General features: G+C 41.3%; 1 protein-coding gene and 1 long non-coding RNA gene across 3 annotated transcripts; one reads left to right on the top strand and one right to left on the bottom strand.

Moving 5' to 3' along the window:
* Nucleotides 1-43,400: 43,400 nt before the first annotated feature.
* LOC122751195 lies at nucleotides 43,401-52,908 on the bottom strand. Its single transcript, XR_006355777.1, has 2 exons — nucleotides 52,837-52,908; nucleotides 43,401-44,422 (listed from the first exon to the last, which is right to left on the bottom strand). It is a non-coding gene; the product is annotated as an uncharacterized LOC122751195 (long non-coding RNA).
* Nucleotides 52,909-53,083: 175 nt separating this feature from the next.
* DNAJC19 (DnaJ heat shock protein family (Hsp40) member C19) lies at nucleotides 53,084-64,930 on the top strand. Of its 2 annotated transcripts, none has more exons than XM_043990977.1 (6): nucleotides 53,084-53,262; nucleotides 55,216-55,267; nucleotides 55,357-55,430; nucleotides 60,165-60,244; nucleotides 62,117-62,187; nucleotides 64,756-64,930. In XM_043990977.1, exons 1-6 carry the CDS (start codon nucleotides 53,260-53,262, stop codon nucleotides 64,824-64,826), a joined length of 351 nt encoding a protein of 116 aa, XP_043846912.1. In that variant the 5' UTR covers nucleotides 53,084-53,259; the 3' UTR covers nucleotides 64,827-64,930. The 2 variants fall into 2 exon arrangements, with proteins under 2 accessions (XP_043846912.1, XP_043846913.1); XM_043990978.1 differs by having other exon boundaries at nucleotides 53,084-53,392.
* Nucleotides 64,931-72,089: the final 7,159 nt, after the last annotated feature.

Here is a 72,089-nt window from a genome sequence, read left to right as displayed (position 1 = left end):
ATTGTCTTCACAATTTATTCTCCACAGGGGGTTTACAGTAATATTAATTTTTTTAATTCAATTTTTATTTTTATTATAGCTCTAAAAGATTCTGAATTTCCTTAGACATATGCTTTTGAGAACCCTCATTGTTTGATTTGGTTATTGGCAAAGCTATTTAAAGTTGTGTTAAGATCAGTTTTGTAGGAAACTTTCCAGCTGATTATCAGTATCTGAAATACCTGAAAGACTTTACAATCAGACTCAAAACTCTCCAGCTGAGATTTGCTAGCTGATCATCAGCATCCACACTTGAAAGACTTTAGCTCTACAACTACACTCAGATGGCATCCTAAGAATCATCTGAGAAAAAACTTCCAAAGATTTAAATGGACATTTTCCTCTTTTCCTTTTCCCACTGCATACACTATTTATAATATTTACCTCCTACAGGGGACTGCCCCCTTTAGTTTTTCTTTGTTTGTAATGCCCACCTACTAAAGGGAACTGCTCCCTTTAGTTTGTCAATGCATCAATCAATTTCTTTTCTCTCTTTTCATTCCCTTTACATTGTTAGTCATAAGTATCTGTAATGTTATTGCTTCATTTAAGGAAACTATGTTTCTAAATGAAGCACAGGGGGTGATGTGAGGAAAATTATTACCAGGGCCCCCCTACTGAAAGAGCATGGCTGAAAGTCAACCTGGCATCAGGAAGTTCCTTGTTCCCCGTCAGAGGATCTGAACTCTGACCTCAGCATATTCTATTCATGGACTACCTTCAAGTCATGCCAATCAATGGATTTGAATGCTACCAGCCAATTAGCTTGAAGCAGTGTGTAAGGACTGCCTCTTCTGGGGGACACAGGAAGTGCTATGGTCTCTCTCTTTCTCTCTCAGTATGTTGCTGGACCCTTGTGGTGATGGGAGAAGACTTGGAAGTAGAACCAGGCCATGCTGAACTCTTATCTCTCCTCTAAGGTAGATAGACTTTCCTATCTTTCTGAACTCCACGTGTTCTCTCTTTACTCTTTAATAAATGCTTAATGCCCAAAGACTGGTGCTAAAGCTTCTAATTTAAAAGTAAACCCTAGCTAGCTTTCCCTACACTTGGGACAGAAATAGGCTTCCACACATTTAGTTTTATTCATCACACATGAGGTCATCTAGCCTTTGCTTGGATAGCTCCAGTGATAGGAAACTCACTACTTTATTAGGCAACATATTCCATTTTGGGACAGCTCTAATTTCTAAGGAGTTTCTCCTCAAGTCAAAAAGAAATCTGCCCCAGGGCAGCTAGGTGGCGCAGTGGATAAAGCAGAGGCCCTGGATTCAGGAGGACCTGAGTTCAAATCCGGCCTCAGACACTTGACACTTACTAGCTGTGTGACCCTGGGCAAGTCATTTATCCCTCATTGCCCCACAAAAAAAAAGAAAGAAAGAAAAAGAAAAAGAAATCTGCCCCTCTTGAATTTCCGTCCATTACTCCTTGTTCTAGTCACCTGGGGCCAAGTGTAACATGATCCATTCAAAAGAGTGCCACATTTGGAGTCAGAGGAACAGGGTTCAAAAACCATTTCTGCCACTTCCTACCTACATAACCTTGGGAAATTTACTTGGCACCTCTGGGCCTTGTTCTTCTCCCTTCCACAGCCCAGCTGGATGTCCCAAAACTGTCAACTCCCCAGCCCTGGAGAAACTGCTCCTGTCCTGTACCTCAAAACCACTGAGTTTATCTTCCTTAGTCTACATAGCATGTTAAGTTCCCAGCTACACTGCCTTAGCACAAGCCCTCCTGAATAGTAGGCTCCTCAGAGGAGAAGAGGAAAGAAGGGCAATACAGACAGCATTTAGGGTTAGAGGATCTAGGGCTAAAAGGAACCTCAGAGTCCATCAAGTCACAAACTGAGACCTAGAGCTGGAAAAGAACCCATAGGTCATCAAGTCCAACCTCATCATCTTACAGATGAGGAAACTGAGGCCCAAGACAAGAAAGTTGCTCAAGATCATAGAGGTGATAAGAGGTAGATCCAGAAGTCAATCCCAAGTCCTTTCATTCCGCGTCCTGGGCTCTTTCCATGCCCCGATTGCTGCATTCTCCAAATAAGGATCTTCTTTGGTTTTTGTTGAGGAGTCTTCAAAACTTGGATTGATCAGGGATCTTGTTGATCTGAGCATTCCACCCAGCTATGAAGACTGATGTCCATTCACACTTTCTCATCCTAGACTACTTCTCAGAGTTCTGAGGATCAAACAAGATAATGTATATAAAGTTGTTTGCAAATCTTAAAGCACCGTATAAATGCCAGCTAGTATCATTATTATCTTAAGATGAAAGCATGGTTCAGCTTCCCAAAAACAATCTAGGTCAGCCTTTTCCTCCTATCCAATCCTGGGTCCAGCTCACTGTCCATGCATAGTCTATGCAAGATAGCGACATCAATAGGTCAACTCAACGTGCTGTCTATCCAACTGCAAATCTCAGCCTGGAAGTGTATTAAGGATATAAGTAGCATTGAGAAGCAGCATATTCTAGAATATGCTATGCTACACTTGGGAGTCAAAGAGCACTGGCTGGGGTCAGAGAATCCAAATTCTCATCCTGCCTCTGTCACCTGTGTGACTGGGGAGGTCATTTCACTTCTCTTGGCCTCAATTTCCTCATCTGTAAAATGAAAGTGTTAGACCAAAAGACCTGCAGGGTCCATCCCATCTCTGAATCTATAGTGCTATGATACTATCACCAGATGGCCCCCAAGGTCCCTTCTCATGCTGGATCTTTTATCCTTCATCTATGTGTGGAAACCTATCTCACCTCATCTCTCCTTCTTATAACCCAGAGCCTTTTCAAGGCTCAACTCAAGCACCACATCATTAAGGAGATCTGTCCTGATCTTCAAATTTCTAGTACCAAAGGGTTATCATTTCCATTATCATTTCTGATTATTTATGTTGTATTTCCTTATATGTATGAATATTACTTCCTTCTAATAAAATGTAAGCTCTTTAAGGGCAGAACCTGTTTTTGCTTCTTCTTTATTTCCCAAGCACAGAGCTCATTTCCTAGCACATGGTAAGAGTTTGAGAAATGCTTGTTGAACTGAACCATGAGTTTTTCATTTAAAGGGATTTGACTTTCAGTAGACTCTTTCAGATTCTGCTGAGATAACAGCTAAATGTTGTCATGTATAAGGTCCAGAAGGGCAGCTAGGTGGCACAGAAAATAGAGTCCCAGACCTAAGATCAAGAATACTCATCCTTCTGAGTTCAAATCTGGCCTCAGATACTTACTAGCTATGTGACCCTGAACAAGTCATTTAATCCTCTTTGCCTCAGTTTTCTCATCTGTGAAATGAATTGGAGAAGGAAATGGCAAAAACCACTCCAGCATCTTTGCCAAAGAAACTCCAAATGGGTCACCAAGAGTTGGACATGACAGAATTGACTGAACAACAATAATTTTTTAAAAGTCTAGCTGAAAATAAGTAGTAAAAGAAAATACACAGAAGGCTAAGGAGGACCATACAGTGAGACCAAGGATTGTGACAGGGATGGCAGAACCCCATCCATTTGGGAATACAAATATTAAATGCTGAAGGACTCAAGGAGTGAATGTTTAGAAGCATTTTATTTGGATCCATACTCTTTGCTTCTGTGCTCGTGGGAAAAGCCTACATATGAACATGTAATCAGAATCAATCTAAATTATGAAGTGGTAGGAAATGAGAAATATTGTTGCTGGAACACAAAAGGGATTTGAGAGGAAACGAAATGGTCTCAATTTTCCTTGTTGGGGTGTTTATAAACCAAGAATCATTAATTGAAAAATTATCCTCCTGGGCAGACTGACTCTGTCTCCCCTTGGAATTTGGCCTTTTGTATTCCAGAAGCTTTCATGCCTCTGAAAGGAGGCTCAGGTAAATAATAAAAGTAACACAGACGAGAGGGTGGGAAGATGTCATTCCTGGAGCCGGGAAAGCAAATGCAGGAGTCAAAAGAAGCAAGCATTCTTTCAAGTGAGCCATTACCCAAGCAGTAGGATTGCAATAATGAAACTGAACAGAATAATTGCTTTAAATATCTGTTTAAAGGTCTGGTGCAAAGGGGATGGGGGTGGGGAGAAGCAAAAAAAAAACTCTGCAAAGATGAGAAACGCTAGAAAAGCAATAGAGAAAGAGATCCTGGGGAAGTCTGCCCAATAAGAGGAGGGGGAGGGGAAATCTGAACAAGAAAGCTAGGGAACAGAGAAAAATGAATCCTGAAAATGGGAAAGAAAGCCCTTGATTGCGGTGGCTGGCATTCCAAAAATAATCCAAATGTTGCAATTAAGGGCACTGTATGAGCAGCAACAATACGGACTGTTTCCAGCAAGAGATGAATTCACTTTGTGGTAACAAAGTACCCCTCCCCCAGAAAAGGAAGTATAAAAGCAATGTCTGTGTTTTCCCATGTACCATGTCCTTCTGAGGAGAGGGCCATCCAGAGCTTAGTGTGGTATTTAAGGCCCTCCATAATCTGGCTCCAATCTATCTCTCTAACCTTATCTAAGGCAGTGTGATGTTGTGAATAGAATTGGGAAGGTCCTGGGTTCAAATCTCATCTCAGACCCTTACTAGCTATGTGACCCTGAACAAGTCACTTAATGTCTCTTCCAGCTCTAGATGTACGGCCCTGCAATCTCACACTGACACCCTTCACTTGTTCTATGTTCCAGTAAAAAGCAACCACTTTCCATTCTCCATTCTTGACCTGTCCTTTGTTTCTTTGACAATTTGATTCACTTCAGCCTCGATTCCTTTTTTCTTTTTTTTTCTTTTTTGCAGGGCAATGAGTGTTAAGTAAGTGTCAAGTGTCTGAGGCCGGATTTGAACTCACGTCCTCCTGAATCCAGGGCTGGTGCTTTACCCTCTGTGCCCCCCTAGCTGCCCCCCCCAACCCTCAATTCCTAGGATGGATTCCAGTCACTGTTTACTTTTGTCCCTTGGAAGCTCTTCCTTTAATCACCAAGTCAAGTGCCTCAGGAAGGCTTCTCTGACTCTAATAGGGGGGAATTCTTCACCAAACTTCTCATTGCACATTGCTGTCTAGAACTTTCATTCACACTCACCACATTCTGCCTGGACTCATAGGCTCATAGGCTCATAGGCTCATAGGCTCATAGGCTCATAGGCTCATAGTATAAGGAATTAGAAGTCCCCTACCCCAAGTAATAGGGCAGGTAGGCAGTGCAATGGATAGAACACTGGGATCGAAATCATCTTCCTTAATTCAAATGTGGCCTCAATACACTCACTAGCTGTGTGATCCTGGAAAGTCACTTAACCCTATTTGCCTCAATTTCCTCATCTGTCAAATGAGCTCAAGAGGGAAATGGCAAACCATTCCAGTATCTCTGCCAACAAAACCCCAAATGGGGTCATGAAGAGTCAGACACAATTGAAATGACTGAGCAACAACAAAACCCCCAAGTAATGTGGATGAGAGGGCTCAGACTTTTTGATTGAATCAATCAAATTAGGAGTGAACAAGAGCTTTATAAATTTGGGAAGAGTGAATGGACTTAGGTCATTGAATGAAATCTGATGACTTCACAGAGAAAATGTCCTGGGATTGGTTGCAAAAAGTCAAGTACTCCTCTGGGCCTGTTTACATTTCAGAAAGAGGCACCTGGGAATAAAGAATTCTAGCAGGAACGTTTATGTTGGTTGAGGGAATCACTGTTTGAGGATAAGGGGAGAGGACTGAGTCTTTTTTTGTTTTGGTTTGGTTTTTTGGGTTTTTTTTTAATTAATAAAGTATTTTATTTTTTTCCGTTACATGTAAAGATAGTTCTCAACCTTTGTTTATACAAGCTTTACAATTTCAGATTTTTCTCCCTCCCCCCTCCCCTAGACAGCAGGTAATCTGATATAGGTTATATATATATATATATATTTATATATATATGTGTGTGTGTGTGTGTGTGTGTATATATATATATGTATATATATATATATACATAATAACATTAATCCTATTTCTGCATTAGTCATGTTATAAGAGAAAAAAATCAGAGCAATGATGGAAAACCTCAAAATAGAAAAAAAAAACAACAGCATCAAAAACAAAAGAAATAGTATGGTTCATTTAGCATCTATACTCCGCAGTTCTTTTTTTTTTTTCCTGGATTTGGAGATCCTCTTCCATCACGAGTTCCCTGGAACTCTTCTGTGCCATTGCATTGGTAAGAAGAATATAGTCCATCACAGTAGATCAACACTCAATGTTGATGTTACTGTGTACAATGTTCTTCTAGTTCTGCTCATCTCACTCATCATCAGCCCATGCAAGACCCTCCAGGTTTCTCTGAACTCCTCCTGCTCATCGTTTCTTATAGCACAATAGTATTCCATTGTATTCATATACCACAACTTGTCCAGCCATTCCCCAATTGATGGGCACCCCATCAACTTCCAATTCTTTGCCACCACGTAAAGAGCAGCTATAAATATTTTTGTACATGTGGGTCCCTTTCCCCCTTCCATGATCTCTTTGGGAAAAAGACCCAAAAGTGGTGTTGCTGGGTCAAAGGGTATGCATAGCTTTATCACCCTTTGGGCATAATTCCAAATTGCTCTCCAGAATGGTTGGATCAGTTCACAGCTCCACCAACAATGCATTAGTGTTCCAATTTTCCCACAGCTTCTCCAACATTTATTATTTTCCTTTTTTGGAGAGAACTGAGTCTTAATAATTTGCTCAAGGTCCCACAAGCAATATATAAAAGAGACAAAATTTGAACGCATATCCTATATTTCTACATTATTCCCCTCATTTTACAGACAGTGGGGCCATTCATAGTGTCACAAAGCTAACAAGTATCTGAGGCTGGATTTGAAAATCTAGATGACTTTCCTGTCCTACAGTCCTTCCAGTACTTTGTGCTGCCTGTTTTCTCCTCTGGCCCCCATTTTACATTCTGTATAATGGCTGCTAAAGCTTCTATGATGCAACAGTCTGAAGGAGACTGAAGGAGAAGACCTGAAAACTCCTCAGTTTAACCCAGCCAAAGCAGAGAGCCAGAGGCCAGTGATTCTTTTTCCAAAAGCATTCCCTCCAATTCCCATGATCATTGTTGGTTCTTTCCCACCTAGCAAATCCTCAGGAACTCATGGTACACTTTTCAAAAGGACTTGATTCAACAAGAATGGATGAACTGTCTTGTGTAGAACATTGTTTGGTGATGGAGACAGAAATTGAAAAGAACTTCAAAGTTCTTATGCTTTAATAAAGAGAAAAGAAATATATACAGATAACACCATCAGAACGTGGTTAAGTGCATAGGATGGGTCAAAAAGAAGGGTATGAGAGGGCCAAAGGTAGGGCTGGGTGATATACCAATTAAGGGATCTTTCCTGAAAGCAGTGGCTCCTATTGTGGCCCTTGGAAAAGCAGAAGAATTTCAACAGTAGGGAATATAAAGAAGATCTGCTGGAGTCACAAGGAATGGCATGTACAAATGTATGGAGGTAGAACAAGGTAGAACAAGATCAGGAAAGAGATGGCAGCCCATTTGGGGGATGAAATATAAAGGAAGAGAAAGGGAGTCACGCAAAACACCACAGGGAAGGTAGACTATAGACAGACCAAGGGTATGGCAGATTTGAGCATAAGCTACCTCTTTCTCTAAGTTGGGTCAAAAAGAGGAGCAGAAGGATAGAAGCCCAGCTTAAGGGGCAGCTGTGCAGTCATTGGAAGGTTAGGCTTTTGGTTTTGTATTTAAAAGACATGGTGAATGATATGAGATATGGAGATGGTTTAGCCTGAGAGGAGGGAGTCAGTAAAGGAGCAAAGATTGAAAAAGGGAAGGGTCATCAGTGAGGGAGCCAGGTACTGGGAGAGGGGAGGGAAGCAAAGACACAGATGGAAAGGTGAGTATTGATAAGGAGGAATGCCACCTTATCCTCTGAGAATTAAAGGGAGGACAAGAAGGTGAGAGAAGACAGAGGTCTGAACATGGAGAAGAAGGAATGTGAGAGTTCTTGTGCTGCATCAGATATTGGCTTCACAGCTCTTCCCTATAAATGACATGACATCTCCTACCTCCTACCTTTGTACATGTGGTCCTGCACCAGAATCATGGGATCATAGACACAGAGTTAGGTCCTATCTCCTCATTTTAAAAATGAAGCCCAAAGAGGTCAAAGGACTTGAATACGATCACACGGGTAAGAAGGGGTAGAGCCATATTCTCCGATTCCAGAGTCAGTGTTCTTTCCATTGCATCATTCCATCTCCATCATAGCATGCCTTAAATAGAGAGGGCCACCTTAAACATTAAGAGCAGCCTAGTACAAGAGAAGGCAGCCTGGATTTGGAGTCAGAAAAGATGGATTCAAATCCTGTCTCAGACACCTGCTAGCCTTGTGATGCTATGAAAGGGAAAAGTCATTTTACCTAAGCCCCAGTTTCTTCATCTGTAAAATGGGAATAATAGTAGCTAAACCTCAAAATTATTGCAAGCATTAAATGAGTGAATGCATATAAAGTTCTCCGCAAACCTTAAAATGCTATGTAAATGTCAACTCTTATACTAGAAATAGGGACTGAACCTATAATGTCATTAGTATAAGGAACTACTGAATATATCAATGCAAGTCAACACTTTTTTGTAATTTTTAGTCTTAGAGAGTTGGCCTAAAGCACTGAGAAATTCTATAACTTGCCTGAGGTCACATAACCAGCATGCAACAGAGAGAGACCTTGAACTCAGGTCTTCCTGGTTTCAAGGTCAGCTCTAGCCACTAAGCCATCCTACCTCTCAGTCATTATTACTGAGTCAAACATGAGCTGATTCACACATGTGCAATTAACCCTATTCTGTAACACTTAGTACCAGTGTACCCATTCACACTAAGATCTGCCCAAAGCCAGTCTAGCAGGAACAGGGCCAATTTTGGACAAAACTGGGAAAGAGGTGATTTGCCCTCCCATTTTTTCCTACCTACCACATCATGATCAGTCACCAAGTCCTAGTGATTCCAGGGCCAGATGATTCAATGGGAATGCAAATTGGGTGCTAAAGAAGAGGAGTGGGGTGGGTCAGGGATGGTCTCTCAACAAGATGCTACAACCCCATGGGTAACTTTTGGAAGAGCCCTCGTTTCCATGAGAAATATTCAACCAGGACACTGAACAAAGATTCAAGAATCAGGACTTCAGATACAGAAACAATTGATCTCCTTGATTTGGGGCCAATCACTTAGTATCTGTATACCTCAATTTCTCTACTCTCAAGAAAGAAGTCATGGGATTCCTCCAAGAGAGAAGAGGCTAGGGTTCACATCTTGCTACTGGCTCACATGGGTGCTGTGATAGGTGATTTCTCCCTGGAGAAATGAACTGAATCTCTTAGTGCCTGAGAAATTCACTGAGACTCTAAGTGGCATTTGAGTTGATGATCTGCATTGGAAGAAGGTGTATCTCCTTTGATATAGAGGGTTTCCTCTGTGGGAGCTCCCTACATACAAAAAAAGTGAATTCAGTGGGAATTTTGGACATATAAAAGAGAGATCACAATACTCTTGTTCACTACTTCATCTTACCTGCCTCCCAAAAATGTTTTAGAGATACATGAGTGAAATGCATGGAGTTATGCAGAATAAATGTGCTAAAGAGCTGCAAGATGATGGGAATATTTTAGGATCTGTTTTAAAGAAGTCAAAGCACATCTAAATTTGGAATGTGAAATAATGAAATATCAGCTATGGGAAGAATTCTTATTCTAGGTCTGTACTATTCAAATTCTCAAGGCAACAGTGTATAGAAAACTGGATTTGGAGTCAGAGTTCAAATCCTGTTCACTTAGCACTTGTGTGGTCATGGATCAGTCATGGCACCTCTCTGGAGTTCAGTTTCCTCACCTGTAAAGTTAAGGAGCTGGAATAGATGACTGAGAGTTCTATTTCCTCTTTGATCTCAAAAAGGATAAATTATAATGGCATGATTATTAATTTTTAAAATTTATTTCAGGTTTCCTCTAAATAGTAGATTCCTTGGATTATTAAATCTTTGTCTATGCATTATTAATTCCCTTCCAGAGAATCTAGAAAGCAAAAACAAATAAAGGGAATCTATGGTATTAGAAGTAACTGTTGATCAAAGATCCATCAGAAATGAAAATGAAGTGAAAATATAAGTTAACAGGAAAAGATTATTCATCAAGATTAATATTTTTCAGAAACAATCATTATACAGGGTAAAGTGCAATGACATTATTTACCCCCTAATACTACCAAAATGGGATTATTCTCAATGAAGGTAAGAATTGTATGGTATGATCACATTGTTGAAGATGGCAAGGACCCAGTAAAAAGGATACTCAAGGGGCAGGTAGGTGGTGCAGTAGATAGAGCACTGGCCCTGGATTCAGGAGAACCTGAGTTCACATCCAGCCTCAGACACTTGACATTTATTAACTGTATATCCCTGGGTAAGTTACTTAACCCTCATTGCCCCAACCAAAAAAAAAAAAAAAAAAACCTATAAGGGTCAGGCTCATTAAAACTACATCCATGGGGCGGCTAGGTGGCGCAGTGGATAGAGCACTGGCCCTGGAGTCAGGAGTACCTGAGTTCAAATCCAGCCTCAGACACTTAACACTTACTAGCTCTGTGACCCTGGGCAAGTCACTTAACCCCAATTGCCTCAATTAAAAAAAATTTTTTTTAATTTAAAAACTACATCCATTTCCGTATTTATGCAAAATTTTAAATAAGGTCAATCTCAGTCTCAAGAAACACCAGAAAAAAATCAAAATTTAAAAAAATAAACACCTATTGGGTCCAAGAGAAAAACTTAGAATAAAGAGACTGGATAAATCAAGAAGGAATACATACATGCAAATGCACATACGAATGGATGTGTTTGTAGTGGGTTTAAAAATCATATCCATTTAATACTGCTGCCCAAAGGTTCACAGAATCATAGTTCTAGGATGGGCCTTGAAGGTCATCTAAAATCGATGAAGTGGGAAGTGTGGTGGATTTAGAGTCAGAGGAACAGGGCTCAGAACCCGGATCTGCTTCTCCGCTCATCTCCTTGAGCAAGTTGAGGGAACTGGATTACCCTTATGGGTAGCCAGGTGGCACAGTGGATAGAGCACCTGCCCTGGAGTCAGGAAGACCTAAATTCAACGCCTGTCTCAGATACTCACTAGCTACATGACCCTGAGTAAGTCCCTTAATGCTGTTCACCTCAGTTTCTTCATCTGCCAGCACTCAAGTATCTTTGCCAAGAAAAGCACAAATAGGGTCATGAAGAGTGGGACATGAATGGAAATGAATAAACAACAGCAAAAATCTCTAAGCTCTTGCAGCTGTCATTTTAGGATGTGATGGAGTTGGTCCAGTGCTCTCAGTTTACAAATGAGGAAACTCGGGCACAGGTTACGTGGCACAGCCATGCAAGAACAGAAGGGGAGAGCCAGTATTCCAAACCAAGCCATCTGAGCTCAATATATTTCTCTGCTAAGCCATTTGCTTCCTCCCGGAAGCAATCTGGACCCTGCTGGTGTCATCAGAAGGGCACATTCGAGAATTAAAGAAGGGAAGCTCAGAAAGAAACTTAGACACATGTGTCCCAGGCTGACTGAAGCAGAGAAACCACAGGATCATAGATTTAGAGCTAGAAAAGACCTCAGGTGCCATATATCCAACCTCTTTATCTTACAAATAAGGGCACTGCAGCACCAAATAGTTAAGTGACTTGCCTAGGGTCACACAGCTAGTAAATATTTGAGACAGGATTTTAACTCAGGTCTTCCTGACTGAGCCCAGAGCTCTATCCACTATGACCCCAAGGGGACCATGCTCATGCCAACTGACAAGGGGCCGTACCAGATAGGTACCCTACGGGTACCTTCCTTGTTCTGGTTCCTTCCAATAATGATAGCTGACATTTATAGAGCACTTTACATGCATTATATACATTCACAATAACACAATGAAGTAAGTACAAGAGGTATTATTCCCATTTTACACAAGAGGAAAGTTAGTGTCCAACTCTCCCACCTGTCAAGCCCAACACCCCCTCCTTTACTCCATGTTGCCTCTCATCACCACCAGTCTTAATTTGGTTTTCAAAGTAGCCTTCCCTGCTGGGAAGAGATGCTCTGATCAGACTATAGGAAAGCCAGCTTCCTTGGTTGACATTTCCAGTTTTTAATTATTAAATTGACTGGCTGGCACCCATCAGCCAGAGCTCCAGGAGCCCAGTTTCCTAGGGCCTGAATAAGCAGATCATTGAAATTCCAAATCTGCAGGAGTGGGAAACTGAATCGAAGCCCCCAGAAGAGTGGCAATCCAGCAGCCTCCTATGAACCCGTGCCCACTACTACATGTCAGAACATCACTTCCCCTTCAGAAAGTCCCTTACCCTTAAATAATTGCTGCATCAGAACCAGAAGATTTGTCCTGCATTCAAAAACATGTCTCTGGCACTAAGGAAAGAAACAAACCAGATGCCCTCTGTTTGATCAACAATGAGATGCTGCAAAACAACCCAAGCTGCTCCTAGGAAATATTTTTGCTATATTAACATATTGCAGAAATCATTATTCTAAAAATTTGCTTCTTTTACCCATAGATCTCAAAAAAATTTAATCATCATCAAACAAGGATGAATTCAATACTTACTGTGTGACAGGTACTGGAAGTCGCAAGATTACTATCTTTTATACCAACATAGGTACCAAAATAATAGCTGGCATTTATGTAGCACTTGAAGGCATGCAAGAAACTTTACAGGTGCTGTCTCATTTGAGCTTCACATCAACCCTGTGAAATAAGTACTCTCATTACCCTCCTTTTATACATAAGGAAGCTGAGGCTTAGAAAGATTGTGACCTCCCAGGGTCACACAACCAGTAAGGGTCAGAAATGGGACTGGAGAAAGGCCTTGTGCATGTGAAAACAGAGCTGAATCTTGAAAAAAATCCAAGTGAGGAGGAAGGAATAGGACGGACATATGGACGGACGGATGGACAGACAGACAGACAGACGGATGGATAGAGAGATAGATGGAAGGATGGATAGATAGATAGATAGAAACATATTAGATACATATGTGTGTATATGTGTGTTTCCTGTTAAAAGTAGACAAGTATTTTTTAACTCCATAGTCAAAAAACACAAAACAATTACCCAAATTTCATACAGGTACTAATATGAACAATGTGCCAATCATAGCCATTTTTTCTTCTACTGTGTCAGGAAGTAAGATAGTTATTGGGTAGAGAAAGACGAGATAAGGCCAAAGAAAAGCCATTGGATCTTGGGCCTCTCTAAAGGCTATTGATATTTCCCTCTTTATATCTTTAAATTTGGGAATTAAGGAATACCACAGTTTCCAAAGAACCAAAATTGTGGGTGACCTATTGGGCAATGGAGAAACACTTGGAGGAAGGGAGATGTGTGGAACAAACTGCTTCATTTTACCAACAGCGATTTGCACAAAAGACAGAGAATGAAAGATATCCAAAGAATGTAGCCACAGAGACAGAGGAAGGCTGGTTAAGGAGAGAGTGAGAGCCAAGGACAATGGACATGGTACCCACAGAAGGGTTAAAAGGTCTAGAGTGGGGCAGCTAAGTGGTGCAGTGTTTACTGCATATAAATAGCTTGGCAGTGTTTACTGCAGTGGATAAAGCACAGGCCCTGGAGTCAGGAGGACCTGAGTTCAAATCCAGACTCGGACACTTGACACTTACTAGCTGTGTGACCCTGGGCAAGTCACTTCACCCCAATTGCCTCACCAAAAAACAAAGTCTAGAGGAAGGGTTCAAACTCACTGGATAGATCCTCCATGGGAAATTCATGGCAGAGGAGAAGGCGTGGAGGGGCACCCTATGGGTGAATCACAGATCTAAGGGGCAGCTAGGTGGTGCCGTGGATAAAGCACCAGCCCTGGATTCAGGAGTACTTGAGTTCAAATCCGGCCTCAGACACTTGACACTTACTAGCTATGTGATCCTGGGCAAGTCACTTAACCCCCATTGCCCTGCCAAAAAAAAAAATCACAGATCTACTGAACTATTAAATTATTACTGTGTCTATAGAGTCCAAAATACTATAGCATGGTGTCTCATGCATAGTAGTTGCTTAATAAGTGTTTACTGAATTAGTGTTTGAACTATATTAGTACAAGTGAATTTGGGCAATTTATTGATTCAATAGCCATTAGACCCAAATCAACAGAATGTGACCTAACCTAAGGCCTTCTTGCAGAGTCAAGAGAACTGCATGTTATGTCATGGAAGCTCTTCTTGATTTTGGGACTCTGCATCCAACTGGCCACTGGGGGTCCTACCTAGTAGACAGTATGAGTGAACCCCATGACCCTCATTACACCAGCCCAGGCAGCTGCCCATAGGCTCCTACATATGGTACATTAAATGGAAGGCATGAGCCGCTGCATTGGAGCTGCCCCACTAAAAGAGCCCCCGTGTCTGTAGACATCCCCAGAGCTGAAGGCACTGACCTTTACCATCACACAATGCAGACAGACTCAAAATGTTCATCATGCAAGACTATGGGCAGAACAACAAGCAAACACCCGCCGGACTACAGCTGGTGCTCTCTAACATGAGAGATGGTGGTAGCCTGAGCATATGGAGGGATTGGTCCCAATGCCCTGAAATTTTAAAAACCTTGTTCAAGTAGAAGGGATTTTTTTTTCAAATTTGGAAACAGGGACAAGTATTGAAGGGACCGTTGGAGCATGTTGGCATTTGTGTCAGCCTCTTAGTATCTAGAGGCAGCTAGGTGTTGCAGTGGATAGAGTAAGACCTGGAGTCAAGAAGGAAGACTTGAGTTCAAATCCAGTCTTAGACACTTGTTACTTGTGAGACTCTGAGCAAGTCATCTGACCTCTCTGCCTCAGTTTACTCAACTGTGAAAGGGGAAGAATAATAGCACCTACCTGCCAGGGTTGTTATCGGGATCAAATGAGATAATAATTGTAAAACACTTTGCACACAGTAAGCACTTAATAAATGCTTGGGTTTTTTCTTTTCTCTACCTTCCATCAAAGCTATTTATATGCTACCTCCCACATGAAGCATTTTCTGAGACCCTGGATTACCAAAGGCTCCCCTCCAATTATCTTATATTTTGTGGTGTGGTCAAGTGGTTCAAGAGCTGGTCACACATCCAGAAAGACCTGGGTTCTAGTCTTGCCTTGGCCACATACTGGCTTTGTAAAATAGAGACATTGGGTGAAACCAGCTTTAAGGATTCTTCTGGGTCTAAAACCCAAGGACGATGCCCTTCCAGAGCTCACAAACGTCCGGGGAGGGATAGGGGTAAGGACTATTGTCCCCATTTTACACATGAGGAAATGGAGGCCCAGAGAGGTCTCTCTGCGGTCACATGTTACAAGTGCCTTTCTACAGGAGGTTATCTTGTATGTGATTTTTTTTAGGTATTTTGTATGTGTTTCTATATGTGCATGTCCTCTCCCCTATAGAGTGCTCCCCAAGGGCAGAGGCTGTTTAATCATTGTAGTGATCACCAATCAGTCAGCCAGCAATTATATGGCTCAATGGATAGTGCGCTGGACTTGAATTCAAGAAGATTCATCTTCCTGAGTTCAAATCCGGCCTCAGACACTTAACAGTTGTGTGACCCTGGGCAAGTCACTTAACCTGTTTCCCTCAGTTTCTTTATCTGTAAAGTGAGCTGAAGAAGGAAATGGCAAATTACTCCAGTATCTCTGCCCCCCAAAACAATTGGGGTCACAAAGAGTCACACATGACTGAAACAACTGAACAGCCAACAGTATGGCAGACTCTGTGCTAGGTGCTGAAGATACAAAGACAAAACAATGAAGTGACTCCAACTTCTGCATATTGATTGACTGACACATGTAAAAGCTGAAACACATCCCATTTCTTCCCCCTCCGTGTATCATTCTCTTTCCACTACAGAACTTTGAATATGACTTCCTGCCCAATCATAGGCATCATGGAGCCAGGAAGACCTGGGTTTGAGTCTTCCTCTGCCACCTACTTACAATGTGACCCTGGGTAAGTCATTTAACCAGAACTCATTCTTTAAGTTGCAGAAATGCCAACTTGCATTAATGAAGGGAGCTTCCTCATTCAGGAGTTTCTTACTCCAATAAAATCAGAGGTTCAGCCCTTCTTCCTATCCCCTCATTTTATATACACTTATGCACATTGTCTCCCTTAATAGAATTTAGCAAACTTCTTGAGGTCAAGGAATATTTCTTTCTTTTCATTGTATTCCTAGCAATAGGCACAGTGCTTAACATACCATGAGTACTTGTTAAGCTCTTGTTCGTTGATTGACTGCTAGATTACACATGTCCATATTAAACATTTTGTCTTTCCCCTTAGAATAGAAGCTCTTCAAGGGTAGGATTGCTTCTTTGTTTTGTCTCTGCCTTCTCAGCACCTGGCGCACAGAAAGTATTTAATGAACACGTATTGATAGCCTGGTGAAGAGGCTGGTCCTCCTGGGCTTCTGAAAGTACATGAGAAAAGGTACAGATGGAGGTTTAAAGAACTGAGTACAAGGGGAGAGTGAACTGACCTTGGCCCAATGGAAAGATCAGGGAGATGGTGGGTGAGGTCAGCAGAGCTGAGCACGTTTTGAGGCAGCTCTGGGATTTCCCAACATGAAAAAACTCAGATCTTTGCTCCAAAGAAGACAATGGCCTTAGCCAGAAAGAAGATTAAAGATTGTTGTTGCTCAGTTGTTTTTTTATTCGTGTCTGACTCTTCATGACCCCATTTGTGGTTTTCTCGGCAAAGACACTGGAGTGGTTTCCCATTCATTGTTTTCTCCAGCTCATTTTTCAGATAAGGAAACTGAGGCAAACAGTGTCAAGTGACTTGCCCAGGGTCACACGGCTGAAGCCAGATTTGCTTCCTGACTCTAGGCCTGGCACTCTATGCACTGTACCATGTAGCTGCCCCCAAATTAAAGGGCCCACTCCCAAGTCCAGGAAGACCTTATGTAGTCAGTGGGCAGGGACTGATGAGATTACTTCTAAGCAAGGCAGTATGGGCATGAGCTACCTGGGCAGTGTTCATCTCTAGTGATTTGGAATAACCAGGAAGCTGGTTCAAGTGCCGAAATAATTTAAATAATGTAGCTTGGAACACATTGGTACTTTGGATAAATATAGAAGCCTGGATTTTAGCTAAAGCTACTTGTCACTTATTCCCACCTCACCTGGACCCAAGGTTCTCTGACTAAGGAAGTAATATCATGGAAAGCACACAGGCCTTAGAACCAAAGGACCTGGGTTCAAATTTTCCTTCCAATATTTACCCTCAAGGCAGCTGGAAGCACAGTGGATAGAGCTCCAGGCCTGGAGTCAGAAAGAATCTGGCCTCAACCGCTTCCTATCTGTGTGACCCTCGATAAATCACTTAACCCTATTTGCCTCAGTTTCCTCATCTATAAAATGAGCTGGAGAAGGAAATGGCAAACCACTCCAGTTTCCCTGCCAAGAAAACCCCAAATGGGGCCAGGAAGAATCCAACATGACTAAAAACGACTAAACAAACAACGAATAATTTTCAAGTTTTAAATTTTAATTTTCAAGTTTTTTTTTTCTTCATGTTTTTGAAGTTACCCAGTACTTTGCTAACTTTTTCTAGCTGAGGTCAGGAGACATGGAACAAGCCGTACATAAATATACATGCCCAAAATAAGAACACCAGGAACAAACATTTATTAAATACTTACTGTACTTGGCACTGTGCTAATTGCTTTATAAATATTCAAAACCACCCTGTGAGGTAGGCCCCATGATCATCCCTATTCTGAGGAATCACAAGAAAGCAAAGATAAAATACCCAATACCACAAAGCCAAACTTCCGTCCAAAGTTTGAAAATCATTCCTCAAAGTTTATGAAAACAAGAGAACTTTCTCCCTGAATGACAATGTAGGAATACTGCAGGCAGAAAAGCTCCCAAAGCTAATTTGTAGTTGGGCCGGTCTTTTCTGCCCATTTGCAAATAGGCTTGCCCAGGTTTAGAGAGATTCCCTACCCCTGAGCCAGGGTATCTCTCTGTATTCACAAACAGGTGGCTCTATCCAAAAAAGGGGGCACTTATCAGAATGCCATTAATAAGGAGCAGCTATTTGGCACAGTGGATAGAGCACTGGCCCTGGATTCAGGAGGACCTGAGTTCAAATCTAGCCTCAGACACTTGATACTTACTAGCTATGTGACCCTGGGCAAGTCACTTAACCCTCATAGCCCTGCCAAAAAAAAAAAAAGAAAGAAAGAAAAAAGGATGCCATTAATAGACACTCAGATTTTTTTTTAAGTGATTCCAATAAGGAGGTGGGGGGAGGAGGGGACTGTATTTCCTGATTACCAGGACGAATATACACCAATAGCTCAATCTAGGCCTGGTCCTAATTCAGTAACACTTATTAAGCACCTACTATAAACAAGACTTTATTAAGCACCTACTATGTAACAGGGCACTAGGAATCCAGAGAGAAAAAACTGAATGCACCCAACTAAATAAATACAAAGATAAACAATAATACACAATAATTCCCAGAAAGAAGCCATGACTGATATGAGGAATGCAAGGGGCCAAAACCAGATAACACTTTGCTTCTTACAGGAGATGGCACTGAGCCTGTGCTTGATTAAAAGTTGGGAAGTCTATTAAGTAGCACATTCATAAATGAACCTAATGTTTTGACTGACTCCCAAATCTTTGGTCTCCTCTGATTCTTCAAGATCCTCCCCCAATACATGTAAAATTGAGCCAGTTCTTTAAAAGATCCCCTTATCTAGTCTTTCCTCCCTTTCCTCATGCCAAATCCTTTCTCTAGACACCTTTCCAAATGAATTAATAAATCAACCACTCATTGAGCACCTACTATGTGCAAAACCCTACTAAGTACTGGGAATAGAAAAATAAATAAAGACAATCCCTGATTTCAAGGAGTTTATATTCTAATGGAGAAGACATCACACATGGAAGGTTTCAGTTGCAAGTCAGATGAAAAGGTCCCATTGTCCTTGGGATGTATGAACAAAGAAAACGGTCATGTTTCTTCTTCATTGTTGTTTCCACTGATAAAAATCATATCAGTTTCTGATGTTAAAGCATTTGACAGTGCCAAGGGCTTTGGTGGCAAGAACTCTTCCTTTGGATTGGTCTATTTTCATCCTCCTCTTGCTTCTGTTGGCCGCTATCACTACATACACTAAAACAAACATCCCCACCAAAAGCTTGATGTTTGCCCTGTTGTCCTTCTCTTTGCTCAGCTCCACTGCTAGGCTTGTTTGCTCTCTGAGCTCTGTCTGAACAAATCTCTCTTCTCTTTTCATCCACTTCTTTATGTGGCCCAATGCCTTCTCCTTTGCCCGCCATTTCCAGTGCTTGGAATCACTATTCTGCATATTCCCTTAAGCCACTGCGTACTCCTTTCTAAAGAATTCCTGAAAACTCACTTCCTTCTCAAATTTATACTGGAGTTAAAGCAGAAGGGAGGGAGATTTTTCAACCTTATCTGATGTACAGCTAGTCATTCCCAGTGTCATAACTGGAATGCATATAAATACAAACTATATAAATAAACCAGCCCCCAAAATTATGGTGAAGCATCAACACGCACAAATCATGCCAGCTCTGAAAAGTTTTAACCCCATGCACATCTGTAGCCATCTCGCTTTTCAGGCGTCCTAATTTGTGAACTGAGAATCAAGTCATTCTGAGCCTCTCTGAACAAACACAGACTAGCACAGGAGAAGATCATGACAGGTAAGGACACAGCCAGCCAAAAGGACAATTAGCTCCACAGTCAGTGCAGCACATGTCTAACTATACCATTAAGTTAAATAAATGGTGGGGGGAGTCTAAGACTTTTCTTCCTGTTGTGTTCTTCATAATCCAGGAGTGCTCTCCATTTCTGCAAAAGGGCTACCCGTTGGACCCTTGGACCCCGGGTACACAATTGGCTAAGCTCACCTCCACTCGCCTTTCTTTCTTTCCATCAAAATTAAATAGTTGATCATCACTAGATTCTAGGGAGATAAGAAAAACTCTTGGTTTTCTAAGCACCATCTGACTGCAAACACTATACTATCTGAGTAAACACTGTTTCACACATGTATACATACACACACACATGCACACACACTGAGCTAGAAGAAATTGTAGATTATCACTTGAAGCCTTCCCATCACCATTCTGCCACATATCTATTCCATCTTCCAAATGGGGACAGACATCTGTGTGAAGATCATTCCCCAGGCTGACCAGCAGGTTCCCACACAAAGTGTCTATCTGCTCATCCTTGCTAGTGTATGCAAAGGAATTATTTGAAAAATTTGTGAAATAAAGGAACACACAAAGACCATTTTGTTTCATAAGCTGAAAACCATTTTGATAGTGATTATTTTTTTCCTTTGAGTTTGCAAAAAAAAAAATGTGAGTGGATATAGAAACATTGTACTAAGTATTTCTATGAAGGTTAATTTAGAAAGGTGAACACATTTGTTTGAAGTTTTCCTAGGTCATCCCAAGAACCAGAGAAGATGAGAACCACACCCACCTAAAAGACAATTGTTTCTCACTGAAGCACAAGGAACCACAGCTACACTCTTCATAAACAATTTCTGATCATTGACCAGGCAACAAGAATTTATTAAGTGCCTACAATGTGCCAGGCATGGAGCTAAGTAAGCACTGGGTATGCTAACAGTGAGAAAGTTTGAGTTTTCATCAAGAAGCAGGCTGCCCATCTCCTGAGAGAGAGAGGTGATGGACTCAGACTGCAGATGAGACGTAATTTTTTTGAACATGGCTAATGTGAAAATTTGTTTTGCTTGACTATTCACATTTATAACGAGGATTTCATTCTTAGTCTCTCAATTGGGAGGGAGAGAAAGCAGATCTTCATTTAGAAAAATCAGATCAAATGTAATTTTAAAAAAATTTAGTCCTAACATGTACATATTTTTCCCCATTCCCCCACGCCTATCTTTGCATCAAAATAACCAAGGATCAAAATATATGTTGATTTCTTTTGGAAGGTTTTGCAGTTTCCAATTAAACTCAAAATTTGACTGAGAAGAAACCCAGTTTTGCCTGTGTGTTTTCCTATGCCAAATCTATTTGTGCTCTGAATTGCTAATCCCCACCCAATATACAGTTTTTTTAGTGATAGATATATTATTCATCTGGAATTTGAGGGTGCCATTAAGACTTCCATCTTCTCATAATAAAATATGATATGTGACATATATAAGTTAGATATATATGCACCATATATAGACATATATTGCCAGATATGTGATATAGATTTTAAATGCACAAATTAAAGACAGGATATCACCAAATGGTTTAATGTGTAATGATATAGGACAAGGAGAATTTCACTTTTGCAGTATTCACCGTTCCAATGTAATTAATTGTTTTACATGGAGCAAACAAACAAAAAAAAACTTTGCTATCAAAGGACTGTACTGAATGCAAAAGAATAATTAACAAGAAGAAACATGAAAGGAGGGGAGAATAGCCTCTAATGTGTGCTTAATTGACCTGACTCTCCTCCAACCTCTCCACTCAGTGGTTGATATTTTGATAGATTTTTAAATCAAATCCAAGAATGTTGGTATGTCCCTTACCTAAGCAGGCAGAATGAGCTGTCAAAGGAACCCTTGAAAGAATTTAAGAGGGGAAGAAAAAGGAAGGAAGAAACGGAAAATGGAGTGTGATAGATCTGAGTTCAGATGCCAGGAAAATGTATGTTTGTTTCTCTGCTGATGTGGGCGGCTATAACTCTATTGTTGGTAAACACTATCAAAAACGCTCCAGAAGAAAGCAACCCCCACCCCAAAAAGAAAAATCTCCCAAGTTCCTGTCTTGAATGTGGACTGATAATAAATTTGTTACCTACTCTAGTTAGCAAAAAGGATGCCAGAGTCAGTGCCCAGATCTGTCCTTAAGAAATATTTTAAGCAAATACACACAGTTCCAAACGTGCTCTGAGACACCGGCACCAAGACAAGCTCACCGGCCAAAGATCCTGGAAATTGCTTGTTACGAGCCTGGAATTCCAGAAGAAACCATCTTGCCTTAACTCCCTGTCATAGAACTTTAAGAAACCATTTGAGTCACTGACACCCTTTACCCTCAACCCCACCCCAAATCAGAAATCATCTCCCCAGGATACTCACTATGGAGCAAAAGCTTATCCAGCTGCACAAAACAGGTTTTGAAATATAAGTAGATCTATAGGACATCTCTGTGTTCTATCGGAGAAATACTAGCCATTTGAGCCAGGCTAGCCACTATAAATTACAGAGCTTTTCAAAGGGTTGGTTTGGGGTTTGGGGAGTTTTTGTTTGTTTGTTTTTATTGGTTGGGATTGGGAATTTGGTTTGGTTTGATTTTTGTCAGAGAGATTATAATGTTGGTGACTCTGTCATTGAAAAGTAATTGGTCAAAATAGTTACCTACCTCTCCAAGAAGCCTCAAAATCCTTCAGCCTTCCCTAAGCAAGAGTCATTGATTTTAAATCTGGGAGGTGTTAAAGAGTTACATACCAATCCGCCCATATGTGTGTATATAAACACAGCAGGAGTCAAGCTCGGATACTAAGTTATTTATCCTGAATCTTAGGTATAGTGGTATGATTTTTTTTTTAGTGGTATGATTTTAAAAACACAACTCTACTCCTGGTAATGAATTTAGAGCCAATAGCCGTGGTATAACCTGATGGCTAATTGTCAGTCCTGTTTCCTTATGAATCTGCCTGAATCCTTTTGGTTTCCGAGCTGTCGTGATGATTTTTTTTTTCCTTCTCCGAACTCCAATTTCCTCATTTCTTCCATAGGATGAGAAAGATGAGGACGAGAAATAGATGCTTGCATTGAAATGGACTTGAAATTTATAAGCAAAGGAATTCCTCTTCCTTCCCTCAACAAGACTCATGCTGAGAGCATAAAATACAGAAATCTCTGCTCTCCCCTTGTCCAGGTCATGGTCTGTATAAACCATTTATCAATAGGGGTGGGGGTGGGTAGGACAGGTAAATATTTCTATGATGCTACTGAAAGTTTTCTTCCCTTTCATAGGGAATGTGTCACTTACAACAAAGTTTCTTATTAAAGGAGTCGGGAAAAGACCCTTTTATGACTAAAAGTGAAAATGTTAAGTTTCATTCTTCCCTTTCAATTATAATCCAAATGAATTTGGGACTACCGAAAACTATTAAGCTAATATCTAAATCTTATTCCTTACCCAGTGTCAAGCTTCCAAAATGCAAAGGATGTCTTTTTGTATCCAGAAAACATGACACATTCCACATCAAACAGCATAAAAGGAAAGAGCCAACTGGACCATATAATGTTGCTTCAGTTGAATCTGAGCTCAACGGTTTTCATAAAAATTTCTGCATCAAAATGCAAATTTCATCCAGGATGGGGGTTGGTGGGGGGAGCTCCTAAGTGAATATGAGACATGATGGGACAAAGTTGCCCAAAGTAGTTTCAATAATTCCAACAATGTCAGGATCTAAAATAGAAAGGTAAAGTTGTGGAGGCAAGAAATTTCAGTTCTTATTATTTCCAAATATTTTCTGTGTAAGCAGCAAACCCTAAGCGGATCAACCATATTTTATGTCATCAGCATTTTCTAAGTGCCGTATTTAAGTACTCCAAGGAAAATGCCCTGAGTATGTATAAAGATGAAAGGCTTATGAATATAAATAAAGCTAAGACTCCGACTGCAAACCTTATCATTTTCTAAAATGCATTTTTGTTAAAAAATGGCTAAGGATACTTGAATTTTGCTGTCTGGGTTCACACTCCTCAGGTACAGATACCAAAATATGCATTAAAGAATTTATCATAGCACTTGTCTAAAGAGAGAAAAATCAATAACGACCCCCTACCCCCACTTTGGTTCAAAACAGCAAAAAAAAAAAAAAAAAAAAAAGGTCACCGAGAGCATCCCAGGATTCCCGACAATACCGTAAGACAGTTGCGCCAACCACAAAAACAAAGCCCGGATATTAACCTCTGGTTGTTGATGAATAAGAAAACTATTAAAGTGAGAACAGTGTACCAACAAGGCAGCCCAAACTTTCAAGACTGATGCCTGACTGCCCTTGAGAGTTCACCTTTATCTCCCGTGAAAAATGCCAATATAAAAATTCTAAAATACCTTCATAAGCCCCAAGGAAAGCCTGCGGACAGACAGATGATGTGATATATTTCTTCCTTCCCAATCTTGGGCAGCTTCTTCTCTCTGCGGCTGAAAGCAAAATGCTTTGAGACTCAGTCGCATATTTAATTAGAAGCAAGCTGCTTGCACTATCACTGTGTGAATCTACCTCTCCAATCTCTCGTGAGTCAATCTTCCCCATCTCTGATTTTTCTTTTATATTTATGCTAGAATATTTAATTGTAGACAAAAGGTTACTCTGGCTGTATTCACTGCACAGAGGCAGAATAATCTGCTTTAAAAGGCTTGACATTTCAGGCTTTTCAAAAAGGCTGAAAAAATTATATCCCTGCTTTTGTTAATCAATGAAGTAGAACTCTCCCGAACAAAGGAATTAAATTGCTTGGTTGGTTTAATAAAACCAACAGAAATAGCAGCTTCCTCTGGGCCTCATTGTGTAGGCACGGCGCACGCATCCAGCACTGTAATTCCATATGATTCAGGGGCAAAACTCTAATTTCTGCACACAGTTGGGTTTTTAAATCCTATTCAAACTCCATCCATTCTGGCTGGTGCTTGGAGACCAGCTTTATCATTAAACTTGACTTTTTTGGAGGTGTGACCTCCATATAGTAATTTTATTTTTTTTTTTGTTCCTCTGTTTTCAACCCCCCCACCCCCCAAAAAAGGCTCATTAAAAACATATTAATCTAACAATTACCTTTACCATTTGTTTAGCCAAGAACTAATCATTTTATACTTTTTCTCAGTGATTTAATTGGGGGGGAGGGGAAAGGCAAGAGAGTGAGTGCCAAAAACTTTGATGCAAGCATGCAAAACAGTAGTTATAAACACCACCAAGATCAAGCCAGAAAACGTTATTTTGTTAGATTTATATTTTCAGCATGGGCTTACCAATAACCAAGGATATGTTTCTGGCCAAGGACTTGGGGGTCAGTTAAAAAAACATAACCCAGGTAGATGGTGACACGTGGTCAGAGCAACACCTCTCTATAAATTCTAACCTCATTTCATGATTTTCTTGAAAGTCTTGTCATATGATTAGAAAATAGATGGGGCAGGGCTATAGTCATCTGTCTACATCCAGTGCCCTTAGGTACTCTCAACTTCTTCTATCTCTACTAGGCTAGCAAGTGTTCCAATTTCTATGGAGAACAGCATTTCAGTTCAGAAGGACTCATACTGTCCTTGACTCCTCCTCCAACCCATGGTTTGTGGTGGGTTTGGAGAGGGACAAATGTCATGGAGGAGTCTTTCCAATGCCATATTGCCATTTGTCTTCACAACTCTGACTTTTTCTTTTGATGGTGATCTTAGGGTCACAGGAGCATCCTCACGAACTACCTACTAGTGGTAACACAAACCAACCTAAAGGTTTCCCAATGGGTCATCAGCATGGAGCAAGGGAAAGAGCACCGGATTTGGAATAAGAGGACCTGTTCACTTCTCAGGCCCTCAGTTTCCTCATCTATAAAAAGCAGACTTTGGATGAGATGAGCTCTAATATTCAATCCAGCTCTCAATGTTACGCTATGGACCTATGAGTTAGTCCTCTGAATAATCCAGGATCTCAAGAATGTTGGTAGTCCCTCCATCAATGCAAGCTGAAACCCATCCTGGGTGATGTTTGTCCATGTTCTCCCATAAATCCACTACAGAAGGTCCTTCTCTTGGCATCACATGGATAGGAACAGAGCACAGGGGTTGTTCATCTGTTTTCTCTTGCTCTCACCATGAGACCAATAAGGGCAGTGTAGTAGACAGAACACTAGACTTGGAAAAAAGAAGATCTGGATTTATATCCTACCTCAAATGCTTCCTATTTGTGTGACCATGGGTGAGTCACCCCACTGCTCTAGGCCTCAATTTCCTTCTCTGTAAAAGGGTGAATTTGATGGCCTTGAAGGTGCCTGTTAGCCCTATGATCTCATGACCCCTTTTCCACAGTCATACCCATAGTTCTCCAATAATAGATAGTTTTGATGGCTCCTCTTGCACAATTCTTCGTTTAGTAAGTGTTGTAGACACTTTCTACCTGAGCTGGTGAAATACCCTTAGGGTGACACTCAACTTCAGTGAATAGAGCACTGGGCTTCAAGTAAGTAAGACCTGAATTCAAATTCAGCCTTAGATACTGTGATGTTGGGAAAGTCATTTAACCTCTCTCTGCCTCAGTCTCCTTAACTGCAAAATATGGATAATAACAGCACCCACCTCCTGGGGGTGTTGTGAGGATGAATATCTGTAAAGTACTAGGCACAGTGCCTGGGATGGAATAGAGACTATATAAATGCTAGCTATTATTATTTTTGTTGTCTTATTATTACTATATGCATCAATACTTGAAAATACAACAAAAAAACAATGGGATCCTTTGTTTGGGGAAGAACATTGGGCTCCATCAATTGGGAAATGGCTGAACAAGCTGTGATATATGATTGTGATGGAATATTATCATGCTTTAAGAAATGACAAGCAGGACGATTTCTGAAAGACCTGGAAAGACTTGTAATGAACTGATGTATAGTGAAGTGAGCAGAACCAATGATCCAAGACAATCCCAAAGGACTAATGATGAAGCGTACTATCTACCTCCAAAGAAAGAAGTGAGATTGCTGGAATACAGCCTGGATGCTATTTTTTCACTTTCTTTCATTTTATTTCTTTTATTTGAGTTTTCTTGCACAAAATGGCGAATATGGTAATGTTTTATATAATTGCACATATATTACCTATATCTGATTGCTTACTGCCTCAGGGAAGGGGAAGGGAAAGGAGGGATAGAATTTAGAACTCAAAACTTTAAAAATGTTTATTATTATTATAAGGAGGAGGAGAAGGAGAAGGAGAAGATGGAGGAGAAGAGAAGGAGGAGAGAAGAAGAAGAAGAAGAAGAAGAAGAAGAAGAAGAAGAAGAAGAAGAAGAAGAAGAAGAAGAAGAAGAAGAAGAAGAAGAAGAAGAAGAAGAAGACTGGGAACAATATAATTTCCCCAAGGAAACCCAGCCTCTCTCCTCATCCAATTGGATTCTTCGTCCATTTCATCACCCAGGCTCAGCAGCACAGCACTGACTGACCAGCCCTTTCCAAGGGTAAATTAATTCTCCAGAGTACATGTTCCAGCATTTTTGAGTGGGTCAATGCTTAGCAATGGTCAAGGTCATTGTATAACTTATGTAAAAGGTCACCACACCTGGAGGGGCCAACATATCCAATAGCGTTTTGTTTTCTCAGCCAAAACACCTATTGTTGGACATTTGCAGAAATAGTCTCCCTCCTTCATTCTCACATAACAAGTAGTACAGTGAGAAGAGTGTCAGTTTGGGAGTCAGAGGATCTGGAGGACCTAAGAAGCCATCTAGTCTAATATCCTCTTTTTACAGAGGAGGAAACTGAGTCTACGTGAGTTTTAGTGACTCATCCAAAGCTCACACAGAAAATAGGCGGTAGACGAAGATCCTCTGACTGCAAAACCAACCCACTTTCCACACTGCCTCTATGGCAAAGGACCTCTCTACGAAATACATTATTGTTGTATCTTTAATATACAAGAGGAACTAACTTTTCTCCAGCTAATTCTACCAGTGCCAAGGGAAAACGGAAGAAGAAATGTTCAGGGTTTTCAAGACAGGGAGAAGGTGGCTTGCATGCCTTTGTTCCTCTCCATGCCCAGGCTTCTTTCTGCCACAGTCTAGCCCATGACCCTGCCCAATTTGACACAGATATATTCTAGGTTGACTTGGCCACAGAGAACTCATGGTTCTCTGAAGATAAGTCCACTTTACAAGTCAAAAGTTAGGATAGCATTTGGGGGCGGGGATGTCACTAGGGGAGAGGTAGAGGAGACTGGTGATTTCATTACTATTGAGAACTGTCAGTGGAGAAACTCCCTCCAACAATAAAGATCTGCTACTGTTTGGAGATTAAGTCTTAGAGAACAGAATTACTGGGTTTTTGAGAAGTTAAGTGACCTGCCTAGGATCATATATGCATTAGGTGTCAAGTCTAGCTTGGCTCTCCATCTACTATACCACTTAGATTTGCAAATAGGAGGAAAATTTCATTTAAGGATTTTCTCAAACCTTTTAGGCATGGTAGGGGTGATTTGGCCAGCTGGAGAAACTGCCAGGCTTGGATCAGGACAACATGAATTCAAATACAGCCACTGATCCTTACTCCCAGTGTATGACCTTGGGCAAATCACTTACTTTCCCTGAGTCTCAGGCAATTAATTTCTTAGGACTTAACTACTAAATTTGGGGAAGCTAGGTGGTGCAGTAGAGAGAGTACCTGGCCTGGAGTCAAGAATTCCTAAATTAAAATCCAGCCTCAGATACCTCCTATCTTTGTGACCCTGGGCAAGTCATTTAACCCTGCTTGCCTCAGTTTTCTGATTTGTAAAATGAACCAGAGAAAATATCAAACCACTCCAGTGTCTCTGCCAAGAAAACCCCAAATGGGGTAACAAAGAGTCAGACCCAGGTGAAAACTACTGAACATAACTTCTAAGTTACAAACCAAGGTGGAATATTCCTATGGTGGGCAAAGCTCCCACACCAGAAGTTCTGCAAATCCTACACCTCTTTGCATTCTGTGCAAATGAGGTTGGGAGAACCATTGGAAATGTGGTGAGTAATAAGGGAAGTCTGATTGCCACCATCCTCAGCAGGACCCCTTCTTCATGGTTTCCTCCCATCACTAGCATGGGGAGCAATGTGACAGCTGACATTATGTAGGAAGCAAAAAGGGGTTAACAGAAAAACCTAAGGTCTAAGCTCTAATTCAGATATGTGCTCTAAAAGGGATTCAGACCCCAGTTAATGGGTAACTTACAAGTCAGGATGCTAGGTTCTCTTACCCACAGTAATCAGTACCCACAATGGGAACATAAAGGGGCAGGTCATATAACAATGATAAAATGACAGGCTATAGAAATTTAGACTACAAATAAATGATAAATGAAGATGTTTTTAAACTAGTCATGGGAACCAGAAAGAGACATGCGCAGAAAAAGCCAGATTTGTCCCCACATTCACCTTATGAGATGTAAACCCCCAAAACACACCTCCACAGAAGAAGGTACCTCAGGACCTCAGGAACTCCGAATCAGGACAAACCCTCCCCTGTACCTCCCTTAGGTAGATTATTATAATGGGACTGCTAATCAATTAATCTATACTGTAAATACAACTTGTTTTCTTTCCCTATTCGAGAGACACCTTTCTGCTATTCTGGTTCTCTCCCTGTGTTCACTCACAGCATTGCAATCAAACTTGGGAAACTGAGCCGCTGAGCCTTGTAATTTGGGGGGATGACTCACCATCAGTTTGACCCGAAGCCCGTCCCACATCATTCAGAGCCCTGGAGGAGGATGACCTTGACATTTATCTCCCTTGATATTGTCTCCAGGGGCAACTAGGGGGCGCAGTGGATAAGCACCGGCCCTGGAGTCAGGAGGACCTGAGTTCAAATCCAGCCTCAGACACTTACTAGCTGTGTGACCCTGGGCAAGTCACTTAACCCCCATTGCCTCACCAAAAATAAATAAATAAATAGATAAAAAAGATATTGTATCCAAAGCCTCTCTTCAGCTTCTCTGCTCAGAATGGTAGGAAAATGCCTTGAGTCCCGGGCCATCACTGAAGGCTAGTGACTTCCTAGGTGCCTTCTTTCGTTCATTCCACAAGCATTTATGAATACCTACTGTGCGCTATACTCACTGTATAAAGACAAGAGTGAAACAGCCCCTGCCCTCAAGGAGTTTCCATTCTATTGTCTCGAATAGATAAATCTTTGTTGAATCTAACTCAGCACCACCCTGGTAAAACTCTCCCCAGAGTGTGTCAAGCCCCTGCTTAGAAATTAGCAACAAAACTAAGTGTTGTCAGCACCAGACCATATACAAAAGGACTTCCTAGCCAACATAAATGTGGAACAAACATACAGGTGTCCACTTTATTAGGCAACATAAACCCAAGTTAAACACAGAACGATGGACGATGAAGGAGGATAGGTGTGAATTGGACAATTCAATTCAATTCAATAAAAATTTAAATGTCTACTATGTGCCAGGCACTGCACTAAGTGCTGGGGTTTAAAAAAAAGGCAAAAGATAGTCCCTGCTCTCAAGGAGCTCACAGTCTAATGGGGGCCAGGGGAAAGGTGTGAGTGAGTTGGGCAGGTCAGAGGGTTATTGAGGGAGAAAATTGCTGGTTTACTTTGAAGGAAATGAGTTTCCTAGAAACCCCAGAATGATTGAGGTAAAGTTTAGGGGATTGGACCAGATTCCAGAGAAGATTAGTTTTGAAGAAAGAGATGGGATGATGAGAAGAAACCAGTCTTTACTCCAGTGTGGAGCCAAACCCACCCGGACCTTTTTGTGTGACCTGGGGCAAGCTGGCTCACCTTTCTAGACCTCGGTTTTCTCCTGTGTCCATTAGGGTCACTAAGGAGATGTGAATGCTGGAGATAGAAGCCTGTCCCAATTGGTCATGGAGTATGCAAAGTTTGTCATACTGCAGTGAGGTAAATTAAACAGAATCAGTTTGGATCTAGGAGTAAGTCAGGTTTCTTCAAGTATCTACAGTAGAACCCTGGCTATAATTTAGGTGCTATGTGCCTCAGTTTGCTCTTCTGTAAAATATTCCAATGGCACCCCAAAAGGTATTACACAGATTGACTCGTTAATTATTTTTTTGTGTGTGAGGCAATTGGGGTTAAGTGACTTGCCCAGGGTCACACAGCTAGTAAGTGTTAAGTGTCTGAGGCTGGATCCGAACTCAAGTACTCCTGACTCCAGGGCCAGTGCTCTATCCACTGCGCCATCTAGTTGCCCCCCCCTTTTTTTGTGGACTCATTAATTATTGCAAAATCTTACACAAAGAATCATCAGGACCAAGAGTTCTCCTAGGACACTGATAATGTTTTGCACAACATACAAAGATCCACAAAGAACACAAGGCAAGATGGTGGAGGGAGTGACTATGTCTAAGCCCAGATGTCTTTCATCAGCCTAGCAGCACAAAGAATTCCCTATGTGGGAACTCTGTCTACCATGACAGATTAAAAATTCATCTATATTAATAACACCTTCACATTTAACTACACAATAACACTTCAAGGTCTGCAAAGTACTTTCCATAGAGTGTCTCATTTGATCTTCACAATAACCTTGTGAGGTAGGTGCTATTAGCATCCCCATTTTACATGAGGAAGGTTAGGCTCAAAGAGGTTACTGGGCCTGGAGTCAGGAAGACCTGAGATCAAATCTGGTGTCTAACACTTACTAGCTGTGTGACCCTGGGCAAGTCATTTGGAATGTGGTGAGTAATAAGAAAAGCTTGTTTGCCTCAGTTTCCTCATCTATAAAAATGAGCTGGAAATGACTCTAGTATCTTTGCCAAGAAAACTCCAAAAGGGGTCACAAAGAGTCAGACATGACTGAAATGACATAACAACAACAAAATAGGGATAATAACAGCATCTACCTCCCAGGGTTGTTTTGTAAAGTGCTTAGCATAGTGCCTGGCACATAGTAAATGCTGTATAAATATTAGCTTTGTATCATCATCACCACCACCATCCTACCACTGAGGTTCAGTTACTTGATGACAAGTCCCACTTGTCCAAGTAAGTATCCAAAGGGAGATTTGAACCCAGGTCTTCCTAACTTGGAGTTGGCACTCTATCCTTTAGCCCATGCTGTCTCTGCAAATGGCATGTAATGACAGTGACATTTAATAACAGTCAGTTCTGAAGTTCCCTCCTGGGTACACTCCTTTTATACTTATAACTACAAAGGGAAAGCTGGGCACAGGCCTTGGCTTTCCCATCACCTCTTAGGGATGACCCTGTAGGTGGCTGGTTTTTTTCCCTTAAGTCAACTGGCACCACATCAATTGGAGAAAACAATCACATTCAAGAAGGCAAAGGGGTCTTGGCAAGGCCCAAATGTGTTTTGGAAGAAAGGTCAGATTCAAACCTCTTGAACCTGGCAGTATTCATTTAAGACAATACAGAATTTTTTAATGGGCTGGATGAATAAGAAGCTCTGCAGGTAGAAAGAAGGGGACAGAGAGCATCCCACTATTGAACCTGCTTTTCTGCCCAATTAGTGCTTTCAAGGCAGATTCAGGATTCCCTCAAAAAAACAAGGCTTGGGCAAGCAGAGTTGGGGACAGTGGAAGAGAGAGACTCAAACATAATGTTAAGAAGGATTATTTTTCTTTCACTTGGTTCCACACCCCACTTTGTGTGAGAGAGTCCAATTTATATTTAAATGTAAATTTCAAAACTAATTATGATTTCCAATAGCTGATGGCAGCTCTCTTAGAAACACGATCCAAGGATACAACCCTTTTCCTAAAGAGCTCACACAAGACCAAAGGTTAACCAAGAAAAGGTCTAAGGGGTCACAGAGGAGAGAGCTCGAGGCTGTGTTTAAGAGTTCTGAATGATTCAACTCCAGAGGGATCTTGACTAAACCTGAGTGTCCTAGGATTTCCTCATAATTATTCAGAACTCTTAGAGAAGTCCCTTAAGCTGTAACTAGGACAGGACAACAGGAGCTTTGTCTCCATGACCTGAAATTTAGAAGATGCACATGGCACCTGGACTTCTTGAATAGGTAGAAACAACTGAGGTTAGCACCTATAGTTATCCTTTCCACATCATGATTTTCCTCATCACAGTTTCAATATGTCACACATTGGTATAAGAAATTCAGTGGGGATTTTGGGGGTGTTTTGTGGAAGCCACAGATGACATGCAAAGGGCAGCAGATGACACAGAAAAGGTTTAGAAACAGGAAAAAAAGAAAAAATAAACTGAGAAATGCACAAAATATATGTATAGTATTGTATAATATAGCCTATGACCAAATACCTAACAAGAATTATATAATAAGTTACTATAAACATCCCAAAAAGAAAAAGAACAAAAAACTCAGACTTCTCTGGTAGCTAATGACTTTATGAGAAATTGAGACACAATAAAGCAAAACCAAGACAATGAAAAAATAGAGGGCAATGTGAAATATATCCTTGGAAAAACAGCCAACCTGGAAAATAGATCCAGGAGAGATCATTTGAAAATTATTGGACTACCTGAAAGCCATGATTTAAAAAAGAGCTTAGAAACAACTGTCTATGGACAGTTAGACCATAAAGTCATTAGAGAAAAGATCAAAATTAATGTAAAACTGGTAGAATAATTAAAATTACAAAAATAGGGGGCAGCTAAATGGCGCAGTGGTTAAAGCACTGGCCCTGAATTCAGGAGTACCTGAGTTCAAATCTGGCCTCAGACACTTGACACTTACTAGCTGTGTGACCCTGGGCAAGTCACTTGACCCCCATTGCCAAAAAAAAATTATAAAAGTATTTGGGGTATAATTAAAACTCTAGCAACTCCATTTTGACAAATTTTTTATAACAAAAAATGGGGGAAAGGTAGAAAAATTGGCATTGACATCAATTGTAACTATTTACTCCAGAAATGTGACCATTAGTGAATCAGTAGCCATCACAAAGGGTACAAAAAGAAACTAAATATTAAACAGTCTTAGCCAGCAAACACTTGATGTCCTTGAACAGTATAAGGATATGGCATCCAAGACTAACACATTTATAAACTACCTTGTAAATGTTTACAAAGAAGGATATTGTAAGATTATACACAGCATAACCTACTCATAGTGAATTAAGGAGTAGTAAAGAATACCTTTAAAGAAAGTCTTATGAGAACCAACTGAGCAAAATCATCTAAAGAAACTGGAAGCTAGACATCACCACACATACCCACCAGCCTCCAAAAAAGATGAAAGATGGAAAAGGTCAGAAAAAATAACTTTAAACAAACTCTTTTCAATATCAAGGACAGTAGAGCCACCATATTTATACTTCACGCTGAAGTCCCAGATGTCAGTCAGTGAATAAACACTTGTCAAGCCCCTACTATGTGCCAGGCATTAGATAAAGTGCTAAGGATACAAAGAAAGACAAAGGACAGTCCCTGCTGTCAAGGAGCAGGGGAGATAGCAGGCAAACAACCATGTATAAGCACTAGAATTAAAGGGGATGATTTGATGAGAGGATTGTAGTACCTTCAACAATCATAGGAAAATTAGGAAGATTGGAGGGTTTTGGAGGGAGAAATAGTGAGTTCACAACTGTTATAGACTTGACTCCTGTCAGCAATACAATGGTCCAAGATAATTCCAAAGTACTCATGATGGAAAATGCTCTCCAAATCCAAAAAAAAGAACTGTGAAATATAGATGCATATTGCACCATACTGTTTCTACTTTTTTGTTTTTCTTTTTTGAAGTTTTCCCCTTTTGTTCTTATTCTTCTTTCACAGCATGACTGATGCAGAAATATGTTTAATGTAATTGTACATATGTAACTTTCATCAGATTGCTTGCTGTCTTGGGGAGGCGGGAAGGAGGGGAGGGGGAGAGAAAAATTTGGAACTAGAAATCTTATAAAAACAAATGTTGGGGCAGCTAGGTGGAACCGTGGATAGAGCACCGGCCCTGGCATCAGGAGTACCTGAGTTCAAATCCAGCCTCAGACACTTAACAATTACTAGCTGTGTGACCCTGGGCAAGTCACTTAACCCCACTTGCCTCACTAAAATTAAAATAAAAAAACAAATGTTGAAAACTATCTCTACATATAATTGGAAAATAATAAAATACTTTTATGATTTGAAAAAAAGAAATAGTGAGTTCAGTTTGGGGCATGTTGAGTTTAAGATGTCTATAAGACATCTACTTTGAGATGTCTGGAGATGTATAACTAGAAATTAGACTAGATTAGAGGTCAGGAATAGATAGTTATGTGACAAGTTTGTTGTTTGTCCTTCTTGAAAAGGACCATGGCATTGGGGGAAGTGATGTCATGACTTGCAGTGAATTGAATTTAAGTGAGGTAAGGCTGTACAAAGTCACTAGTCTCACTCTCTTCTGGAGCCATCCATCTGGGTGCAGCGGCAAGATATAAATTGGGATGACTGGACATGGCTACAGATGACATGACAAAGTGGAAATGTTACAAAAGATGAAGATAAGAAAAGTAGCTGCAATGGACAAAGGACACACAGAAAAGGTCTAAGGCATAGGTGTCATAAACCTAAAGGTAGTGAGGGATCAATTCAGAAAAATACCAAAAGCATTAAAAAATCTTGGTTTTCATCATTATCACCGCCACCCCTCCAAAAAAAAAGGCAACTAAGAAGAAATCAATTAATGATGAAACCATAGACTCTCTTTCCCATCTCTCCCAAGCTGTTTACAGAATAATCTACACAAGCATCAAGGGTATCCTTGAGAAAGGATCAGACAAGCTTTTTCAAATAATCTTCTAGAGTAGAGCACATGTCTACAGTCACACAATCAACTGAAAGGTGCAGATAAAGCAAAATCCCACTGTGCTTATTGTTTATTGATTTGTTTTCCAAAAAAAAGAAAAACAAGAAGAAGATTGACAGCAATTCTAAAAAGGAAGTCAGAGGCTTCATGGCATTTTTATCTCCCTCTAGGTTTAAACTAAAGGCTCTCCATTCTCTGCTCTATCCTGCACAGTATTTCAAGACTAATCTTCTAAAATATCCCCTTCAATAAGAACCTAAAATGGCAACCCTCTCCAACTCTTTCAAAGGAATATTGCTTAGCCTGACAGTCAAGTTCTTCCTATCTTACCTACCCAATCTATCTCACCAAACCATCTTTCTCCCTTATTACTCTCCAAAATTAATCCTGTAAAGAATTAATTGTGATTTGAGGTTTCTATGACCCCATCTTTGGCTAAATTAGAAGCCCTGGCACTCACCCAGCTGGCCTCAGGTGCTGTGCCTCTGCCCTGGCACAGTGCTCCACCGGGCTGTGGCTGTCACCATGGTGCTGCAGCTCATGTCATCACCACTCACCGACACCTGCATGGGCCTAGCCAAATTACCATGACCAGAAGTAGGGTGAGGGCAATGAGGTGACCTCCAGCATCCAGAAGTTGGGAAGGCTGGCAGTTCTACAGCTGCCTGCTAATTCTGTCAATCAGGGCTGCCAGTCAATTAGCTTGGAGCTGAGTATGGACAGCCCGGTTTTTCCTATTGGGAGGGGGGTTTTCTGGAAAGGAGAAGGGAAAAGAGATTCACTCTGGCGTGAGTGGTAGAGGGAGCGAGACGCTGGAGCGCTGTACAGCGGGTTCTCTTTGAAATTGCTGATTTCCAGGTGGTGGTGAATTGTGGATTGTATCTTCTTCCTTCCCCTATTCCCCTTTTTCTTTATCCCTAGTTCTATTAAACTTATTTGTGTTTTAAATTTGTTCTCATTAATAAACCCTGTTTTGTTTTTTATAAGAGGCTGTTAATCTCCTTTCTTACCCCAATATTATGGTGAGCCACCTAATTAACACTCCCCAATTTAAAATTTGGCCCTTACAATCCTTGGTTCCAACGTAGACCAGTTTTCTTGCTGTCCTCGACACATGTCATGTTCATTCCTACTTTAGTACTTTGCTTCATGTTCTTTCCCCCTGGGTAGGATGCCCTCTCTCTCCCTCCCATTAATAATCCTATATTCCCTATCAAATTTCTCACATAAGGGTTTGGTATTCAAAATATATAGACAGAGGAAGCTGGGTGGTGCAATAGATAAAGCACCAGCCCTGGATTCGGAAGGACCTGAGTTTAAATCTGGCCTCAGACACTTAACACTTACTAGCTGTGTGATCCTGGACAAGTCACTTAATCATCATTGCTGCACCAAAAACAAACAAAAACAAAAATATATATTGACAAAGAAAATACAATGGATCTCAAAAGTCCTAATGCAGTTTTAAGTGAATTCCTCCTGGTACCTCCATTTTAGTGAGAGTGCCAGGCTGATCAACCCTTATTTCTCTCTCAGCTGTGCTGCTGACTTTATGGACTTCAATACCACACCCCTGAATGGGTCTCCTCATCTCCCCCTGCCACCTTCCCCTCCTTTTTACAGCCCAGATTGGAGTATGAGCTCTTCAAGGATAGGGACTGCATTTATATTTGCTAGTATTTATATCACCAGCACTTGTCATGGCACATGGTAAAATATTTAATAAATACTTCTTGCCTTTCCTTTCCCACACAATACAAACCTTACCCAATTTTAGAAAATTCAGAGGGGAGAGAAAAATTAACCACACTTTAACTTAGTCTAGTTATATGTTTATGACCGAAATATATTTTCCTCTGCTCTTCCAAGCAAACCAATCTCTAGCCAGAAGGTAGCTGTGCCCAGTGATTTTTACTATGTGTCCATGTCAGTCTCTTGGCATCTAGGAATATCTTTTCCCTTTAAGCCAAGTATAAGCTCTCCTGCTTCAAAGGATGATGTTCCACAGGCAGTTTTCAGATGAAGAAATCAAAGCTATCTATTGCCATATGAAAAAATGCTCTAAATCACTATTGATTAGAGAAATGCAAATTAAAACAACTCTGAAGTACCACATCACATCTATCGGATTGGCTAATATGACAAAAAAGGAAAATAATAAATGTTAGAGAAACTTGGAAAAATTGGAACACTAATGCATTGTTGGTGGAGTTGTGAATTGATCCAGCCATTCTGGAGAGCAATTTGGAACTATGCCCAAAGGGCTATGGGGCTGTGCATACCCTTTGACCCAGTAATACTGATACTAGGTGTATATTCCAAAAAGATCATAAAAAAGGGGGGAAAAAACCACATGTACAAAAATATTTATAGTAGCTCTCTTAGTAGTAGCAAAGAACTGGAAATTGAGGGAATGCCTATCAATTGGGGAATGGCTGAACAAGTCGTGGTTTATGAATGTAAGGGAATACTACTGTGCTGTAAGAAATGATGAGCAGGCAGATTTCAGAAAAATCTGGAAAGACTTATGTGGACTGATGCTGAATGAAGTGAGCAGAACCAAGAGAGCATTATACATAGTAACAGCAACATTGTGTGATGATCAACTGTGAAAGACTTGGCTCTTCTCAGCAGTACAATGATCCAAGACAACTTCAAAGGACTCATGATGGAAAACGTTCTCCACATCTAGAAAAAAGAACCGTGGATTCTGAATGCAGATTGAACCATACTGTTTCTACTCTTTTAGTTTGTTTGGGTTTTTTGAGGCTTTTCCCTTTTATTCTGATTCTTCTTTCACAACATGACTAATGCAAAAATATGCTTAATGTGATTGTATATATTTAACTTATATCAGATTGCTTTCTACCTTGGGGAGGGGGGAGGGAAGGGAGGAAGGGAGAAAAATTTGGAACTAAAAATCTTATGAAAACAAATGTTGAAAACTATCTTTATACATGTAACTGGAAAATAATAAAATGCTTTTATGATTAAAAAAAAGGATGGTATTGCAGTATAAGAGAAAGGATAAGAAATCTCTTTTCTCTTTCCATGTGAGCAATGGATTGATGATGAAACGCAATTAAAACATTTAATTTCAATCTCCCTAGGAACACATGCTAATAAGAGGGAACTGAAACAAATGGTCTGACTGCACATGTACTGAAATTAAGAAATGCTGGAAATTTGACTTAATAGAAAATCAATAAGAAGACTAGCTGTGGAATCAGGAAGGTCTCTGACATACACTAGCTGGGTAAAGAGGCACAAGTTACTTAAATAAGCAAGCAAGATGACACAGGAGATAGATGGCTGGACTTAGAGTTGAGGGTAACTGAGTTGGAATCCAGCCTCAGACACTAGCTGGGTGTATGACCCTGTATGAGTCATTTGGCTTCTGTCTGTCTCAGTGTCATCATCTGTAAAAGAAGGATCATAATAAAACCACCTCACAGGGTAGTTGTGATGATCAAATGAGATAATATTTGTAAAGTGTTTAGCACAATGCACAGCACACTGTAGGTGCTTAATAAATGCTAATTTTCAATAGATAGATATTTCTATTTTATTTCCATATTATTATATTTCACATATATATATTCCTCTAAACTAATGTTTTCCTTTTATTCATTCTGAGATACTTTTCATTTAATGAATGTATTCAAACATATATCCATTCCCATAATTAAATCATAAAATATTTAATTTAATAAATACATATTTTTGGGGCAGCTAGGTGGCACAGTGGATAGAGCACCAGCCCTGGAGTCAGGAGTACCTGAGTTCAAATCCGGCCTCAGACACTTAACACTTACTAGCTGTGTGACCCTGGGCAAGTCACTTAACCCCAACTGCCTCACTAAAAAAAAAAAATTTAAAAATAAATAATAAAATAAATTGTTTGGTTTGGTAATTAAATAGTTAATTGCATTAAATAATGAATGAAATTGGCCTCAAGAAAAAAGAAAATTAATTTTGTAAAATTATAAATAACAAATGACTCCAAAGAAAAGAAATAAGAAGTCATCTCTTCCCACTCCTTAGCAGAGATACAAGGGAAGAGGGGTTGTAGAACATTGCATGTAGTACATTTTTTTCAATGTATTGATTATTTCTTTTTATTTTTTTTCCTCTTCTTCCTCTTTTTCTTTTTTAAAAACATTCTTCTTTATAAGGGATGGTTCTATGGGAGGGAGTGAGAAGGAAGAATCTTCCTTGTTACTTATTTAGTATTTAAGTATTTAAATGCTAGGTCATTTTGTATACAGATGTTAAGTATTGATATTAATTCATTGTCTATTAACTTTCAGCATAATGTAGATTCCTTGTTTATATCTTTTAATCAAGTCTATTCTTAGGGGCAGCTAGGTAGCGTAGTAGATAAAGCACTGGCCCTGGATTCAGTAGGACCTGTGTTCAAATTCAGCCTCAGACACTTGACACTTACTGTGTGACCCTGGGAAAGTTACTTAACCCTCATTGCCCTGCAAAACAAACAAACAAACAAACAAACAAAAACAAGCCTATTCTTTCTGCTATCTTGTCTGAGATACAACTGCTAACCCTACCTTTTTACTTCATCTGAAACAATAGATTTTGCATCAATTCCATATGAAACTTCAAGTTCTAAATGTGTTTCTTGTAAACAACATATCATTGGATTCTGCTTGCTAATTTATTCTGCTTTCCTCTTCCATTTTATGGGGGAGCTCATTTTATTCACATTTGTAGTTATAGTAGGTAATAACTGGCTCTCATTAGTCAGTATCAACTGACTCTCACACACTACTGGAGCCTGAACTTTCTTCAAATTGATCCTATCTCTTATTTCCTTCTTTCTTCTCTCCCTGTTGTTCCTGTTTCACTATAGAGTTAAAAGGATTTATTCATCCAATTCTATATTCTACCCTCCTTTGATCATTTCAGATGAAAGTGAGGTCACCAGCTCCTCCCATCCCTTCCTCATTTGCATAGTCCTCAATTTGTATACCCTCCCCTTCCTCCTCCTTTCTTCTCAAGTGTATTCTTTTCCTTCTCCTTCTTTTCTCCTAAGACCATTGAAAGATAACAAAACTATTCTCAGAGCTACTTTTATTTATCTTCCTCTATGACCCCTTATGAAATTAGGGTTCTATGAGAATACCTTTATCATCTCCCCTGTTAAAATTCAAAAACTTCATCCATATTTAGCCCTTTCCAATTGTTCATTTGTATTTACTTTTTAATATCTTTGTGCCGTGTTTATATTTCAGCGTTTCTACGCAGCTCTGGTCTTTTCATCAGAAATGCTTGGAAGTCCTCTATTTTATTACACAGTCGTTTTTATCTTATAGGATTATCCTCAATTTTGCAAGTTAAATTATTATTTTAAGTAGTAAGCCTATATCTTTCACCTTTTGGAATATCATATTACATATTTTCCTCTCTTTTATAGTAGTAGCTGCTAAATCTTGTGTGATTCTGACCATGGCTCCTTAATACCTGAACTGTCTCTGTCTGTCTCTGTCTCTGTCTCTCTCTCTCTCAACATGCATGTGCATGCACACATGCACACACACACACACACACACACACATTGCTTGCAATGTTTTTTCTTTGACCTAGAAGCTCTGGATTTGAGATATGATGTTCCTGGGAGTTTTCATTTGGGAGTTTCTTTCAGGGGCTGAGCTGCAGATAAAGTCTCTCTTTTCTTTTTAGTCTTAGTTTTCAGGTAGTCCAATGATTCTCAAATTATCTTTCTTTGATCTATTTTTCAGGACAGTATTTTTTATATTTTATGCCTTACATTTTTTCAGTCTTTTGACTTTGTTTTAATATTTCTAGTTAGTTGAACTTATATCTAAGTTAAGTTTTTCTTTGCAATTTTCTTGTAGATGTTTTGAATAATTTCTTCTTCTTGGGTGTCCCTGTTACCATAATAGTTTTCTTTTCTTTTCTTTTCTTTCTTTTTTTTTACTCATTCTTCTAGCCTTACTTCCTATATTGGATTTTGCCTTAGGGCTAGATTCTATGCACCTCTGAAGGGAATGTTAGGGTTTTTTCTGATTTGTATTCTCTAGGGCCTTGCTGGGGCTTTCTCCCAGGGATCAAGGGTCATGTTCTTCAATGATTTCCAAGGCTGGGGTCCTACAAGCTATTAGTATGCCCAAAATGGTCTGATCTAAGAAAAAAGTCTTATCGCTGCCTTTCTAATCTGAGCCTTGCATACTCCTGACCACAGACAAGCTCCATGGCTTATAGACAACTCGAGTGTTGACCTGTCTCTACTTTGAGCTCTACTCAACTCCCCCTGACCCCAGTGTCCATCAGTTAGCTGGAAGGAATCTGCAGGGTCACACTGAGGCACAAGTCCCCTCCTTAGTACACACTCAATTTGTGGTACAATAGTCCTAAGCAACAAAAGTTACTAACTGTTCTGACCACCTTAAAGAGTATCAGGCTCCTCCATGCTGGATCTGGGATGACCCCTTGTCTTAGTACACTGCTGAAGGCCTCAGTTCTGTTCCTAAGTTGGAAAGTTCTATAGAACCCTCCTGGATAGACACAGTTCTCTAGTACCTAAAGACTTCTGTCTCCCTAAGCTGACTTTGCTAGGAAAGTAATAAATTGTGTTTTCTCCTCAGATTTCTATTCATAGCTGGTGTTTTTTCTAGGTCTTTGTTGAAGTGGTTGTGGGGAAAAACTGGACTGGATTACTTATTCCTATTCTGCCATATTTTCAGTATTTATGTTAAAATCTGACCTCAGACACTAACAATCCATGTGACCCTGGGCAAGTCACTTAACATCTCTTTGTCTCCATTTCCTCATCTGTAAAATGGGAATAATACTAGCACCTACCTCACAAGCTTGTAGGAAGAGCAAAGGAAATGATATCCCTAAATTGCTTTGGAAACCTTAAAGAACTATACAAACTCTGGCCATCATTATAATCATATTACTATACCATATCAATGACCCATTGAAGCATTCAAGTATAAACTTGTGGAAGGCTCCTTTTACTTATTTTGGATCTTCAATGGCACTGGAAGGCTTGAAAAAAAAAAGTCTTTAAGTTCTTTTGCTTACTTTATGTGAGCAGAATAATGGTGGTTTTGCAAATTAACTTAATTGCATGAAATTAATTGTTTTTATCTTGACAGGCACAAACATGATATAGTGAAAAGAGTGCTGACTCTGAAGCTAAAGGACCTAGATTCAAATCCTGTCTCAGGTCCTCTGGTTGCCTTGAGCACTTAAATCACTTGACTTCCTTGAGTTTCTTCAACTGTAAAATAAGGAGGTTGAACTAAATGGCTTCCAAGATCTCTTCAGTTCTAGGTCTAAGATCCTATTAGCCTAAGTATGTGTTTTTAATTAATGTCAGTATTTAAGCACTGAATCAGTCCTTTCTCTGCCCTCAACTAGGTCCTACCCCCATCAATTTGTGGAACAATTGGAAATCAGCTAGTTTATGCATATCATATGGTTCTTAACGGATGCATTTTACTCCTGAAACCCTTCATTATCATGATTATTCCACAGCCCATAAAATACTGAGAGCATCAAACCCTTGAACTCTCTTTCCTGTTAAGTCCCCCGACCCAGAAACTCAGAGTTGGAAGGGACCTCAGTTAATCCACCACCATACATGAATCTCCTTTATAGTATTTTTGACAAATAGTCAATGTCCATGTGAAAATCTCTAATAAGGGCTGAATAAATGAGAGCTTGTTAAATGATGTCATTTACTCCATACTCTAGGTATCATTGCTCACCCCACTGAGGAAGACGACGCCTCCCTCTTTTGATGTTTAAAAACTTCAAGAGACATAATTTCTAGTAATTAATCATTGTATTAGTAATTTTAGCATTTTAAAAATAAAAGAAATGGTCCTTTGGCTATCTCTTTCTTGGACCAAAAACAATCATGGCAGTGGACTCACAGGTTATATGCCCTTGCAAAAATGGGTGTTCCAAAGAGTAGCAATCAACTCTAATTGGATAACAACTAATGATAGGTGGGACTATTCTAACTAGGGGCTAGAAAATGACAAAGCAGGGATTCAAAACTCTGACTCCATGTCCAGTCTTATTTCCATCATGACTCATCCCCAACAGAATGTGGATCCTTAACGGTACATGTTACAGTAGGTACTTAATAAGTGCATGTTGGTTAGTTGATTGATTTGAAACTGAGTAACCACTTGCTGGGAATGTTGCAGAGGAGATGCCTGGTCCCTTCCAACTCCAGCATTTTGTGAAAATGCTGACCAAATGCTGCCAAATTCAACTGCTCCTGTTCCTGGTCACAGCTTCTCTCTGGGAATCACTACAAGGATGCCCATTTCAGGATCAGGATGGTTTCCTCAAGCTGGCTAGACCAGATTCCCTGAGACAGAGACAAGTCCCTATTTTCTATTAGCCATCAATGTTGTTTCTGACTGCAGTATTTGGTCTTCCCGATTGCAGCTGATGCTGAACTTGTAGCCAGATGCTCAAGAGCTTTTTGTCCCATCCCCTCTTCAGCACCCCTGCCATCCAGCTCCCAAACAGCATGGCTTCAAATAGGACTCTCCAGACAGACCCTTGAGGACAGCTTTGTTCTATCTGACATGATGTTATTAATACATGACACGATGTTATTAATAATCCTCACAAACAAGTTGCAGACCACCTATTTCACCCTCGTTAAGCTGCCATCGACAGCAATCAAGTCATCAAACTCGTCTGTCAGCCTCTCGGCATTCCAGCCTCTCACATTGACGGTGTCCCTGGTCAGTTCCACTTGCTGACAGCCCAGCAGGGAGGCTTCCATTTATGCAGAGCAGAAAAGCAACAATGCTGAGGAACGGAAGCTGGAAAACAAAGGGACAGAGATGAAGGAGAGAGATGCTTGGAAAGAGGGACTGGAGGCTTCACTGGCTGGACCAGAATTGGAAGGAGAGACGGGCTCCCAGCTCAGACATCATGTGAGCCTGGGCAAGTTCCCTCCGGAAGCCTTAGTTTCCTCATCTATAAAATGGGAATAATGACAGCACCTGAATGATAACCTAGGATGCTGTAAGGTTTAAATGAGACAACGTATGTAAAGCACTTTACAAACCTTAAAGGGATATCTAATGTGAGTTAGAGGGAGTTGAGGTAGAAATGGTGGCAAAATAAGTCACTAAATTTGATTATTCTCTTATGCTGAACATTTAGTGGATCAAATGACTTGGTTTTTGTCATTGAGTAGAAGTGTTGGGATTGAAATCCATCTTTACCCCAATAACTGAAAGCATCTTCGGAAGCACCGCAGGAACAGAGGGCAATGGGGATGTTATTTCATGGCTTTGATTTTTTTCTGCTATGGCTCTACACATTGAAAGCAATTAAAATTAGTATTAATATTCTTTCTTTCTTTCTTTCTTTCTTTCTTTCTTTCTTTCTTTCTTTCTTTCTTTCTTTCTTTCTTTCTTTGCGGGGCAATGAGGATTAAGTGACTTGCCCAGGGTCACACAGCTGGTAAGTGTCAAGTGTCTGAGGATGGATTTGACTCAGGTCCTCCTGAATCCAGGGCCGGTCCTCTATCCACTGTGCCACCTAGCTGCCCCTAGAATTAGTATTAATATTAACGTTAGTGCTGGTGCTAGTATTAATATTAGTATCAGAGTTGGAATTAGTATTAAAATTAGCGTAACTATTAGTATTTGTGTTTTCATTAGTATTATTAATATCTGTTAGTATTAAAAATTAGTGTTTGTTTCAGTAATAATGTTAGTATTAGTATTAGTGATAAAGCTCATATTAGTATTAATATTAGTATTTAGTATCCTTGTCCTGTGTAATGGACAGAAAGTTAGTTCTGTGGTTAGAAGAAGTTCATGAGTTTGTGGGACAGCTAGGTGATGCAGTGGATAAAGCACCAGCCCTGGATTCAGGAGGACCTGAGTTCAAATCTGGGCTCAGACACTTGACACTTACTAGCTGTGTGACGCTGGGCAAGTCACTTAACCCCAATTGCCTCACCAAAAAAAAGAAGAAGAAGAAGTTCATGAGTTTGAAAGTAGTTAGATGAAAGTGGTTAGAGGAATATTCCTTGAAAAAAGTGCCTGGGGCAGCTAGGTGGCACAGTGGATAAAGCACCAGCCCTGGATTCAGGAAGACCTGAGTTCAAATCCAGCCTCAGACACTTGACGCTTACTAGCTGTGTGACCCTGGGCAAGTCACTTAACCCTCATTGCCCTGCCCCCCCCCAAAAGTATCTGTTCCTGGTATACACAGTGTCCTTCTCAGACTGACCTTCCAATTATCCTTTGGACTAAACAAGTACGAGAAGATCACAGATTTAGAGTTTGGAAGTGCCTGTAGGGCATCATTTATTCATTTGTTTATTAAAAATGTATAAAGTGCCTACTGTGGAGCAGGTACTATGTTGGGATACAAAGATGCCTTCAAGAACGATTGAAATCATGTTGTTGTTCTTGTTGTTGATCCTTTGTTTTCAAACAGGACCAATGACATCATGATGTTGGGGTAAAACAGTGAGCGATGGATGATGCCCTGACTTGCTCATGAATTGGATTTCAGGGAGGCAGTTGCACAAAGTGCCAACCTTACTCTCTCTTCCAGCATCACTTTTGGACAGATCTCATTGCTAGGAGGTTTATTCTGACATCAAACTGAAATTTGCCCCTTTGCTACTTCTCATTGTTCCCATCTCTGCCTCTCAGACCAAGCATAACATGCCTAATCCTTTTTCTAAGTGATAATCCTTCAAAAGTTTGAAAATAGCTGATATCCACTCTAAGTCTTCTCTTCTCTGAGCTAAAAGTCTCTGGTTCCTCCAACCAATCCTTAAATGGCATGACATCAAGAACCTTTACCATTTTGATTCCCCATCCTCTTGACATGCTCTAGCTTATCAGTGTCCTTTTTAAAATGTGGTATTCAGAACTGAACAGATATGGTCTAACCTGGACACAGTTCAGAGGGGTGCTTAACTTTATTCCTGAAAATTATACCCCTCTTTGTGCCTTCCAAGATTGTAACCCTATGTCTTTCTTAGGGGTTATTGGCATGAGCCAAAAAGATTTTCCCAGGTTAGGATTAAAACTCTTAAATCTCTTTCCTCTTGCTCCCACCTTTGGAATTTGGTCATCACCATTTTTTTTCAAAGCCACTCTCTTTTCTTCCAACTGGTTGTGACTTTCTCTCTAATCACCACTCTTGCGTCTGGAATTAAAGTAGAACATTAGGGATAATCACATGACCTGCTCTCCCTGACTCCCCATCAGACAAGAAACCAGGGATAAGCTTACCTGCTTCCTAAGGGAAATTTGAACAAAGTTATGAAAAATAAATCAATAGTTTCTTTGATTTAGCTCCTGAGCTCCCAGAAAAAATTGTTCAATATTCAGTGATTTTCAGTTATGAAATGACCCCATTTGGGGTTTTCTTGGCAGAGATACTGAACTGGTTTGCCATTTCCTTCTCCAGCTCATTTTACAGATGAGGAAACTGAGGCAAACAGGGTACAGTGACTTGCCAAGAGTCACACAGCTAATAAGTATTTGAGGCTAGATTTGAACTCAGGAAAATGAATCTTCCTGACTCCAGGCCCAGCATTCTATCCACTATCCCATCATCTAGTGGGCCACAAAGAAGAAAAGATCCTAGCAATCTCCAACAGAGTCTATTTCTTCTATTTCATTCTCTTTCTGCGTGACATGCTAGTCATTTGCCCTCTCTCTCTTATATCCCATTCCCAATCATGAAATACATTCAAATCAGAAATAGCTATAGTCAGTCACACCTGGATCTCATCTTAGTCTTCTATATTAATTGAACAGAAATGGAAGTGAACTTTAAAAAATACATAACCAGGGCAACTAGATGGTGCAGTGGATAGAGCGCCAGCCCTGGATTCAGGAATACCAGAGTTCAAATCCAGCCTCAGATACTTAACACTTACTAGCTGTGTGACCCTGGGCAAGTTACTTAACCCCAATTGCCTCACTAAAAAAAACAAAAAATACATAACCTTTGTTTTTGTTTTGTTTTGTTTGCAGGACAATGGGGGTTAAGTGACTTGCCCAGGGTCACACAGCTAGTAAGTGTCAAGTGTCTGAGGCCAGATTTGAACTCAGGTACTCCTGAATCCAGGGCCGATGCTTTATCCACTGCGCCACCTAGCCACCCGATACATAACCTTTGGACTGAATATGTTCTCCTAAGCCGAAAAGGGGAGAGAAGAAACAAGCAAATGTCATATATCAGTTTTCTTATATTGATCCATAGACACACTTCTCATATTGGTCTTGGCTGTTCCCCCAGCCCTGTTAGGAGCAGACAGCAATGGTAGTGTCCTGAGTTCAATGGATACTCAAATGCCAGTGACCTCACCTACCTCCACAACTGTCCTAGACACATATATAGGATGGGGACTGAACTTGTGATTTCATTGATGTAGGGTCTCAGCTGCAGTTCAGCACTTATTCTGCAACATATATAGTATAGTCTTAGAGAGTTTCTTAAAGCACTCATAAGTGACTTGCCCAGGGTCACATCAATATGGGCCAGATGTGGGACTTGAACCCTGGTCTTCCTTGCTACACACACACACACACACACACACACATACACTTATCATATAAGTGTATATATATATATATATATATATATACACATGCAAGTATATGTATAAATGTGTGTACATGGGGTATATGTGTATGTATGTGTGTGTAGGGTAGCTAGGTAACTCAGTGGATAGAGCACTGGGTCTGGAGTCAAGAAGACCTGAGTTCAAATCCAGCCTCAGACAATTATGTAGCTGTATGACTTTAGGCAAGTCACTTAACTTCTGTCTGCCTTATTCCACTGGAAAAGGAAATGGCAAACCCCTCTGGTATCATTGCTAAGAAAATCCCATAATTTGGTCCATGGGGTCAGGAAGAGTTGGACATGACGGAAGAACAACATATATCAACAGTTTTTCCCCTTCTTTTTCCTTTTTAATTTAAAGCCTTTTTGATTAGATTTGCAAGACTTCAGATACAAATGTTCTTAGTAGTCATTATTAGGATACTCCATACCTGGTCAGGTGCCTGTCATTCTTATATTTAAGTCATGGTCCAGAAATCTAAATCCCATTTTTAGATTCCATCTTCTTAACCATATGTTCACTTCCAAAATCTTCTTTTCTCTTCTGAACCCCTTGTCTTTGAGGAGCTGAGCAGCAGTGATAAAAACAGCACCTGTGCCCCATAAGGTCTTCATCTAATCTTGAGCAATGCTTCCTCAGGCAGGGAAGGAGCCTGCTGGGATTCAATCCTGGAAACTGAAGGATACTGTTTCCACTAAGTACTGGGACACTTCCCAGCTGGTTTCAATGACTTCATTGCCTAGATTGGCATTAACTAGTGGAAATGATTCAAGGTACTGGAGTAGGACTTTGAAGGAAAGGAGAATAAAGTAACAGTAGCTGGGTCTACGATATATAGAGTGCTCACTTGCTCCATTCTGGCATTAGGTTTATGAATGTGAGTAGGCACCTCCTGTGGTTCTAATCACTGGTATATTTAGATGGTGTCTCTTTAAGGTGCTGTGTATTTAGGGACAGACAGGTGCACAAACCAGACATGGTAGAGTCCCCAGGCTTCTGGAGCAAGAAATCCTGATGTCCTTTCTGTGCATGTGTTAGGTACCCAGATAATCCCCGAAGGTTCCCAAAGCACTCTCTGGTTCCTGGCCAGGAACCAATTATGATATGAGATTTCATCTACCCTTCATAGGAAGAGTCCTAATCCACATTCCTTGCCATTCTGTCCTGACCTCATGCTTACTTCTCAGCACTTTACAGTACTGATTCTGAGCCCACTACTTATCTAAAACTATTTCTCCAAGGTTACCAAGCATCACTCAATCACTAAATCTAGTGGTCTTTTCTGTCCGTTTTCCCCCCTTAGCTGTCCCCACACCCACCCCACGCCTAGAATTCTTTCCCACCTCTTAGAATCTCTAGTTTCCTTGAAAATCTAGTTCAAATGCCATCCCCTACATGTAGCCTTTCCTGATCCACCCACCTCCCCAATCCACTGTGCCACCCAGCTGCCCAATAAACCCCAAGATAAGCTAGTTACCCTGGAATCTTGTAGAATCTTGTTATTCCTGCATCTCCCACAAGCCCATGGAAGCTGATGAGATCATCAAGAGAAAATGTAATGAAAGAAAAGATGACCCAGGACAGAATCCTTGGGTAGGCAAAGGGAGCAGGATGTGGGTGATCATTCAAAAAAATGAGTCTGAGATGGAATGGTAAAACAGGTGGGAGAACCAGGAAAGAGAACTGTCACAAACAACTAGAAAAGAGAGTGTATTCAAGAGGAGAGAGTGGTCAATAATATAAAAAACTGAAGAGAGGTCAATCAGGTGCATTATTAAGTACCTACTATGTGCCATGCACTGTGCTAGGGAAAAGGACAAATATAATGGAGCCAGGAAGATCCAAATTCAAATCTAGCCTCAGACACTTACTAACTGTGGGACCCTGGGCAAGTCACTTCACCCTGTTTGCCTCAGTTTCTTCATTTGTAAAAGGAGCTGGAGAAGTAAAGGGTAAACCACTCCAGTATCTCTGCCAAGAAAACCCCAAATGGGGTCATGGAGAATCAAACAAGATTGAAAAAATGAGAGAACAACAATATTTAGTTCCCTACCCACACAGACAAAGACTTCAGGCAAAAGGAGATTGGAAGAAGAAGTTGAAAGAGCTGCCTGATTAGACAAGATATCCTGACCTGGATGATCAAGCTAATTTCCTGATATCAGGGAACCTTTGACATCTCCCTGAACAGATGTCTTGTGGAGGGGGTCATTGCAGGGGGGTGGAGAATGGCAAGGAGGTCCTTTGAGTGGTGAGCTAATGCTTAACATAAGATGGAAAGCATTGTGCTCAGTTTGTGATCCACAGGCTCAATTATCATCTCTATGAAAGTGACTGCACCTCATTTTCCACATCTGTAAATCAATAGGGCTGGACTCAATGAACTGCAATGTCCCTTCTATGTCTAAATTTATGATCCTATGGGCCTATTTCTCCAAGATTTCATCCAGCCTACGTTTCTTTCCAGAATTTCAGTCCCACAACACCAAGTGCTTGGCAGACCCCTTCACCCAGATGGTTTATAGGCATCTCCATCTCACCATGTCCAAAACAGGACTCATTACCCTTTCCCCTCAATCACCCCCTTCTTCCCAATTTATTTCTGTCAATGATACCACCACCCTTCTTTCACCCCCTCAGGATTACACTCTCTAAGTCATTCTCCACTCTTTACTTTCTACATTTGTTTCATGTTGTGATCAGTTACCAAGTCTTGTCAATTCTACCTTAAGGTCTCTTGTAACCATCTCCTCTTCACTCATCTGGTCACTGAGCCTCATCATCTCTCACCAGGACTCCTGCAATAGCCTCCTGATTGGTCTCCTTTTTTCAAGTCTCTCCAGTTTCCAATGCAGCACCTATACAACTGCCAAATTGATATTCCTAACCATAGATCAGCCCATGATTGCTTCTAGGATAAAACCCTGTTTGCCACTTAAGTCCATCTCAATCTATCACCAGCTTATCTTTCCAGACTTATTTCACATCACTTTCCCAATATGCCCTAAGTTCCAGCCAACAGGTCTCCTTTCTATTTTGTTTCCATCTCCTGCCTCCATACCTTTCATGGGCTCTCTTCCTATGCCTCTAGACTTCCCAAGGAGCCATTCTACTTTGAGACTGATCTAATTGCTGAGAGGTTTTCCCTGACATGAAGTATAAATCTGCCCATTCTACCCATTGTTTCTCCTTCTGCCCTTTAGGGTCCACACCATGGTGCTTAAAGTATTTGAAGACAGCCACCATGTATGGAGCCCTTGAGTCTTCTCCTCTCCAGGTTAAACATCCCAATTTCTTCAATAGATGTCCATAAGACACAGTTTCAAGGCCCTTCCCTGTTCTAGTTACCTTCCTCTTGAACCTCTCCAGTGTTATCAATGTCCTTCCTGAACCTTAGAACAGAGCAAGGTATTCCACGTATGGTCTGCCCAGAGCTGAAGACACCACTGCTCTCCTACGGAGATTTGGATTTGGAACATATATCCTGGCACAACATGGTTCCCAAAAAATCAAAACTGTAGATGGTCCAAAGGACAATGAAGAGCTACAAGGTGACAGAAGAAAGGCTGACATATATCACTGATGACGAGCATGAGGACTTCGTGTGCATCAGTGGTATCAAACTCAAGTAGAAAATCACTAAACCATACACAAAGATCCCTGCCAGCTACCTGGTGACTTAGAAAACCATGTATTAACACTATCAACGTTCTAATTTATTTTTGTTTCCCAGTTACACTTTAATCTGTTTTTGCCATACTCAAGAGTGTTGCAGGACTGCGATACATATGGTTGGGAAGTGGGAATCAGGGAAGGAGCACAGAGAGACAACTGGAGCTCCCCCTCAGACCCCAGAGCAGAAGTTCCTAACATGAAAGCCCATGGAGAAATTTCAGGGAATCTGAGAACTCAGGTGGGGAAAAAAAAATCACATCTTTATTTCAGTATAATTAATTTCTCATGAATAAAGGAAGAAAGGATGGATGGAAGAAAGGATGGAAGGAAGGGAGGGAAGGTAGGAAGGAGGAAACAGGGAGGGAGGAAGCAAGCAAGCACTTAATAAGAACTTATGACATGAAAGCACAATGCTAAGCTCTAGGGACACACAAACCGAAGTCAGACAGACCTTGCCCTCAAGAAGCTTACATTCTAAGTCGTATGCCCTTATTATGGGAAGGGGCTCCTAGCACACTAAAGGGGTCCAAGTACAAACAAGGTGAAGCCAGTCTGATGAACAGATCCTGTAGAGTCAAAGCGGGCAAGAAGTCTACTTTGGGCTGGCAGATGGGAATTTCATTCATTCATTCATTCATGGTGAGGCAACTGGGGTTAAGTAACTTGCCCAAGGTCACACAGCTAGTGTCAAGTGTCTGAGGCCGAATTTGAACTCAGGTCCTCCTGACTCCAGAGCCGGTGCTCTATCCCCTGCGCCACGTAGCTGCCCCAGAGATGAGAATTTTAAATAGAATGCTTAAGTTTTAACAAGCCGGCTGCCTTCCACGTCATCGATTACGTATTGTATCAATATAGCATTTGATATTAGATATGTATTGTATGGTATTATGTCGGTGTATTCCATAACATTGTGTATGATATTATATACAAGTATATGTTTAAATTACACACCATCCCACGGGGTACAGCAGTTGCTTTGGCTCCCTAGTGCGAAAGTTCCTTCCGAAGCCTCCCCACCGCCACACCGGAACGGAAGAGCCCGGTGGGGGAGGCGGGACAGCGGCCCCGGCGCTTCCCTCCAGTCCGTCCAATAGGAACCCGCGCCCCTTCAGCCACAGCCAATCGGCAGCGGATGCTGCGCCCCGCCTTCCCGGCCTCGCGCCTGCCCGTGCTCCCTTTCACGACAGTCGGGCTGCGGTGCTTTGCGGCAGCCGCTGTTGATAGGCGCTCGTGTGCTTCCTCTTCGCTTGGCCCGACCGGAGGCGGCGGCTGCGGGGCCGGGGCCGGTGCCTGGGGCCGAGCCGGGCCGGACGCGCAGCCTCTGGGTTGGGATGAGCTGCGGCTTCGCAGACTCAGGGCAGCGCCGGCCGAGCCATGGTGAGCGACATGGAGTCCGGAGGGGAAACTGAGGCAGCGGCAGCGGGGTTTGATTTGAACCCAAGCCTTCTGGGGCGGCGAGCTAGGAGGGACTTCTCGTCCCTGCCGCGGGAAGGGGGCGAGGGGACACGTAAGTGGAGACTTGTCCAAGGTCACGCGGGCACGGGGTGGGTGTGGGGCACAATCGGGATTCGAACCCAGGTCCCCAGCCCTCCACCCCCCACGTCCCCCCCCCCCCGGTAGAGAGCATCCAGCCTGACCCCAGCATTTTACGGATGAGGAAACTGAGGCCTGGGAGGGTTTATGAGATATTTATTTTAATTGTTTAACACAGGGTTTGGCACATAGTAGGCGCTTAATGTTTGATCCCGTTAAGTCACTGAGGATCCAAAGCTGTCTAGCCCAGCCCCCACATTTTACAAATGAGGAAACACCCCAAAGGTCCCAGGACACGCCTGCTTTCAGATCTTGCCGCAAACCCCTGTTGGCAGGGTGACCCTGGGCAAGTCCCTTATTCGGCTTCAGGGTATTTCTCTGCAAATTGGGGGTGACGACAACAGCCCGCAATTTAGGGGTTTGCAAAGCGCTGATAATGTTCGCTGCTGCTCTTGAACTCAGGACTTCCAGCTCCATCTCCTACCTCCCCCCATTTACCTCATCTGCGAAATGGATATGGACCAGACTAAAAAGTAATTGGGAAACGTTTGCCAAAATAAGCAAAAATGCGTCCTGGATCGTGTTCCCTTGGCGGCTGTGGGGTCACATCTGTGACTTTGACACCTGGACTAGGTGACAAGGTGCCTTGGTCAGATGCCTGCTGCTGAAATGTTTGATTCATTCATTTATTCTGGTTCTAAGTCTCAGTCTGTGTTTCTCATGCAGGTGTGTGTGTGTATTTGTGTATACATATACAGGTGTGTATTGCCGCATTCTGTGGTTACATATATGTGCATATGGACATGTGTATGTTTCTGAATATACACAAGTATGTGCATTCATATTTATGTTGCACACACAAAGTGGCCCTTTCCTAACTTGGGCAGAACTTAGAGCAAAGTGTAGAAGTTGCAGAGTAACCGCTTTGGGCTCTAAAGTAAGGAAGAACTAACAGTTTCAGGTGTCCCAGAGTGTAACAGGCTGTCTGGGAAGGGAGGGGTTCCCACACACTTGCCGTCTTGAGGGAATGCTGACTGACCACCCCTCAGGAATGTGGGTGAGGGAATTCTTGGTCTGCCTTGACTCCCTTGCCCCTTCAGGTTCCTTTCAGATCTGAAATTCTGTGATTCCTTCTTAACTTAGACATTTAAATTCTTCCCTTTTCTCCTGGGCTGTTTTGTAATGGTCACAGGTCCAGAGTCCTCTCACTGTAGTTGGAGTAGGAGGGGCTTGTAGATGGAAGCTTTCCCTGCTTTGCCCTTTCAATTAAACAGGATTTTCCCAATGGCAAATGCTTTCTCCTCGGGTTTGAGGAGGTGACTGTTAATAACAACTTTATCCCCTGCATTTTTTGGTTCTGTACCTCCGATGCCCTTATTTCAACCTTCGAGGTCTTTCCACAGGCAAGGGAGAATAATTCCCAAAGGGCAAGATTTATTTGTTGTTCGCCTGGTAGATGTCTTCATTGACTGGCTCTGTTCTTCTGCAGTTAATTTACATCACAGTTCTACCTGGAGCATTAAGCTACACGGATTTTTTTTTAAGTCCTCATTTTTAAAAGCCAAAAAAGGAAATAAACTTTTAAGTATCAGAGGATCATAGATTTAGAGTTGGAGGGGTCTTTAGGGCAGTTTTAGAAATGTTCTTAACAATGGAGATTAAATCTAGGACTTCCTTTAAAATAAGTTTTACTATTGAAATGTAAACTGAAAATTGCAAAGGAAGGGAAGCTGGGCAGGAGTCATGACAGGGGAAAGGAAAGGATGGAAAAAGTAACCCCTTTTCTCCCTTCCCTAGGCCAGCACAATGGTAGCAGTTGGACTGACGATTGCTGCTGCAGGATTTGCAGGTTTGTAGCTGACAGGGGAGTGGAAGGGACCCGGGACCTGGGGCTTTATTTTTATGGAAAGTTCTGTTCACTTTTTTGTTTGTTTTAAGGCCGATATGTTTTGCAAACAATGAAGCATATGGAGCCCCAAGTGAAGCAAGCTATTCGAAGTCTGCCCAAATGTGTAAGATTTCTTCTTTTCTGCCTTTAAACTATTTCAGACCGATTGTTGAGGGGCAGGTGGGAGGGGTGGATGTTTCTAGATAATTGTTCGACTCTTTTAGTTCACAACTCTCCCCCTTCTTCACCCTCACCAAGAGAGGACCCTGGGTTCCTAAAAGGATCCTATGTCACTAGACAAGCCAAACAAGCTGATTTCAGTGCCAAGCTGCAAGTACAGTTCCTGAGTGCTCCTGATCTAGAACAGGGGTTCTTAACCTAGACTTCAGTGAGTCTGTCAGTCTGGATGGGGGAAAAATTACCTCCCCATTTCAATATAATTGGTTTTCTCTGCAGTCCTGTGCATTTTGCTTTGTGCATTTGAAAACATGGTTCTTCAGGGTGCATAGATTTGCCACACTGCCGAAGGGTCTTTGACACAAAAGTTAATAATAACCCCTGATCTTGAAGAATAACTGAGGTAGATGGGTACCAACTTTTTGATTAAAAAAAATTAACCTTGGGGCAGCTAGGTGGCACAGTGGATAAAGCACTGGCCTTGGATTCATGGAGGATCTGAGTTCAAATCTGGCCTCAGACACTTGACAGTTACTAGCTGTGTGACCCTGGGCAAGTCACTTAACCCCCATTGCCCTGCAAAAACAAAAAAAAATTAACCTTAGGGCAGCTAGGTGGCTCAGTGGATAAAGCACCAGCTGTGGATTCAGGAGGATATGAGTTAAAATCCGGCCTCAGACACTTAACACTTAGTAGCTGTGTGACCCTGGGCAAGTCACTTAACCCTCATTGCCCTGCCCGCCCCACCCCAAAAAAACTTTAACAGCAGCTTTAGCAGCTTGTGTCAACACACTCTTTCCTCGCTTTCATCTCCAAAAAGTTTGGTAGCCCAAGCATAGGGAATTGTGGTCAGATGAGATGGCCCAAGTCTCCTGTACTCCAGTGGACCAGCTCCACCCGTCATGTAATTGGGTCCCATAGGCCACGTGTGAAAGTAAGGTGCCTGGTTCTGAACTCTTAACATTCCAAAATGCAGTCCACTGTGACCCCAGTGAGTGACTGGATGCTGAAAATTGATTATTAGTTGTATATAAAGATTGTTTTCTCTCTATAAATGGAAAGCGTCCCTGTTCTCTCCTAAAGAAAGTCTATACACAGTCTGTCAGGGCAGTAATATATTGCTGTCTCATTCGCCTAGTTACACAAAGACAGTCTTTGGAACGCAGTGCCAGCAGTTCTCTGGAGCTCCATTTTCCTCCTCTGTACAATGAGGGGGTTGGGCTGGACGTCCTCAGAGGCCCCTCTCGGCTCCAACTCTGATCTGTTCTGATGGAGTCGGTGCCCCTCCCTCGGAAACCATGCATATGGGCAGATAGCCCTGGTGGGGAATGCACCTCAGTCTGCATCTGCCTCTCAGAAGTCTTAGCTTAGAAGGCGTGGGCTCTGGAGTTACCATGGTCAGCGTCCCACTCCAGGACATGAAGAAAACTTTGTTCTGAGACAGTGTGCTTCCCTCTGTGAGATTTGCCATCATCCCCAGAATCAGATTTCTAGAGATATAGTCCAGACTTAATCCTTGCCAGTACACCCCCTCTCTGGTGTTTCTGAAAAGTGACCCTTCATTATCTAATGAAAGAGAACTCAATACTATTTCAAGCCTTCCTCAGCTCTCACTTCAGCTCATATAAGTCATCTCATAAGAGTAACATGTAAGGAAGAAGTCTCCCAGCTCTCCAGGCTGTTCTCTATACAACCACCAAAGTGATCCTTCTCCCGCCTCTGCAGGAGAAGTGTGACCAGCTCCAGTCACCTCCATGAGAAGGCTCAGAGCCCCACACCTTTTGGTGTAGTCATCTCTCCCTTCCCCTACCTCCTTTCCCCTCTCTCTGCACCACAGGCTAATGGATCTCTGGCTCTTCCCTCTACATGATCTTGTCTACCCTACCTCTATGCTCAGAACACGGACTCTCTTTACCTCTGCCACATGGCCCCTGAGTTCCCTTCCCATCTCCAGCTGCCACCTGATTCAAAATTACTCTGTTCACTTTGTATTTACTTACTTGTGTACACAATTTTACCTGCCAGCTGAGATATACGCTACTTCCAGGCAGTGACTGTTTTGGTTTTGTGGTCTCTGTCACCTAGGCCCATAGCTGGGGACTACAGGTACTTAATAAAGGTTAGTTGAATTAGATTTGAACCAAAGTGTAGGGCTTGAAAAATTTGACACATGCTAAATTTATCTTAGATTTGTCCCAACATCCCAACCTGTTAAAATCTTTTCAGATCCCATTTCCATGTCACCAGCCATCAGGGTCTTCACATATAGAAGTTGCTTATTTTAAATACTGAACAAGGGGGCTGCTAGGTGGCACAGTGGATAAAGCACCAGCCCAGGATTCAGGAGGACCTGAGTTCAAATCCGAACTCAGACACTTGACACTTACTAGGTGTGTGACCTTGGGCAGGTCACTTAACCTTCATTGCTCCACAAAAAAAAAAAAAAAAAAAGGGTTATGCCCATTCACCCAAAGACTGCATGCTGTTCTCAAAGACAGCCATTTCTATAACATTGTATTTAAATACTGAACAAAACCCTGGAACACACCACCAGAGACTTTCCTCCAGGTTTACCATCAGCCAATTCTAAATGGTCATTCAAACTTTTCCATACCTACCTATCCAGCTCACATCTCAACTTTGTCCACAAGATTACCATCAGAGATCTTGTCAGGTGACTCGTCGAAGTCTAGGTCTGCACCATCCCTTTTGTGAGAGGGACAAGGACAGGGTCAATCTGGCATTACTTGTTTGTAGTGAACCCAATGACTTTTACTGATTTTTTTTTCTTTTCCACATATTTGCCACCATTGATTTAACGTTTCTCATATTTTACCAGGGATGGATGGTCTCCTATATAGTAAATAACCTACTTTAATTATATTTTTTAAATGGGAATGTTTGCCTGTTTCTAGTCTTATGGTGCCTCTGTTCTCCACAGCTGCCAAAAGATCAGTGGTCAAGCAATTCCATCTGTGGGTTATTGAACAACCCTGTGATGTAATTCGCCCAGGCCAGCTGACTCTGCAGAATCTCAATGTTTGAAGACACCTGTAAAGTGAGGGTTAGACTCTGATATAGCAGAAACGACCCCCTCACCTAGTACCTGAAATAGGCCTGTATGCATAATGGTATATGAGTTAAATAATTCACCTCTTCAAGAGTCCTGGACCACTAGGTAGGAAGACTTTCTTCTCAGCTGTGACTGAAATCTGTAATTGCCACTCTTTGTTCCACTTCTGCTGCCTGGGCCGAGCAGAGCAGCCCTTTCGGTAACTGAAAACACCCACCCCACCCTCCCTGAGCCTTCAGGTCAAATGTGCCAAGTCCTGGCGAATGGTCTTCATGGCATGACCTCCCATCTCTTCCTTTGCTGACTGCCCTGCTGTGGACACACTTGGACTTGGCAAGGACCTTTCAGAAGCATAGCGTGTGTGTGCAGATGTGCAGAAGGCCTAGGCAGGGACAAGTACCTCCCTCGTTGGAACCAAGCCTTGCGTTCTTCCTATGGGAGCCTTATCACTGTCTGACAATCAGTTCATACTCCCTGGATCTTTCATTGGCATTTTAGCTCCCTCTAAAGTACTTTAGTTCCTTTACTGCCTAAAGATGACCTTTCTTGCTAGGGACAATAAGTAGAATGGGCTTTAAGGACTATCTCGGCCTGAGCCAGCAATCCTGTCACTTCTCGCTTCCTGTGTGTGTGGTTTTGCTTGTCGGGCTTAGCACACTGGAGGCTTTAGCATTCCCAACACTCTTAGAGGTCCCAGGGGATCTTTTCTATTCATCTTCATCCATACACTTCTACTTCTGTTTTTGGAACATCTTTTTTAAATCTGACTGCACCATAGAGTGCATCCCCCTTCTTCATAGGGACCCTGTATGGAGGCCACACGGTCATTCCTCACCTTTTCTGTTTTACCCTCCTTGACTTCACAAACCCTAGGGTAACAGTCTACTGATGCCAATGTTCCTGTAGTTTTTCAGTTCCACAGCCATTTGGATAGAATCAGGTCCAGAACGGCACTTTTGGTGCTTTCCCCATTTCTGAAAGGGCAAGTGAAGCCTTTATCCCATGCTCTGTTTTTAGGAGAGAGCAGAGAGCGATTCTCAAATCAAAACAAAGCACAGAGTAGGCACTTACATACCTATTGACTGACAGTGTTGTCTCAGCCCAGTTCTGGTTTTGTGATTGACATGACACCCCCCAGCAATAACTAACATTTTCTCTTCATTGCCCTAGATCTTCCTTCCTCCATCCCAGCCCAAACATCAACGTCTTTGACATACTTTTGCAGTCTCCTCTTGCCTGCACGATTGTCTCCGTTTTCCATTTGAGTTTCAGTTTGGCAGCATCAAGTTGAAGATGTCACCCCATTTCCAATATGGGTTCATAGATTCTGCCAGTGTAGAGCTAAGACTTGAAGCTCAACTGGTTACCTTTTACACTGCTTCTCTTAAGCATCAATTAAACTGAGTTAGGGCTATTTGTGAAACTGTAAGAAACACTTAAGGAAATTCTACATAAATTCAATTTCTATGAAACAAAAATAAGAAACTTCAGTGAAATGTTATTCTTTGCAAATCTTTTTATGAAGATTCATTTGAAGATTTTTGACAAAGTCATTCTCCACTCTTCCTAGTCCATTCATTTTTCTTCCTGATGCCTTTTCCCTTTCAGGCCTTCAGTGGTGGCTATTATAGAGGCGGATTTGAACCCAAAATGACAAAGCGAGAAGCAGCACTCATATTGGGAGTAAGGTAAGTTAAATGCCTCATAGAATTGGCTTACTTGGAAGTCACTTGGTGCACTGGGTACCTGAGCAAACAGAATCTTCACCACTGAGAGGGAGGTGACATGAGTGTCTCACATGATTGCTATAGCTTGGGAAAGTTAAGCTGGTTGGAATGTGATTGTCACTACCATGACCATTGTATCCCTGTGCTTCTTTCCCTTATACATTTAAAACTGCTGCAGTCCCATAGAAGGGCAGCATGGGAGGAAGCATTTGTGTGTGGAAATAGGGGAGAACCTTCTCATTCGCCTAGTTGCTCTCCAGGTCTTAGGACAGAGCGGTTTGGGACGAATGTAGGAGGCAATGTCAGTCACACCATTTTTTCATTGAATTCGGCATACATGAGTCTCATATTCGCCTTTATTAATGTAATTTGCAATAAAATTGAATGCAGCCTTGTGACAGGCTTTTCTAAAACTTTCCCAAACCCTCTTTTTGTGGGGGAGGTACGGTCTCACTCTCCATAACTAATAGCATCTTAATGGTGATTGCTGGGCTCGAAGCGTCTGACCAGGCCTTTGGTAGAGAGAGGCTGCATTTGGTGTCGGGACTTGGCCACATTCCAGCTGTCACTTATCATCTCTGGCTTTGGCCAGTCAGCTTTCCTACTTTGCTCATCTAAACTACCTCTCCTGTCCTTCACAGCTCTAACCCTTTGATCTGTATCTTTATGGTTTTAGTCCTAGAACATTCTTGTATGGGCTTGGGGCTTTGACAACATAGTCATTTTAATGTGACTTCCTAAAAGAGCGGAGTGTGGTTAATAGGCTTACAAAATATAATTAGATTATATAGATGGCAAGCCTCTGAATACAGTTATATTGTTCTTTTTCATAAATAAACTTACTGAGGTTTGTTGTTTATTTTTGGGGTTGTTTTGTTTTGTTTTGGTTTTTTTTGGTGAGGCAATTGGGGTTAAGTGACTTGCCCAGGGTCACACAGCTAGTAAGTTGTCAAGTGTCTGAGGCCATATTTGAACTCAGGTCCTCCTGACTCCAGGGCCGGTACTCTATCCACTGCACCACCTAGCTGCCTCATAAACTTACTGAGTTTAAAAAAAAAATAAGTGATATCTGTAACCACAATTTAATCTGGAATATTGACATGCAGCATTGTCATTTTGAGCAAGTCAAGAATGTCAGAGGAACTATATAAGTATTGCTTATTTTTTGTCTTAATGAACATTTTCCCCAAAGACATTTTTAATTTTGTGGGGCAATGAGGGTTAAGTATCCAGGGCCAGTACTTTATCTACTGTGCCACCTAGCTGCCCCCTCCCCAAAGATGGAAGTTTTGTAAATCCCTTTTTTTCCAGATCAGTGAAATGATCTTGGTCTTGGTGAAAATCATTTGAACAGTATGACAAAGAACTGTACTATTTTTAGAATCCATTTGTCTTAAACAGTTCTCCTTTGTGTCACTTGCCAGTTACTGTATTTTTAGGAAGTTTGCTATTGTGCAAATGTCCTTTCGTTTCCAAATACTGAAATATTAAGCAATTTTCTAGGAATAGTTAATAATATTGTTAAAACATTCAGCTTGAGTGAAATTCATCACTCTTCTGACTAAGGAACTATTTATTTTTCATATTCAAAAGATTCCTTTTGTTTACTTTGTCTCAAGAAAATGAATATTTTGCTTGATTAACTTGAAGTTTTACTCATATTTTAATGAATCCCAGCAATGAGGCTTACATAGGACTTCGTACTATGCAGTGACCCACTACAAACTCAATTTGTTAGTCATTTCTGTATATGTTTGGTATGGCATGTGTTCATCAGTCGTTGTTAAAAGAGAGGTCTTTTTTGGCCCAAAGTCATTGTTTTTTCTTTATTAGCCCTACAGCCAATAAAGGGAAAATTAGAGATGCTCACCGACGAATCATGCTTTTAAACCACCCAGACAAGGGTAAGTAGTCATTATACTCTTTTTTTGTTTGTTTTTGTTTTTTGCGAGGCAATGAGGGTTAAGTGACTTCCCCGGGGTCACACCACTAGTAAGTGTCAAATGTTTGAATCCTGTTTGAATCCGGATTTGAACTCAAGTCCTCCTAAATTCTGGGCTTTATCCACTGTACCACCTAGCTTTCCCTCTTTATACTCTTAATGTAAATGTTACTATTAATGGTGATTTTCTAACCAGAAGATAGAATTCATTCTCTGTTCTTGGCGGTTTTTTCAAGAGAAAAAGCTCTAAGTTATTTATATATTTCTGGTAAAATGTCATGTGTTTAGCTTTTTTTTCAAAATGTGTGTTTTCAGTTGTATCTGACTCTTCGTGATCCCATTTGGGGTTTTCTTGGCAAAGATACTGGAGTGGCTTGCCATTTCGTTCTCTAGCTCATTTTACAAATGAGGAAACTGAGACAAACAGAGTTCAAACAGAGTTAGGTGACTCCCCCAGCTAATAAGTGTCTGAGGCCAGATTTGAACTCTGGAAGATGAGTCTTCCTGACTCCAGGCTCTTATTCACTGTGGCACCTATCAAAACACTTGGGGGAAATGTCTTATTTTGAAAATGCTCCCCACCAAGCACTTTTGTTTTCCCCCTGGGGGGGGGGGGCAGTGAGGGTTAAGTGATTTGCCCATGGTCACATAGCTAGTAAGTGTCAAGTGTCTGAGGTCAGATTTGAACTTAGGTCCTCCTGAATCCAGGGGCTAGTGCTTTATCCACTGTGCCACCTAGCTGCCCCCTAAGCACTTCTTAAAAATTGGTAACTGCTGTCATTGGGAGGTTTCATTGATATTTTGAAAAGTGTCCTTTGGTTTACTACTTAGCCGTCATTCAGCCTAACCATAAGAAGTGAAAAAGGAGCCTGTGACTTTTTTTTTTCCTCAGGTCACCCCTTTGTGGCCTTCTTGGCCACATCCAACACTTGCCTGGCTCACATTTTTCAAGTGCTTTCATTGAAATGTCAGTAGATGTCCACTGGCCTCACTTCCTATCAAGCTTTCTGAGGTTTGGGGCCATCTGTGTTTCAGGGCAGAGTTTTATCCTAAAATACCAGCCTTCTTTGGTCGCAGCTCAGCAGATCATACACACAAGAACACCTTCCTTTCGATCTCTCTGTTTCCTAGATGGTCAATCAAAATGATCCTCTGGAAAAACAACTGATGTGTGAAAGATGAACTCCTCAAGGGGCCTTAAGGATCACTTAGTGCTTTGGATCACTCGAGAGTCAGGCAACTAAGGAACTGAATAGTGGTTTTGTGTTCTTGCTCATCTATGACAGAATTAGAACCATCACCTGGACCCCTGACTGAGCATTTGACCTTGGTACTCACTCTAATAAACCCATATTCACTACTGTCTTCAGAGAATATAGGAGCACACCTGAGGAGGCAGCTATGGACTAGCTATGGACTAGCTACTTGTAGGCAAAACTATCTTAAACTAGCTCCATATTTTCTAGACAGCAAGAAAATATCCCACTGTATGACAATTCAATAAGTAAATTTGAAAGAAGTTTCAGCTATTAAAAATTACTTTTAAGGGCACCTAGGTGGCGCAGTGAATAGAGCACCAGCCCTGGATTTGGGAGGACCTGGGTTCAAATCCGGCCTCAGACACTTGACACTTAATAGCTGTGTGACCCTGGGCAACTCACTTAACCCCAATTGCCTCACCAAAAAAAAAAAAAGAGAGAGAGAAAAATTACTTCTAAATGAAGTTTTTTCTAAGTAACCAAAGGAGGAGTACAATTTAGAATATTAAACTGGATGAAATGCTAACAGGTTTCTTTACATGGATCTAATACAGCAACACAGCACTTCTCTATCACCTTAAGCTATTTGGAGCACAGCTAAGAATCCAGGAGTAGCAGAGAGGTTTCTCAACCATGGCAGAGGCTCAGAAAGGATGCTTTACTTTGCTATTCTGCTGATTATTTTAAACGTGGTATTAATGACTGGTTATCTGGTATGGTAAACCACAGCACAATCACGAGTCCCAGATAAGTAAGCATTGGCTATCAGGAGATGGGGAATGATGTCAAAAAGCAGCCACAGGTACTCAAAAGGCTTGGGAGTCTGAGACCTTTCTGTGTGTAGAGGCAAACAGCCCTCTGCACACGGGTTACCCATTAGAACGGCAGCATTTACAATATCAAATAGTCATTAATGTTTGTAATGATGACTAAGTCATTGAGAATACCTCTAATTACGTTACCCAGATTGCATTTACAACACATTTGTAACATTTTAGAAAAGTTTCCATCGGAATTGTCCAAAGTACATAATTTTGTATTTAAAGGGACAAACTTTCTTTTATCTTGAAAGTTCACTTTTGTGGAAAATCTAATTCTTTGCTAATGCTAGCTTATAATTTGTGAAGTAAATATTTCATGTTGCCTATGATATATGTGAGGATAAAACTTCAGTGTTATTTAGTAGTGAAAGAAAATACATTGTATCTGTAGTCAGATAAGACATTCCTTTGCCCAGTCTCTATAACTCTTCCTTTTCTTTTTTCTTATAGGAGGATCTCCTTATGTAGCAGCCAAAATCAATGAAGCTAAAGATTTATTAGAAAGTCAAGCTAAGAAGTAAAATTAATACTCAGATAATGTTAAATTTATATATACATTGATTACTTTATGTATAGGAGTCCTGATGTTTTATAATAACTTCATAAAAGCTGTAATATTTCTTTACTGGTTGCATTAGTTGGTATAATTTGTTTTTTTCTTTTCATTAATTTTGATGCTATTTATAATTAATAGATTACAGATGTTGTGGTCTTACAAGTTATAAATATTCTTCCTCATGGGAATTGACTAAAACCTGAAACATGATTCCTTAGTTAACTTAACTATATTTAGAATCCTACTGAACAAATCATCACTGCTGTGACCTAACAAGCTGGTGCACATTGGCCTGCAGTATTTTATATTAATACACCATTTGATTCCACGAGGCTCAAATAACTTTAATTTTATGAAATAGAGAATGCTCATACATCAGAAATATAATCAATATAACAAGTCATGTAAGAGAAAGGTTTCAGTAGATATCCTGGTTTATCATGACATTTTTGTTTTAGTTTCTTTTTGCATTAAGTACACTGTCCCATAACTTTATAAAATTTGGTTCTTTAGCATTTTTTGAACAATTTCTGTAGAACACTTTTTTTTTTGTTTTTTTTTGGGGGGGTTTTTTTTGCGGGGCAATGGGGGTTAAGTGACTTGCCCAGGGTCACACAGCTAGTAAGTGTTAAGTGTCTGAGGCCGGATTTGAACTCAGGTACTCCTGAATCTAAGGCCGGTGCTTTAACCACTGTGCCATCTAGCTGCCCCCAGAACACTTTTACTGTTAAAAAAAAATCAGTCTCGTATCATTTTCTAGTCATACAAAGTTCTTTCATTTGTAAAATTCCCAGACTTCCCAGTGATCCATAAGAACTTTAACATGACTAGGGAGGAAGAGAAAACAAACTTCTCAAGTTCAAGCCATTAGAATCACAAAACGTGACAGTTCTCTTTTGCTGGAACTTGTGAGGTCAAATAGATCTGATCTCATCAAGGTGAACACTCCATCCAGTGATTAAGATCCCAACCCATCCATGCCTGCTCACCCTTTGCAGCTCTGGACAGCTCATTCAACAGACATTGGTAATGTGCGAAAAGAACTTGGCACATTGTAGTGACCCCCAGATGCCAATTATTGATGATCATGTCTGTTACTCTGTGCACATGCTCCCTGCTTGAGGTGCTATCATTATCATCATAGCATTCCAACCTTCAGAAGCCAGTGCCTCTTTGCAATATATAAAGCATAATAATGAACTCACCCAGTGGACATGTGCAAAAACAGGTATTCTGATGTTTTCTACAATATACATGAGTTATCTTTTTAACACATAAACTCAGTTACAGAATTTGGGATTAAAGCAGATTGTCAGGAATTGAGAGGAACAATCCTTGCAGAAAATCCCCCCAAAATAATTTTTGTTGTGCAAGCTTTGGCTATGGCTGTGTCTGATCTGAGAATTCACAATACTTTAATGAAACTTTAGTGATGGCTTAATTTAAGAAAATTAGGAAACCTCCAAGTTTTCCACCTTCTATATTTAATTTGTACTTTACTCTGTACATCAGTTTGGAGAGAGAGAGAGTGGTAGGGAGAGATCTAGATCCTAAAACTGATCATTTCTCCAAGTAGCACCAAACCAAAAAGTTTCCTTGGTTTCTATCTTTTCTTTGGGTCTAGGGTGATAATAAACAAAAATCTTGTTTCTGTGAGCAAGCAACTGGATATTGGAAAACAATATCAAAACTTCAAAGATTTGCCAAGAATAAACTAATCCAGAAAAACCATAATAAATCAAAACTAAGAATTAGCTGTACCAAGATCTTCATTATGCAATTCATGCAGGCATATCTACTTCCTACAGTAGCAGGAGCAAGCTTAAAGATGACTCAAAGCAGAGGTTAATGAGCACATATGCAATACCACAGAAAATCACAGTTTCCTTTCACTGCATCTTTTTCAGGGAGAAAGCCCACCTTCAACCAAAGTGCATAGTGGATGGACAAACTTGTCAGGGGAGACCTTGGGAAACTCCCAAGTGGGACCTACTGACTAAGTATAACAGGCTAGTTGCCATTGTATCTATGACTTCAGCAATGTGAGCATTGCTTCCACTGATGCAGATAGCCATCCCTCCACGACACAAGTCATCTCTGACAGTTGGTGGAGCCAGAATGTTTCATCATTTCATCAACCTGTAGCCAACCTCATGATGAGCTTTTCTGAGCTCTGAAGTCCGGCCATGATGAGCCATCAGAGTATAACTAGTGGAGACAAATATAATCGTTGTGATTATAGAATAGTTGAATTTCTGGTACTGGAAAGGACTTTAGTCGAGATCAAATCCATTCCAGTCGAGGTGGGGCTTCTTGTTTGTAATACGTCTTAAAGGTTTTAAAATGGAACTGCCCGGTTATTTTGTGGAGGACGCCCACTATTGACTGGTGATCCTTATAAAGGATTTTTGTAGAAACCTGGATGAGGAGAGTCACAAGGGTTGAGAAGGCATGAAGGGATGGTGCTTGGGACTTGCATTAAACTGATCACCCACATAAATGAAACCGAATCTGAGTTTAACAGCGTGAGCGGCTTCCTAATTAAAGCTCACAGTAGTCCTCTGCCTCTATTCCTCAGCCTTCTTTGTGGCTTACAGCTCTGTTGCTGATTGGGCATTTCATAGCTCTGAGAGGGGGTGAGAGAGAGAGAGAGAGACTTTCAGAATGCACAGCTGAAAACATTCCCTCGTCAGGGTGGCCACTCCAGGCTCCATGTGGTAAATTGGGGCCAATGACTTCTTTAGTGCTGAGCCTTTGGCTTCCTGCAGGCAACCGTCATCTACTGAGACTACATAGTTAGCCTGTCTCCAGCCACTGAGGGTCCACCTGAGAACCTGAGTCATCTTAGATTGGTAGCAATGCCAGACTGAGAAGTCCAGAGGCCCGGATTCTAATTCCAGCCTTACTGTGTGCTACCTGAGTAACTTTGGGCAGATAACCTCACCTCTCTGCCTCTAAGGAGGTTGGGCTGGATGAACTCCATTCCAATCAGCAAGGATGTTTGTGTGAGCTGACCTCAACCTGGATGTAAGAAAGTGAGTCACCTGCCACTTAATGGGGCCCTTGCTCAAAACAATTTCCGGGGAGCAGCTAGGTGGCACAGTGGAGAAAGCACCGGCCCTGGATTCAGGAGGACCTGAGTTCAAATCCAGCCTCAGACACTTGGCACTAGCTGTGTGACCCTGGACAAGTCACTTAACCCTCATTGCCCCGCCCCCCCCCCCAAAAAATTCTGGCTTTAGTGAAACAATAAAGTCATACCTTCGGGTATATTGCTACAGAGGCTTAAAGAAATGCAATAATACCAAGTACTAAGCAGATTCTACTGGGGGGAAAAAAGATTCTACTGGGAAATGGAGAGGGGAAGGAGGTGGTGACATCTGTCATTCAGAAGGCCCTTAGAAGTTGGCAAAAAAGCAAGAAGACCTATACCAAAACTTGTCAAGTACCCTACAGAAAATGAACATTTTTTTCATTCTGATAACTCACATGAATCTTACTGATAACCCAAACTTCACTGTCTGGTTTTTACTGACAGCAGTATCTAGCTGCTACTAGCAGTCTGTGACAAGTGACAGTGAAATAGGAAGCAAAGCAAAAACTCAACTAGGAAGGAACAGCTGTCTGAGACCCGTTAGTATAGGGGCAAACATCCCTGCCCCCTTGGTAACCACTGAGGCCATGCCAGGATGTCTTGGAACAAGAAGGGAACTGGTTGATGCTCACCATGATGACCACAAGTTCTTAAGAAGAAGCTCCATTCTGCAGTATACTATTTCCATCTCCAGAGGAACCCCACTCTAATGCAGGGTCTCATTGTATCCCGGAGGTGACCCTGAGCTCACAAAGGCCATGCCAGCGGGCACGATCTCTGCCATGTCCTACCAATCAATGCCTACTATGGGCCAGGCATGGTTCTTGAGCCTGGGGATACAGGGATGACAATGAAAGGACCCTCATTGAGTTGTATTCTATGGGGAGAATGTATACTTGTAAAGTCTATGCTAAAATAGATGCATGATAAACTGAGGAAAAGGCTCCAGCAGAAGAGGGCAGGGAGGGGGGTCAAAAGGGCAAAAGCAGACAATGGTGCCTGAACTGAGCTTCGAAGGAAACAAGCATCTAAGGGATTGGAGAGGAACACATTACTAATAAGAAGTGGTGAAGGCACAAAGACATATTTGAGGAACAGCAAGAAAGGACTAGAGTGAATAAGAGTAGTGTGAGGCCAGGTCATAAAGATTTTGTCTTTGACCCTAGAGGTAATAGGGAGCCACTGAAGTTTATTGAGTAGGTAGGTAAGTGACATGAACAGACTTGTGCTTTAAGAAAACCACGTGGTTGGGGCAGCTAGGTGGCGCAGTGGATAAAGCACCAGCCCTGGATTCAGGACAAATCCAGCCTCAGACACTTGACACTAGCTGTGTGACCCTGGACAAGTCACTTAACCCCAATTGCCTCACTAAAAAAGAAAACCATGTGGCATCTATGTGGAGGACCAATTAGAAGGCTGTTGGCAGTAGTTCATGGAAGAGTGGATGAAGCTTTTCACTAGGCTGGTGGCCATATGAATGGAGAGAAGGGACCAGTGACAAAGATGGGCAGGTAGCATAGACCAAGCTGGAAGTCTAGGGCTGGTTTACATTCCTACTGTGTAAGGACCAGTTCAGCACCAATTTGACCACAAAGGGATGAATTTTTCAGCCTTCACAAGTCAGGAAGATGAGGGCTTAAGGCATCCCAAGTTTGAGATTTGCCCTGGATCCCCCCTCCCCCCATCCCAGAAGTTCTAAAGTGTTTACAGTGTGTTCTGAGGCATGGACGTGGGATTTTTATTTTAAAGAGTAAACAAATATTTTGTCATGTTGGTGCTACAGAGAGCAAAACAAATTATTTGAAAGGAAAAAAAAATCACTCCCCTGGAATACTCAGAAGTGGACCCATATTTGAACAGTGTGGAACATCATGTTATATTTCACTAGCTACAATAACAAAATTATTCTGTAGTTTGTCAATGAGCCTGTAATCTTAACATGCACTTTCTGTTTCTGAAAGGCTTGGTGTTCAGATGAAATTATCTGATACACATTTTTAATAGCATCTCAAGGTAAAATCAAGAAGAAACCTGGGGATATATAAAGAATGGAGTTTTGGGGGGGTTGTTTTTTTAAGGGGAAACAAAGCAGGGAATGAAGGAATCAGTTCAGGCAAAAAGAAAATCTGTAAATTCAGGGTAAACAAAATAACCTAATGGATGCTAGAGTAGGTTCTTGGTTATCCAAGGTATCCTGGGCTGAGGGTAACCTTGGATACCAGGAACCTCAGATAACCTGAGCCCTGTTGTCCCTGCCTCTTGTTGCCAGGGCTACAGAATCCAGGCTGACTGGGGAGTGCTATGCACCTGCCTAGGGTCTGTTACCCTAGCAACAGGACATAGGAAACTAGGGCTGGAGGCTTACATTATCCATTAGTCCTGACTCTGGGGTTTGAGCCCTAGTGTTTGAAGGGCCATTGGGAACATGTTAACAATTTGGCCTCTGCTGCCCCCTTAGCCATCACTCTTAAATTCACTGATTCAGAACCCTAATGTAGTTGGTTGCCATGACATTTGCCTTAAAACTAACTTCCAAACATTTGTTAAATACATCTCACTGACAGGTTCTTGGGGGAACTAAGTCGCAGTGTTAAAAACAATTCCCTTCTAAAGATAACAGTAGCAGACATTTATAGTACCTTGCATATATTGTCTTATCGGATCCTCACAACAAGCTAGCAATAAAGGTTTTGGTTTTTTTAACAGTAGTTGATTTTTCAGTTTATATGGATCTCCCAGTGAGCCAACTCCCTCTACCAGTGCAGATCAGCATTTGCTCTGAACTTTATAGTCCTCTGGAGTTGCCTATGGGATTGAATTTGCATAGTATACAAATTATTAACTCACGATATCCATTTGTGCATCAGGCTATCTTTGATGAAAGTATGAGAAGGGAAAAAGCAAGTTTTTGCAAAAAATTATCTGTGGCAAATTACCTCAGTCCAGTCAGTCATATGTTTGACTAAAAAGTATAGGCAAAACAGGAGCCCACTACATTTACTGTTTGTGACCCACAAAAAAGAAGAAAAAAAAAAGTATTTGATTACAAAATGCCAACTTAAAGGCGTTCCTCCAACATAGTGTCTTCCATTGTTCCTTGAAAGATGTAAAAGAGAACTTTGTCTACCCCTGATGATTGTCGAGCAAGAAACAAAACGGAGCTATAGGCTCATCAAACATAATTACTGCCATTATAGAGGGTGTCGAGCAGAGACCAAATGGAAAAGGCATTCCCTAGATGATGAAATCCTCCAGATGTTCCTATTTGTCACTGACATTGGACTGATTGCATTAAGCCCCGGAGCAATGTAGAGTTTCCTAAATGAGAGCCAGAATCACTCTCAAGAATTTGGCCTATTGATACGGGAATGAAAAAAGCCTACGGGTCTAGAGCAGGCTGGACAATTCTTAAAACTTTCCCCAACACATTTATCTTGGGACAGTATGGAAAGCAGTGACCTGGGCACAGACTCGAACAGGACAAGCTGGTTTGCCTTTGGGGTATTGGGCTGTACTCATAATGAGCCTAATAGACTTCCCAAAACAGTTTTTTTTTCCGGGGGGGGGGCGGGGCAATGGGGGTCAAATGACTTGTCCAGGGTCACACAGCTAGTGTCAAGTGTCTGAGGCTGGATTTGAACTCAGGTCCTCCTGAATCCAGGGCTGGTGTTTTATCCACTGCACCACCTGGCTGCCCCCAACAGTCTTTTTTAACATCATTATTTTGGTGATACAATATAGTTCTACATAATGGTACCCTGAAACCTAAGAAATGAAATTGTAAGTTACCTGAAGAAAATGTGAATGGTAAGTATGCAAGTGTTGCACACGTTAAAAGTGAGGAATTGGGCAAAAGAAAGGGGATAAAGGATGTAATTAGATGTTTGGGGGAAAGGAGAGGATGGGCATGTAGCAGGACTGAGAGAGAACTTCATTCCTTAGAGAAAGGGAGATCTGAGCACCATGGTAGGACCTTTACTCTCCTATGGAGGATCCCCAGGAAAATATGGGCAAGAGTACTATAGGATGAAAAGGCATGAATCAGCTGTCATCTGCACCATTTGAAGGTGGTACCCACATTACTGAGAACACCAAGCAATAGAAATAAATTTTGTTTCAAGTCTTCCATACCAT

Source organism: Dromiciops gliroides, chromosome 3 (assembly GCF_019393635.1).
Source record: "Dromiciops gliroides isolate mDroGli1 chromosome 3, mDroGli1.pri, whole genome shotgun sequence".
Lineage (NCBI taxonomy): Eukaryota > Metazoa > Chordata > Mammalia > Microbiotheria > Microbiotheriidae > Dromiciops > Dromiciops gliroides.
This window is presented reverse-complemented; position numbering and strand designations above follow the sequence as displayed.

Coding starts and splice junctions, on each gene's coding strand:
- DNAJC19 (XM_043990977.1), top strand. Junction 55,268..55,356: donor TGCTGCTGCAGGATTTGCAG/GTTTGTAGCTGA, acceptor GTTTGTTTTAAG/GCCGATATGTTTTGCAAACA. Junction 55,431..60,164: donor TTCGAAGTCTGCCCAAATGT/GTAAGATTTCTT, acceptor TTTCCCTTTCAG/GCCTTCAGTGGTGGCTATTA.